Consider the following 72,089-nt stretch of genomic DNA (forward strand, 5'->3'; position numbering starts at 1 on the left):
TAATATCGCGAAATATGGGAGAGAGTGTCAGAAAAATGATACAGGATTTGGGCTGGAAATCGTTAAAACAAAGGCTTTTTTCGTTGCGACGGAATCTTCTTACGAAATTCCAATCACCAACTTTCTCCTCCGAATGCAAAAATATTTTGTCGACACCGACCTACGTAGGGAGGAACGATCACCACGATAAAACAAGGGAAATAAGAGCTCGTACGGAATGATATAGGTGTTCATTCTTTCAACGCGCTATACGAGATTGGAATAATTCAGAATTTTGAAGATGGTTCGAAGAACCCTCTGCCAGGCACTTAAATGTCATTTGCCGAGTATCCGTGTAGATGTAGATGTAGATATGCTGAATATTTCTGTGTGGAGTCCCTCCAAGAAAACTATTTGATAAGAAGCCTGCAAAAATAGCATTTTAGAGTTATTTTCAAACCGAAAGCGTATAACACACTTGAGATTTACTATTAAAAAGTATAAAAGTTTACTATGCAATTAATGATTTAATAAATGCATCAAATTAAAAAAAAAGAAAAAACTGAAACGCTAAGGTAGTGAACATAATTTATGAACAGCAATATTTACAAAAATCAGTATCTCAAAATTATAAATATTGTCTTGCTTAGACGATGGTCAACAGCATGTACAAATTTTAAAGAATGCATAAACACTGTGCTGTCTGTAACAATGTTACACTACAGGAAAATTTGTCACAGATGTGTCACATGTCTAATATGCTTTGGCGTAAGTTACCACAGAAAGCCATAATTTCCAAGAAAAATAAAAAATTGTGACATCTTATTTAAGTCTTGTGACAATTTTTGATATTTCTTGGCAATTATGGTTTCCTGTGGTAACTAATGTCAAAGCATGTAGGACATGTGATACATCTGTGATAATTTTCCTGCCATTGATAATGGTTCAGAACCGAAACCAACAGCAAAATAAAATGACATTGTTGCAGACAGCACGGTGTTATGCATTATTAAGATATAAACAATGTATATGTGTTGTTATGAAACTAAACTATTTACACAATCCCAGCTGCAGAGTGCTTATCTGAAACATTCCAGGACGAACAAAAATTTAATTTTCGGTACAGTACGAGTATTTCATATGTTTATGGACCGACTTCAAACATTTAAAATGCTGTCGTGAACTAAGCATTAAGAGGTATAATCTTACGCCAAAGCTTTAACACAATAATTCAAGTATTAAAGTTGAAAACTATGTAGGTGTCTCGAGGCAGCCTAATTCATGACACACGTATTACCTGGATTATATTCATACAGTTTTTGAGAATGAGAGCACTTAGCAACTTGCAAGAAGTTTTAGACATAATTTCAAATCTTTTCGAAACTTTGCCTTGCTGACACCTGCCACAAAATAATGAAACGAAAGGAGTTTATCGTTTGTTACATTTTCATTTTTCATGCAGTAAAACTCCAACGTCAGGCATGAAGTTTTATTATTTAAGGCAGAATGGGCATTATTTCTTTACCACTAATCCCTCGTGCAACACAAATTACTCGGGCTGTAGTCATCCAGTGAGTGATAATGACACTACGGACGCTATATTATTCTGAACTACTAAGAAATATTTCAATGCAAAAGATAAGTTATGTAAATTATTTATTAAATTTAATTAATTTGACTCACTGGTGAAGGAATCAGATGTCTGAACCTGTCTTATACTTGGGAGTTAGATTCCTTACATTATTGTGGATGGGGGTTTACTGGTTGGAACTAAAAGCAAACATATTTCTTAGACAAATTTAGATAACAGAAGAAACGTAACAACCAAAGAAGTTTTAATTACTTGATCTAGAAATACTTCCATAGTAGAGGCAGGCGACCACTCAGATTTGGCACAAATATAGAACAGTCTCGATCACACAGTTCTTTATTAAGCGTTAGGCATTTCGAAATTTCAGCATTAGACTGAAGCTGTGGAATGGAGTGTACAAGAAATTATTCACAGAAAATATACATGAGTGTGCATCTAAGAATTCAACAAAGAGGAATTGCAAACAGTATCGTACTTACATAAAAATCTAATTTTAGTATGAATCTCTGGAAAGTTTGCACGTAAACTGAATACAATACAAATCTCATGTGAGTATGTTTGACAATGCTGTCGTCTATCGAATAGAACCAGTGCCAAACTGAATATACCGATTGAATTATGAAAGAGGTAAACGATGACCAATAGGTGACGCGAGCATTGGCCACAGAAAGCAAGTCAAGGATCAACTTTACAAACCCCTGTGCAGCGTGATTAAGTACATGTCAGCGCCTTGTGAACAAATTTGACAAAAAAATTTTTGCTGCTTTAGTAGAAAAGAGACTCATAAACAGCATGAAAACTGCGTCGTTAAGTAACATTGTAAAAAGACGTTACAGATGTAGTCTATAGTCAACAATCAAAGTAGAAGACAGTTGTAACCAATAACTGGTGTGGTACAATGTAAACATAAAACCAATTTGAGTAATATGTAAAATGTAAGAGTGAAGGAAATTCACAACCATCACAAAATAAATGTATGTAAGGTGAAGGAAATTCGCAACCATCATAAAATAAATGTACGTAAGTATCACAAAATGTAGTCAAATTACAATACACAAACATGTAATAAATGACATAACTTCATTTAGGTGAGCCAAATTGGTGGTAACAAATTGAAATGAACAAACAGTTTTTTTATAAATACTCTTTAGCTTAGTGTTAGATTGTGTAATTGTCCAGATATTATCAGTTTGCAGCCATCATAGAATCAAGCATTACATGAGTATGACCAACTGTAACCATTACATAGGCCGAACAAGTAATGGATAACATACTATACAAGCATTGGGGTAAGCCTAGATGAGTATCAACAATATGAAATGCAATATTACAATTTCTTAATTTTTTTAAAAAACGTAAAGGTATAAAATCAGACATGTATAACAACTCTCCTTAAGTAGATGCATATACTGTAATACTTAGCTGCACACTTATGTATATTTTAAATCACTAATTTCTTGTACACTTCATTCCACAACACTAGTCTGATGATGAAATTTCGAAACGCATGACTCTTAACAAAGAATTGTACAACCAAAATTTTCTATATTTGAAAGTAGTCCCAAAGAAGTTTTGGTTACATTTAATTTAAATACAAGACTTCTCCGAACAATCGGACTTTAAATGAATGTTTCAATCTTACTGGTTAATATCCTTTGTGCCCACACTTCATAGCTTTGAAGTAATAATATTTTCATTGTTTAATTCTCCTAAAGTGTCACTTTCAGTATTGAGCGAAGCCAAAATGTTGAACCTGTCTTATTACTTGCACATTCAAGGCCCATTTTTGATGGGCTTCATTTCTGGAAATTACCTTTCTCTTACTGCTGTTTGTGATGATACGTGACAGGTACATTCTCAGAGCAACTACGACATCAGGAACAATCTTTGACATTGTTTTCGAGGAGTGAGGCTATTATTCTTTACATCCGCATCATACATGCAATTCTCCTATTTGTTCTTCTGTCATTATTATATGTCCGAAGTAAAACTTGGGATGCTGCAGTTATCTTATTTACTTCATTTACATGTTCGTGGCTGCAGCCTACAATGGACAGCCTGCTTGTTGTGGTATCACATATCAGTACTACCCCACGGGCGTCAAAGATGTCAATAGAATTGAGAGTTTCCATCGCAATCTGATAGCGGTCGTGTGTGAGCCCTTCGGATGCAATGTAGAGTGCCTCCACAGCCACGCCTCCAGCAGCTCCGTACTATGACCGCCCTCTGCCACAACAACACAGGATGGCTGGCACCAGCCAGACAGCCCACTCTCGTTTGGAGTCTCTTCCCTAGGTAGAAGCCGCATAGTTATAGGCCCCACTTTATCGTTCGTACTTTAGTGCAAACAACCTCATCATTATTGAAACTGAGCTGGACTTTATTTCTTGCTGCATTATTTGTAATGAGTCAAGTATACTTCGAAAAATACAACAAGAGTAAATCTTCTGTTAACTTGTCCGCTAACCATTTCTACTCGTGCCCAGCTTACCTACGACAACAGTTGCCACACCACACTGTAGCCCACCTCTACTTACCACTGTGTAAGAAATCGAGCACAACACTTGTAAATGCAGCTGTGTATGTCGCCCCTTTCTTTCTTTCTTGGGGTTTAGGTCAGGAAACATACAGGTCATTAACACGAATCTTGACTTAAAATGGGACGTTTTGTAGAGAAACCGTTCTACACCTCTTGAAATTAGTTGATTGTTAGGAGCCTACACGATATTAGTAGGAGTGTAATACACACATCAAAAAAAGATTTGCATCATCACGGTTGTCAGAACTCGTCAAGCTAATCGTTGACTGTGGATACTGTACCACAGACACTGTCCCTTGACTGTTCAGAGACACTAAACCCGCCCAAAGATGTAAACAACTATGCACGAGCAGCGCCTATCAGACGGACTGCGTCCGACAGCCCATCAGTTCCAGTCATTGCAGCAGGAAGGAAGTACACGGTTTGTCTTGTCTGTAGTTCAACCATGCCTAGACGGTCACGACCGCGGTTCGGTCGCGTCCGCATTGTTACTCTGTGCCAGGAAGGGCTCTCAACAAGGGAAGTGTCCAGGCGTCTCAGAATGAACCAAAGCGATGTTGTTCGGACATGGAGGAGGTACAGAGAGGCAGGAACTGTCGATCATATGCCTCGCTCAGGCCGCCCAAGAGCTACTACTGCAGTGGATGACCGCCACCTATGCATTATGGCTCGGAGGAAACGTGACACCAACACCACCATGATGAATAATGTTTTTTATGTGCAGCCACAGGACGTCGTGTTACGGCTCAAACCGTGCGCAACAGCCTGCTGTAAGTAGGCTGTTAATGTTTTCTTATTGGCAACGTTACGTAGCGCTCTGTATGAAAATCACTGGCTGTGCTGTGTGCAGTCTGTGGCCAGTTTGCATTGTTGTCAGCCATTGTAGTGTTGGGCAGCTGGATGTTAACAGCGCGTAGCGTTGCGCAGTTGGAGGTGAGCCGCCAGCAGTGGTCGATGTGAGGAGAGAGATGGCGGAGTTTTGAAATTTGTAATACTGGATATCATGAACTGCTATATATATTATGACTATTAATGTAAATACATTGTTTGTTCTCTATTAAAATCTTTCATTTGCTAACTATGCCTATCAGTAGTTAGTGCCTTCCGGAGTTTGAATCTTTTATTTAGCTGGCAGTAGTGGCGCTCGCTGTATTGCAGTAGTTCGAGTAACGAAGATTTTTGTGAGGTAAGTGATTTGTGAAAGGTATAGGTTAGTGTTAGTCAGGGCCATTCTTTAGTAGGGATTATTGAAAGTCAGTTGCGCTAAAATTTCACCGCATGATGCGCAACCTCCCTCCCGACGTCCATGGCGAGGTCCATCTTTACAACCACGACACCATGCAGCGTGGTACAGATGGACCCAACAACACGCCGAATTGATCGCTCAGGACTGGCATCACGTTCTCTTCACCGATGAGTGTCGCATATGCCTTCAACCAGACAATCGTCGGAGACGTGTTTGGAGGCAACCCGGTCAGTCTGAACGCCTTAGATGCACTGTTCAGCGAATGCAGGAAGGTGGAGGTTCCCTTGTTTTGAGGTGGCGGTATGTGGGGCTGACGTACGCCTCTGGTGGTTATGGAGGGCGCCGTAATGGCTGTACGATAGGTGAATGCCGTCCTCCAACCGATAGTGCAACCATATCGGCAGCACATTAGCGAGGCATTCGTCTTCATGGACGACAATTAGCGCCCCCATCTTCCACATCTTGTGAATGACATCCTTCAGGATAACGACATCGCTCGGCTAGAGTGTCCAGCATGTTCTTCAGACATGAACCCTACCGGACATGCCTGGGATAGATTGAAAAGAGCTGTTTATAGACGACGTGACCCACCAACCACTCTCAGGGATCTACGCAGAATCGCCACTGAGGAGTGAGACAGTCTGGACCAACAGTGCCTTGAAGAACTTGTGGATAGTATGCCACGACGAATACAGGCATGCATCAAAGCAAGAGGACTTGCTACTGGGTATTAGAGGTACCGGTGTGTACAGCAACCTGTATCACAACCTCTGAAGGTTTCGCTGTATGGTGGTACAACATGCAATGCATGGTTTTCATGAGCAATAAAAAGGGCGGAAATGATGTTCGTGTTGATCTTTATCCCAATTTTCTGTACAGGTTCTTGAACTCTCGTAACCGAGGTGATGCTAAATGTTTTTTTTTATGTGTGTACTACAGTGAATGATGACAGAGAAACTGGAAGGCTAGCTAAAAAGCAACAAACATGATAGAAAAGTAAAATAAATCATTACGACTCTTTCTTACCAGAATATTCAGTAAAAGTTTCTAAGACACTAATGTTCACGGCGGAAAATTGTCTCCTTCCCCATGTTGCTACTGTGAGTAAAGACTAGAAACGCATTCACAGTCTGCCCTGTGTCTGGTAAACGTAATGAACGTAATGTCTGGGTAAGCTTGTCTGCAGCTTCAATAAAACTAGTCACCAAACAGAGAATTTTTTTCTGCATGTGGGTTCTAACTGGTTGGATTTCCTTAATTTTGGGATGCTGAATTCAGAGATGCGTACAGATATTCTGTAATACGTCACATTTCCGCAATATGAAATAATAATAAAATTTTATTTTCAGTACGTAGTGAAAATTGATGCAAGTACGATAGACATTATTCAAACGCTACGTAAATCATTAAAACGACCATCCTAATAAACAAAAAGACAAATTTCCATCAAAATACTAATCGTAATTCAAAATATTAATGTATTACGAAATCAGAAGTCAGTTGTTACAGTGGATGCTTTCTTGTTGTAAGTTGTCTCATCAACCTGTCCAAATAAAAACAAAGTAACAGCTAATCACTGAAGGGTTCCAGTAACCTCGGTGGTACTGTTCCATATCTTGGTAAAACCATTCGCCCCGTTTACCTCTATCAGCACCCAAATTATGCGGGGAAAAATCAAAGTGCGAATGTAAAAAGCGTAATTTTAGTGTCCAACAGTTCAGCTACAATAGAAACACAGTTCTGTTCTCCTGAGTTAACCAATAAAAACCATTAACAATAGCTGTCAGAGAGGTTCAAGCATGTAACCCGAAATTCGTGAGTTTAGCATCAGAGGTCTTCTGAGTCAACAAATTTCTGAGCTGTGGTCCAATAAACACACGTTCTCTCAACTTGGACTCTCTAATACGGGGAAAAACTTCTTTTAAATAATCGATAGCGTCACTCCGTTTATGAAAATGAAGTCCCATGCTCCTTGACAGAGCGTAGGGGAACGATGCGGGAGACCCGCACCGCCGTACTAGGCAAGGTCCTAATGAAGGTGGGTTGCCGTTGCCTTCCTCCAACCGTAATGGAGATAATGATGATGATGATGACAAAACAACACCCAGTCATCTCGGGGCAGGTGAAAATCACTGACCCCGCCTGGAATCTAACCCGGGACCCCGTACCCGGGAAGCGAAACCCTACCTCGAGACCACGAGCGGTGGACCTGTTTATCAAGAATTTACAAAAATTTTTAGTCAGAGCTAACATTTTTTTACTATTGTCATGCGTAACACAATGAATTTCAAATCCAAAAGCAGCGTCGTCAATGACGTTTCAACAGTAAGCGCTGGAAGCACGTTTATTACGAACGGAATAAATGGTTGTCCAGTAAACACAGAAAACCACAGTATTTCGTGCAAAACTGGCCTGTAAACCTGTACAACATTCAAATCACAGTATACCATCCACTTCCGGCCTTAATACAGGATGTTAAAGAAAAAAGTAGCCCATTTTTTAGAGATGGTAGTTGTGAAGACATGGCTAACTGTGATAGGTAACTATTTTCTTCTTATTTTTTCTTTGATTCCTTTTAATATGTACATATATCTTTGATCTTCTATAAAATCTTTTGTATTGTTCAACAAAATTAAAAATGACTATAATTGCAATATTTATAGTGCTACGTGAATCTCTTATTAATCAAGTATGTAAAATTTGAACTCCTGTTTGATAATCTTTGTAATGCTTTTGTTAAATGCACTGTGCGAAACTATGTGTAAGATATGGAACAACTGTATAAATTGTGAGGCGAGAGCGACATCGATACTTGCAGTCAAACAGTGACAATCAGTGGGTGTGCAGTGCGGTAGCGTAAAAGCGCGTGTGTTGTAATCCTGGTAGTAGTACGTCGGATGAAAACACGTTCAGCTTTACGAGCGAGCTTTCATGTTTTTGCCACAGTCTGAACTAAATTCTGAGATGAACATTTTGAAAGAAATGGCTAGACTATTTCAGTACTGCTAGCTTTGCGCAGTGTTATGAACGGCACTGAGGAGTGAGCAGTGTTTGCACTTATCTGACCTATACAAATTAATACATTTTTTGTTCTTTTTTGAGTCATCATTCTTCTGACTGGTTTGACGCGGCTCACCACGAATTCCTCTCATGCGCCAATCTTGTCACCTCAGAGAAGCACTTGCAATTATTTTCTGGATGCATTCAGATCTCTATATTCCTTTACAGCTTTTACCCTCTACGCCTCCCCCTAGTACCAGAGAAGTTATTCCCTGATGTCGTAACAGATGTGCTATCATTCTGTCTTTCTTGTTATTCTTTTCCATATATTCCTTTCCTCTCCGATTCTGAGCAGAACCTCCTCATTCTTTACCTTACCAGTCCACCTAATTTTCAACATACGTCTGCAGCACCACACCCCAAACGCTTCTATTTCCTTCTGTTCCGGTTTTCCCTCAGCCCATGTCTCACTGCCACACAATGCTGTGCTCCAAACATACAGCTAAGACATTTCTTCCTCATATTAAGGCCTATGTTTGATATCGGTGTATTTACCTATCGCCAGGAATTCCCTTTTTGCCATTGATAGTCTGCTTTTGATGTCCTTCTTGCTCCTTCCTCATTGATCATTTTGCTGCCTAGATAGGAGAATTCCTTAATTTCATCGACTTACTAATCATCAATCCTGATGTGACGTTTGTTACTCTTCTCGTTTCAGCTTCTTATTGCTTTTGTCTTTCTTAGCTGGCCGGATTGGCCGAGCGGTTCTAGGCACTACAGTCTGGAACCGCGCGACCGCTACGGTAGCAGGTTCGAATCCTGCCTCGGGCATGGATGTGTGTGATGTCCTTAGGTTAGTTAGGTTTAAGTAGCTATACGTTCTAGGGAACTGATGACCTCAGATGTTAAGTCCCATAGTGCTCAGAGCCATTTGAATCATTTGAAAGCTGCCTGTAACCCTTCATCCACAGTTCGCAGGATATTAAGTGAGAAGAGACAAACTGTCTTTCGCATGAGCGGATGCTTTCAAAAACCTAGCTGATTCCTGTACTGAAACTTTTCGGTCTCTAGGAAATTTATTATATTCCAACTCAGAATATGTTCTAGAATTCTGCAGTAAACCAATGTTAAGGATATTGGTCTGTAATTTTGCGGGTCAGTTCCTTTATTCTTCTTATATACAGGAGTCACTTGCGCTTTTTTCCAGCTGCTTGGGACTTAGTGCGGGGTGAGAGATTCGCGATAAATGATGCCGTAGGGTACACTTTGTGAAACCAGATTGGATTCCATCTGAACCTGGCGACTTATTTAATTTCAGCTCTTTCAGTTGCTTCTGTCAGCCAGGGTTTCTTATTATTATGTCATCCGTACGGGTCTCTGTATGATGGTCAAACGACGGCATGTTTTTACGATTCTTCTGCGTGAACGATTTCTTAAATGCTTCTTTGAAACTTCGGCTTTCGTTTTGCTATCGTCTGCTGCCACAGCAGTCTGGCCTATGAGGGACTGGATGGAAGCCTTAGACCTGCTTAGCGATTTTACATAGGATCTACATCTACATTCTACATCTACATTTATACTCCGCAAGCCACCCAACGGTGTGTGGCGGAGGGCACTTTACGTGCCACTGTCATTACCTCCCTTTTCTGTTCCAGTCGCGTATGGTTCGCGGGAAGAACGACTGTCTAAAAGCCTCCGCGCGCGCTCGAATCTCTCTAATTTTACATTCCTGATCTCCTCGGGAGGTATAAGTAGGGGGAAGCAATATATTCGGTACCTCATCTAGAAACGCACCCTCTCGAAACCTGGACAGCAAGCTACACCGCGATGCAGAGCGCCTCTCTTGCAGAGTCTGCCACTTGAGTTTGCTAAACATCTCCGTAACGCTATCACGTTTACCAAATAACCCTGTGACGAAATGCGCCGCTCTTCTTTGGATCTTCTCCATCTCCTCCGTCAACCCGATCTGGCACTGATCCCACACTGATGAGCAATAATCAAGTATAGGTCGAACGAGTGTTTTGTAAGCCACCTCCTTTGTTGATGGACTACATTTTCTAAGGACTCTCCCAATGAATCTCAACCTGGTACCCGCCTTACCAACAACTAATTTTATGTGATCATTCCACTTCGAATCGTTCCGCACGCATACTCCCAGATATTTTACAGAAGTAACTGCTACCACTGTTTGTTCCGCTATCATTTAATCATAGAATAAAGGATCCTTCTTTCTATGTATTCGCAATACGTTACATTTATCTATGTTAAGGGTCAGTTGCCACTCCCCGCACCAAGTGCCTATCCGCTGCAGATCTTCCTGCATTTCGCTGCAGTTTTCTAATGCTGCAACTTCTCTGTATACTACAGCATCATCCGCGAAAAGCCGCATGGAACTTCCGACACTATCTACTAGGTCATTTAAATATATTGTGAAAAGCAATGGTCCCATAACACTCCCCTGTGGCACGCCAGAAGTTACTTTAACGTCTGTAGACGTCTCTCCATTGATAACAACATGCTGTGTTCTGTTTGCTAAAAACTCTTCAATCCAGCCAAACAACTGGTCTGATATTCCGTAGGCTCTTACTTTGTTTATCAGGCGACAGTGCGGAACTGTATGAACGCCCTCCGGAAGTCAAGGAAAATAGCATTTACCTGGGAGCCTGTATCTAATATTTTCTGGGTCTCATGAACAAATAAAGCGAGTTGGGTCTCACACGATCGCTGTTTCCGGAATCCATGTTGATTCCTAGAGAGTAGATTCTACGTTTCCAAAAACGACATGATACGCGAGCAAAAAACATGTTCTAAAATTCTACAACAGATCAACGTCAGAGATATAGGTCTATAGTTTTGCGCATCTGCTCGACGACCCTTCTTGAAGACTGGGACTACCTGTGTTCTTTTCCAATCATTTGGAACCTTCCGTTCCTCTAGAGACTTGCGGTACACGGCTGTTAGAAGGGGGACAAGTTCTTTCGCGTACTCTGTGTAGAATCGAATTGGTATCCCGTCAGGTCCAGTGGACTTTCCTCTGTTGAGTGATTCCAGTTGCTTTTCTATTCCTTGGACACTTATTTCGATGTCAGCCATTTTTTCGTTTGTGCGAGGATTTAGAGAAGGAACTGCAGTGCGGTCTTCCTCTGTGAAACAGCTTTGGAAAAAGGTGTTTAGCACTTCAGCTTTACGCGTGTCATCCTCTGTTTCAATGCCATCATCATCCCGGAGTGTCTGGATATGCTGTTTCGAGCCACTTACTGATTTAACGTAAGACCAGAACTTCCTAGGATTTTCTGTCAAGTCGGTATATAAAATTTTACTTTCGAATTCACTGAACGCTTCACGCATAGCCCTCCTTACGCTAACTTTGACATCGTTTAGTCTCTGTTTGTCTCAGAGGTTTTGGCTGCGTTTAAACTTGGAGTGAAGCTCTCTTTGCTTTCGCAGTAGTTTCCTAACTTTGTTGTTGAACCACGGTGGGTTTTTCCCGTCCCTCACAGTTTTACTCGTCACGTACCTGTCTAAAACGCATTTTACGATTGCCTTGAACTTTTTCCATAAACACTCAACATTGTCAGTGTCGGAACAGAAATTTTCGTTTTGATCTGTTAGGTAGTCTGAAATCTGCCTTCTATTACTCTTGCTAAACAGATAAACCTTCCTCCCTTTTTTATATTCCTATTAACTTCCATATTCAGGGATGCTGCAACGGCCTTATGATCACTGATTCCCTGTTCTGCACATACAGAGTCGAAAAGTTCGGGTCTGTTTGTTATCAGTAGGTCCAAGATGTTATCTCCACGAGTTGGTTCTCTGTTTAATTGCTCGAGGTAATTTTCGGATAGTGCACTCAGTATAATGTCACTCGATGCTCTGTCCCTACCACCAGTCCTAAACATCTGAGTGTCCCAGTCTATATCTGGTAAATTGAAATCTCCACCTAAGACTATAACATGTTGAGAAAATTTATGTGAAATGTATCCCAAATTTTCTCTCAGTTGTTCTGCCACTAATGCTTCTGAGTCGAGAGGTCGGTAAAAGGAGCCAACTATTAACCTAGCTCGGTTGTTGAGTGTAACCTCCACCCATAATAATTCACAGGAACTATCCACTTCTACTTCACTACAGGATAAACTACTCACACCACCACCGGTTGCATGCAATCTATCCTTTCTAAACACCGTCGTGCCTTTGTAAAAATTTCGGTAGAATTTATCTCTGGCTTCAGCCAGCTTTCTGTACCTATAACGATTTCAGCTTCGGTGCTTTCTATCAGCGCCTGAAGTTCCGGTACTTTACCAATGCAGCTTCGACAGTTTACAACTACAATACCGATTGCTGGTTGGTCCCCGCATGTCCTGACTTTGCCCCGCACCCTTTGAGGCTGTTGCCCTTTCTGTACTCGCCCGAGGCCATCTAACCTTAAAAATCCGCCCAGTCCACGCTACACAACCCCTGCTACCCGTGTAGCCGCTTGCTACGCGTAGTGGACTCCTGACCTATCCAGCGGAACTCGAAACCCCACCACCCTATGGCGCAAGTCGAGGAATCTGCAGCCCACACGGTCACAGAACCGTCTCAGCCTCTGATTCAGACCCTCCACTCGGCTCTGTACCAAAGGTCCGCACTCAGTCCTGTCGACGATGCTGCAGATGGTGAGCTCTGCTTTCATCCCGCTAGCGAGACTGGCAGTCTTCACCAAATCAGATAACCGCCGGAAGCCAGAGAGGATTTCCTCCGACCCATAGCGACACACATCATTGGTGCCGACATGAGCGACCACCTGCAGATGGGTGCACCCTGTACCCTTCATGGCATCCGGAAGGACCCTTTCCACATCTGGAATGACTTCCCCCGGTATGCACACGGATTAGAATTTTCTCGAGTTCTCGGACAAATCTTTCCTAAGACATGACTGTGGTAGTTGTTGTATGCTTCACGCAGAGATGTTCTCACAGCCGCACGAATCTTTATTAGCCTTGCCTGTCATCATTTGCACGTTCTCTTTTGAAAAACAGCAGCCACATGTTGGATCGGCATTCTTTGAATTTCGTTGTTACACCACTGTGGTTCTTTTTATTCCTTAATCCACTTAATAGATACATACTTGTCCAGAGCACGATTTGCAACATGTTTAAACTTTGCCCATAATTCCTCTATGTCCACATGTTGGATCTAAATGATTGCAATTCATTGTCGAAGTGAGATGTTACCTGCTTATCTGTTCTTTCTAGCAGAAACACTCTCCTAGCCTTCTTGACAGATTTAGTAACTCTCGTAACCATTGTCGCCATGACAATATCATGATCGCTAATCTATACTGGCGCCATACTGTTCAGACGAGGCTTTTTTCATGTGAGATGGGATTGTCAGTTTTATAACCAACACGGGCTCATGTAAACCCACAGGGAGTTGAACAAGTAAGGCTTCAGACCTAATTTTTAATTAATGTACGGACAGAAATTATAGGCGTTAGACTAATAGAAGCCTACATCTACTAGACAGTTGACTGGTGCAAAGTATCATCAGTTACTATCAAACTACTTGCCTGTCCCGCTAGAGAAGGTATCATTCCAACAACGAATCGACATTTGGTTCATACATGAAGGAACATCAGCCCATTTTCTCCGAAATGTCGGAGAACATCTCACACAGAGATTTAATGGGCAATGGACTGGTCAGGGAGGTCCTGTACGTTGGCTTGCTCCTTCCACCTGTCTTAATCCCTTGGATTTTTGGTTGTGGGGAGATTTCGAAGTTTTGTCATACGCAAGCCTCATTTCTGAAACTCAGACATGACTGAAAAACCGTCTGTAGCGCATCCGTGAGCAACCTAGAATTTTTCAGACAGTGCTCAATACCCTAAGACGTCGGACAGAAGCAAACCATACAAGAATGGAGACCATATTGAACAACCCCTTTAGCGACGGCTCACAAATTTAAGATATATGTAATAGCAAGCAGATTACATTAGAAGTTCTGCTGTTTCACAGCAACGAATGATGTGTTCTCATTTATTTACTGCTTTATTTACAGCATTCTTATGTCGTTCGTAAGAGCAAAGGGCTTGCAATAGAAGAGATGTTTCGTCACAGTAACATCCTGTATATGACGTCCTCAAGTAGCAGTAGCACGATTTCGTGTTTCCTTCTTATCCGTTTAAGCTACTTTTACACGCATCAGTCGTCAAACGTGACAGTTATGCTGAACACCTTAAATTATGCATTAATCCATTCACATCTCTGCACAGACGGAGAGAACTTTCATTTTCAGAGTGTGCAGACAAACCACTATATTCAAAATGGCTTGAGCACTGTGGGACTTAAATTCTGAGGTCATCAGTCCCCTAGAACTTAGAACTACTTAAACCTAACTAACGTAAGGACATCACACACATCCATGCCCGAGGCAGGATTCGAACCTGCGACAGTAGCGGTCGCGCGGTGCCATACTGTAGCGCCTAGAACCGCTCAAACAACTAGGCCGATGTACCACCTTGTAACATCCCCTTTGCGGAATGACGAACCCTAAAGTATAACGTACTGGACCCCTTGGACTGTCTGGCACGGTAAGCGGTAGATTTACAGGGGTGCATGGCAGGTCCTCTTTGTTATTTACCTGCGCAGTGACACAGTAGTCAGCCTCCGAACTTTCTCAGCCAGTAATCTTACCTGCCCTTACCTGCAGTTCAGCCGCTCGTACGTTATTCAGCACCCTGTGGATTCTGGACTTAGCAATAAGGTTCTGGACAGGAATTCCGGTGCTACTAAATAATGCAACGCAGCTCTGATAAAAGCAGTTATATTCTAGAGACACGTTGGCCTCAAAATCCTTAGATACAATTTGTTACAAACAAATTGTAAAATCGTAGCCGCACGGGATTAGCCGAGCGGTCTAAGGCGCTGCAGTCATGGACTGGGTGGCTGGTACCAGCGGAGGTTCGAGTCCCCCCTCGGCCGTAGGTGTGTGTGTTTGTCCTTAGGATAATTTAGGTTAAGTAGTGTGTAAGCTTAGAACAGATGACCTTAGCAATTAAGTCCCATAAGATTTCGCACACATTTGAAGATTTTTTTGCAAAGTCGTAGTTTGCACGGCAGAATCCAGCCAGATAGCGGTCAGACGGATATGCCCCTCTAAGTGGGTTTAAGACCACTGTCGGATACCGATGGCCTTTGGTGGTTGTCTCAATCAGGCTAATCCCAATTGTGATCGTAGAAACATAATTCACTCAGCTGCCACGCGGGTCTTTTAATGCACAAGGCCGGATCTTGTATTACCGGATGCCACGGAACTCAGTCCTTGTCTACACTTGATACCCCACATAAACATGAGCATGATCATGACCAATTGGTCATAATGCTCATAGGCAGAAAACAAAAACAGAATTTCAACAGCACGACCGAGCACAGCAGCTGACTTACCGTGTTCAAGGACTGTCATGTGGTTGAACGCAATAAGCTTTGCTCAATTAACTATTTGCGTCTATACCTCAGTAATTGTCACACATTCAGATATACATTCGTTCACAGTCAAAATAACTTCACCACTTAAGCGAACGTTACTTTGTCCCGGTCTTATTCAGATTTATCTAAAAAAGCAAAGCTTAGTCAGCAATCTTGTGAGTTCGCAACTCCCGGCCCTCCGTACTGCTCCCCACTCGAACTGGTAGTCCTCAACAATGGCGTACTGTGCGCCCGTTCTCTCCCCACTAAACCGCCGATGACATCAGCCACCATCTCTTCCCTTAAAACAGACACATTTTACCTTATTCTTTCCCTGTTGCTTTCTGCGCATATACACTTTTGATTTACACTCTTCTCCAAATTTTACTCTGGCTCTCTGCACTAATTTAAAGTTTTTTCAAACGAACTACTTTTTTACCCTTCGGCAGCCTCTGGTCGGACCAGTCCACCTTCTACATCCCCAAGGGGTGTCAGCATGTGGATGCTGCGTCGCATTTCTAAGCTGTTTTTCTGTGTCCTTCCGCCTTCACGTTCTTGCAAGTCACCGTGCTGGCCTACATCTACATCTACATCTACATCTATACTCCGCGAGCCACCTTACGGTGTGTGGCGGAGGGTACTTATTGTACCACTATCTGATCCCCCCTTCCCTGTTCCATTCACGAATTGTGCGTGGGAAGAACGACTGCTTGTAAGTCTCCGTATTTGCTCTAATTTCTCGGATCTTTTCGTTGTGATCATTACGCGAGATATATGTGGGCGGTAGTAATATGTTGCCCATCTCTTCCCGGAATGTGCTCTCTCGTAATTTCGATAATAAACCTCTCCGTATTGCGTAACGCCTTTCTTGAAGTGTCCGCCACTGGAGCTTGTTCAGCATCTCCGTAACGCTCTCGCGCTGACTAAATGTCCCCATGACGAATCGCGCTGCTTTTCGCTGGATCATGTCTATCTCTTCTATTAATCCAACCTGGTAAGGGTCCCATACTGATGAGCAATACTCAAGAATCGGACGAACAAGCGTTTTGTAAGCTACTTCTTTCGTCGATGAGTCACATTTTCTTAGAATTCTTCCTATGAATCTCAACCTGGCGCCTGCTTTTCCCACTATTTGTTTTATGTGATCATTCCACTTCAGATCGCTCCGGATAGTAACTCCTAAGTATTTTACGGTCGTTACCGCTTCCAATGATTTACCACCTATGGCATAATCGTACTGGAATGGATTTCTGCCCCTATGTATGCGCATTATATTACATTTATCTACGTTTAGGGAAAGCTGCCAGCAGTCACACCATGCATTAATCCTCTGCAGGTCTTCCTGGAGTACGTACGAGTCTTCTGATGTTGCTACTTTCTTGTAGACAACCGAGTCATCTGCAAATAGCCTCACGGAGCTACCGATGTTGTCAACTAAGTCATTTATGTATATTGTAAACAATAAAGGTCCTATCACGCTTCCTTGCGGTACTCCCGAAATTACCTCTACATCTGCAGATTTTGAACCGTTAAGAATGACATGTTGAGTTCTTTCTTCTAGGAAATCCTGAATCCAATCACAAACCTGGTCCGATATTCCGTAAGCTCGTATTTTTTTCATTAAACGTAAGTGCGGAACCGTATCAAATGCCTTCCTGAAGTCCAGGAATACGGCATCAATCTGCTCGCCAGTGTCTACGGCACTGTGAATTTCTTGGGCAAATAGGGCGAGCTGAGTTTCACATGATCTCTGTTTGCGGAATCCATGTTGGTTATGATGAAGGAGATTTGTATTATCTAAGAACGTCATAATACGAGAACACAAAACATGTTCCATTATTCTACAACAGATTGACGTAAGCGAAATAGGCCTATAATTATTCGCATCTGATTTATGACCCTTCTTGAAAATGGGAACGACCTGCGCTTTCTTCCAGTCGCTAGGTACTTTACGTTCTTCCAGCGATCTACGATAAATTGCTGATAGAAAGGGGGCAAGTTCTTTAGCATAATCACTGTAGAATCTTAAGGGTATCTCGTCTGGTCCGGATGCTTTTCCGCTACTAAGTGATAGCAGTTGTTTTTCAATTCCGATATCGTTTATTTCAATATTTTCCATTTTGGCGTCCGTGCGACGGCTGAAGTCAGGGACCGTGTTACGATTTTCCGCAGTGAAACAGTTTCGGAACACTGAATTCAGTATTTCTGCCTTTCTTCGGTCGTCCTCTGTTTCGGTGCCATCGTGGTCAACGAGTGACTGAATAGGGGATTTAGATCCGCTTACCGATTTTACATATGACCAAAACTTTTTAGGGTTCTTGTTTAGATTGTTTGCCAATGTTTTATGTTCGAATTCGTTGAATGCTTCTCTCATTGCTCTCTTTACGCTCTTTTTCGCTTCGTTCAGCTTTTCCTTATCAGCTATGATTCGACTACTCTTAAACCTATGATGAAGCTTTCTTTGTTTCCGTAGTACCTTTCGTACATGATTGTTATACCACGGTGGATCTTTCCCCTCGCTTTGGACCTTAGTCGGTACGAACTTATCTAAGGCGTACTGGACGATGTTTCTGAATTTTTTCCATTTTTGTTCCACATCCTCTTCCTCAGAAATGAACGTTTGATGGTGGTCACTCAGATATTCTGCGATTTGTGCCCTATCACTCTTGTTAAGCAAATATATTTTCCTTCCTTTCTTGGCATTTCTTATTACACTTGTAGTCATTGATGCAATCTTATGTGCATAAGACCAACTATACAGTAAGCCGCGAGAGAACTAGATACACGGCCAGCCGGCACGCGCGGGGCAAAGGGGATGGAAAATACACAATAGCACAAGCAGGAAACAACCCAGGACCCCACACCCGCTACGAAGAGAAACAGCAGAACTCCTTATATAACGAAATCAAAATGCAAGTAAGTAGCGTGCAGCTTAACGGTATATCTAGTTCCCCCCCCCCCCCCCCCCCGCCGCAAAACGCAAAGCGACTTAAATTTGTGATTAAATCAGAATTATTAACAATATCCACATACTGTCATTGTAGGAATTCTTGTACTTTCATTAACAGAATCAGTTTCGAACTATTGAAACACACAATGACAATCGGCCTTTCAGTAACTCGTAAGAATTTATGAAACTACTCATTTTGAATTAGACATGTGTCTCTCAGACACACTGTTACTTCAGATAGAAATGTAAAGTAATGTTATTGCAATTCACGGCAAAATATATCCAGGGAAAATTTTATCCATATATATCTATTGCAATTGGCCAGCTTAACTCCATCGTGTGATATAAATACAATAACCAGGTGGCACTTAGACAAGGACCAGTCAAATTGTTTTCAAAGACGGTTAAACACTGACAGTAGCAACCTACAAACAGAATGTATGAGCACTCCATGCACTAGTAAATGTTAATCATCACATCACATACAGCTCTCACTAGAACACTGCATACTAAGCAAGTCGAAATTAAACACATTTGAGGACAGACTCAGTAGGAGTAGCTACAGCTGGCCAAGAAAATGAAGTCAACAGAACAGAACCCAGCAGTCGATTCTGGCCACAATTTACAGCACAAACAAGGTCCTTACCCTCTTGCTTGTTCGACGAAGCCAGCTGCCGCAGATCTTTTTTTTTTTTTTTCTTTATTGTGATTTCATTCCCCTGCCCCATATGGGCAGGGGAGGGCTGTCAGCGGCACAATCCGCCGCTCATCAGCTGAGTGACATATCAACTTAAAATCAGAATAAAATGTTACATATATAAGGCGAGAAAGGGGAACTTAAAACAGAATAATGGGAGAAAATGGAGGTAAAAAATAGACTAACGTGGAGACGTTCATGGAGGACAGTTAAAAGTCACCAGAAAGTTAAAAAACACAGTTGGCGAGTCTTCAAAACTGAGAAGACACTGAATGGACATGCACACGTTAAAAGTCAGCCACAGTAGTAAAAACACTCCAGAACAACACACTTAAAACCCACTTGGAGCACACACGATGAAGAATGAAACTGCCAGGTGGGACCTGGCAGAGATGATGGAAAAGGAGGGGAGAGCATGGGGCAGCAGGGGAAGCGGCAGGATGAAGAGAGGAGGGGCATCAGTGGGTTCACGAAGAGGCAGGAGACATGTGGGGTGGGAGAGGAAGAGGGAAGACAGGGCAGGAGGGAGCGCAGAGACACTGAAAGGAGGCACAAGAGATGGAGGGGGAGTAGGAGGGGGAAGCCACTCAGGAGGAGGGAGGGAGAGGAGAGGGAGCCCTGAGGAGGAGGCAGGAAGATGGGGTTAGAGTTGGTAGGAAGGGTAGATGTCAAGGCGAAGCTCATCATCCGGGAGGAGTAGACGGTGGAAGTTGTGTTGGGAAAGGAGATGAAGGGTGTGGAGATGGAGAGTGGGTGGGACACAACGGTAAAGGCGCGGCAACTGGTTAGGGGTGGAGAGGAAGGGAGACACCAGGGGGTGAGGGGGATCAAGGTGGCAGACAATATATAGTGTGCGGATGTGTTCAAGGAAAAGGAGAAGGTGGGGGAAGGGGACGAGGTCGTAGAGGTTGCGCATGGGGGACGGAAGGCAGATGCGGAAGGCGAGGAGGAGTGCATGGCGTTCGAGGATTTGGAGGGCTTTATAGAACCGGGGAGGGGTGGAAATCCAAGCGATGCTGGCATAACAGAGGATGGGGCGGATCAAGGATTTGTAGGTGTGAAGGCTGGTGGAAGGATGCAGACCCCACGTCCGTCCGGACAGGAGTTTCAGGAGGTGGAGGCGGTTGTGAGCTTTGTTTTGGATGGTAAGGAGATGGGGAGTCAGGTGAGGTGGCGGTCGAGTGTGAGGCCAAGGTATTTGAGGGTAGGAGTGAGGTGGATAGGACGGCCATAAATGGTGAGGTAGAACCACCGCAGATCCCGGTGCGAGGAGACATATAGCAAGCGAAATACAACAGCTTCCCAGTAAAGTGATTGCTTCCACGCCGGCGATATTTCCTACGGCGCCGTCACCCGAATATACAGCCCCTTTTAGATGTGCTCTTCCTGCTGCCTCGCAAGGCACCTGTACTGTCCTCCAGACTTGGCAAACGAGTTGCTGCTAGGCGTCCAAAAGCAAAATTCTACGCTTCTTACTAGAGCTTACCGCTCGCTCCCCGATCGGCCCAGTAGGTGGCGCCAGCGCGCTCTCAGCGCACACCACCGAACAGATGACCCATTTACAAAACGCTAAGGCCAGCATTGGCATATCAGGGGCCTACATTTTCATTCTAAGACGTAAGAAGGCAGTCCTTCTAATGAAAAATTGCTGATGCCATAAACAAAGTTGTAGGGCAGTCCAGTCTCTACCGTTATTTGCCACAATAAGGGAATAATAATAGTATCGCTTGCCTCTTCATTATCCACAAATATGAATTTTATGCTTTCTTTTTCAAAGTCTCTTTGTACGACCAAAGTCAGTTGAGACGAATTATCTGTTGTATTGCCCAGTTACTGCTCGCGCTAAGGCTGACCCCTCACCTGTGGTCGAGTGGGAGGTCGCCCCGGGGCGAAGCAGGCGGCGAAAGACTTCCCAGGAGGCCGCACGTATGGCCTACCCGGTTTGTCTGACAAACAGGTTCCAGGCGCTGTCTGTGGCTGACACTGTCGCTGAGCCAGATTCTGTCGCCTGTCCTGTTTCAGAGGAAACCACTCAGCCTGCAAGGTCCGGGCAATCGCAGAAGGTGGGATTATTGGTAGTTGGGAGCTCCAACGTTAGGCGCGTTATGGGACGTCTTGGGGACTTGGCTGACAAGAAGGGTAAGAAAACCAATGTGCACTCCGTGTGCATACCGGGTGGAATCATTCCAGATGATAAAAACTTTTCCTGATAAGAATGGTCTGTCTGATCATGATGCATGGCTAGTTACAATATAAGATATAACTCCATATACTAATGCAAAACAGTCCTCCAAAATAGTGCATTCAAATAATGTTTTGACATTCAAAATTTTAGGGAACGCTTGCAACAGTTAGAATGGAATGAGGTGCGCAGGGAATCTGATCCTAATTTAAAACTTAACCTATTTCATGATACCTTTATGAGTATATTTGAAAACAGTTTCCTAAGAAAACAATGAAATATAACTGTAAGAAACTGTGTGAAAAGGCATGGCTTACTAAAGGGATAAAAATCTGTAAACAGAAAGGGAAATATATCTTACAGCTAGGAGGAGTAATGTTCCTGAAACAGTGAAACATTATAAAAACTACTGCACTGTATTAAGAAAATTTATTAAAATTGCAGAAATATGTGCATTATACCTGAGATTAGAACATCTGATAATAAAATTAAAACAGTTTGGAATATTGTGAAAAGGGAAACAGGGCAGCCTACAGCACAGGAAGACTGTATTTCTGTCAAACTGAATGAAAAGTCTGTTAACAAGAAGTCAGAAGTAGAAAATATATTTAATAATCATTTTAAAAGTGTTGTAGAGAAAATATGATCTAGCAATTCATTAGAAAATGCAAAGCAGTATATGGAAGAGGCAATAACTATGCAACTTGTAAAACTGAAATTCAGCCATCTACTACTGAAATTAGGAAACTAATAAATTCACTCAAGAGTAAAATCTAACATGGAATTGATGGGATTTCCAACAGCGTACTAAAAGCTTGTTCCCAACAAATAAGTAGGATCCTCAGCCACATGTAGTAGCTCACTGAAAGAAGGCATTTTTCCAGATAGACTGAAATACACTATTGCCAAACCATTGCATAAAAATGGGATAGGTCTGACGCTAACAACTACCACTTCTGACAGCTTTATCCAAAATTCTTGATAAAGTAATGTATTCAAGAGTAGCATCATATATTTGTAAAACTGAAGTGCTAACAAAATGTCAATTTGGTTTTCAGGAAATCTTTTCAACAGAAAATGCTATACACGCTTTCACTGATCAAATATTAAATGCACTGAATAACTGAACATCGCCCATTAAGATATTTTGTGATCTGTTAAAGGCTTTTGATTGTGTGAATCATGAAATTCTTCTAGATAAGCTTAAGTATTATGGTATGTATGGGATAGTGCACAAATAGTTTGAGTCATATTTAACAGGAAGAATGCAGAAGGTTGAAATTAACAGCACAGATAGTATGCAAAAATCAGCATAGTCATTTAACTGGATAGGTATTAAGAATGGTGTCCCATTGGGTTCAGTCTTGGGTCTATTATTGTTCTTAATATATATTAATGACTTGCCGTTCTATATTCATGAAGATGCAAAGCTAGTTCTTTTTTATGATAATTCAAGTATAGTAATCACATCCAACAAGCAAGATTGAGCTGAGGAAATTGTAAATAATGTCTTTCAGAAAATTATTAAGCAGTTATCTGCAAATGGACTATCACAAAATTTTGAGAAAACACAGTTTATACAATTCTGTACCATTGATAAATATAGACTATGAACAGAATGCTAAGGCAGAATATACAAAATTGCTGGGTGTGTGCATTGATGAGAAATTGAATTGGAAGAAACACATCGGTGATCTGCTGAAACGGTTAGGTTCAGCTACTTATGCTATTTGGAATATTGCAAGTTTTGGTGATAAACGTATCAGTAAATTAGCCTACTATGCCTATTTTCATTCACTGCTTTCATATGGAACCATATTTTGGGGCAATTCGTCATTAAGAGAGAGAGCGTTCATTGCGCAAAAGTGTATAATCAGAATAATAGCTGGAGCCCACCCAAGATCACCTTGCAGACATGTATTTAAGGAACTCAGGATATTCACAGTACCTTCGCCATACATATATTCACTTATGAAATTTTTTCATTAACAACCCAACCCAGTTCAGAAATAACAGCGAAGTGCATAGCTACAACACTAGTAGATGGGTTGATCTTCACTATTCTGGATTAAATCTCACTTTGGCACAGAATGGGATGAATTATGCTGCCACAAAAATCTTTGGTCATTTGCCAAATAGCATTAAAAGTGTGAAAGATAGCCAATAGCCAACCAACATTCAAAAGCAAATTAAAAGGATTTCTGAATGAGTACTCCTTCTACTCAATAGATGAATTTTTAGATATGAAGTAGTAACTTTAAACGTATGGTAAAGTGACACGTTTCACATCATTACGAAATCTGGTTTTCATGATCTATGGAATAAAGATTGACATAAGTATGCATGTACAGGAAAATGGCATTACTAGTAGTAGCCGACCTCGGGGAAGATCATTTCGGATTTCGGAGAAATCTAGGAACATGCGGGACGATACTGACCTACGACTTCTCTTAGAAGATAGGTTAAATTGAGGAAAATCTACATTTATATCATTTGTAGATTTGTAGAAAGTTTTTGACACTATTGAATGGAATACTCACTTTGGAGTTCCGAAGGTAGCAGGCGTAACCGGGAGCGAAAGGCAATTTACAACTCGTACAGAAAGCATACTGGGATTATAAGAGTCGAGGAGCATGGAAGGGAATCGGTGGTTAGAGGGAGTAACCCACAGTATTTTAGTCTGTACGTTGAGCAAGCAGTAAAGGAAATCAAAGAAAGATGTGGATGAGGGAATTAAAGTTCAGGGAGAAGGAATGAGAATGTTAGTCGACAACATTGTAATTCTGTCAGACAGCAAAGGACTTGGCAGAGAATTTAAGGAAATGGACAGTGTCTTGTAAAGGGGATATAAAATGAAAATCAACATTAGCAGAACAAGAATAATGACGTGTAGTCAAGTTAATAGATTAGAAAACGATACACTACAACCAGTAGACGAGTTTTGATATATGGGCCCTTAAATAGCCGTTGATAGTCGAGGCAGAGTGGATATAAAATATAGACTGACAGTGGCTAGAACACAGCACGTCATTCTCAATGGAGAGAAGTTTTCCGAAGTAAGAGTGATTTCAAGTATGCTGCAGGGGAGTGTCGTAGGACCGTTGCTATTCACAATATACATAAATGACCTTGTGGATGACATCGGAAGTTCACTGAGGCTTTTTGCGGATGATGCTGTGGTATATCGAGAGGTTGTAACAATGGAAAATTGTACTGAAATGCAGGAGGATCTGCAGCGAATTGACGCATGGTGCAGGGAATGGCAATTGAATCTCAGTGTAGACAAGTGTAATGTGCTGCGAATACATAGAAAGAAAGGTCCCTTATCATTTAGCTACAATATAGCAGGTCAGCAACTGGAAGCAGTTAATTCCCTAAATTATCTGGGAGTACCCATTAGGAGTGATTTAAAATGGAATGATCATATAATGTTGATCGTCGGTAAAGCAGATGCCAGACTGAGATTCATTGGAAGAATCCTAAGGAAATGCAATCCGAAAACAAAGGAAGTAGGTTACAGTACGCTTGTTCGCCCACTGCTTGAATACTGCTCAGCAGTGTGGGATCCGTACCAGATAGGGTTGATAGAAGAGAAAGAGAAGATCCAACGGAGAGCAGCGCGCTTCGTTACAGGATCATTTAGTAATCGCGAAAGCGTTAGGGAGATAATAGATAAACTCCAGTGGAATACTGCAGGAGAGACGCTCAGTAGCTCGGTACGGGCTTTTGTTGAAGTTTCGAGAACATAACTTCACTGAGGAGTCAAGCATTATATTGCTCCCTCCTACACATATCTCGTGAAGAGACCATGAGGATAAAATCAGAGATTAGAGCCCACACAGAGGCATACCGACAATCATTTTTTCCACGAACAGTACGAGACTGGAATAGAAGGGAGAACCGATAGAGGTACACAAGGTATCCTCCGCCACACACCATCAGGTGGCTTGCGGAGTATGGTTGTAGATGTAGATGTAGAACGTCCCTGAAGGAGAGTTAGGAAGTCTTTTCAGAAAGTATTTGTATGAAGTGTAGCGTTGTATGAAAGTGAGACGTTTAGGCAAGAGGAGAGTAGAAGCTTTTGAAATGTGATACTACAGAAGAACTCTGAAGATTGTAAGGGTAGACTGCGTTACTAATGAGTGGCAAAACTTGACAAAAAAAAGGGACCAGTTCATAGGAATCACCAGTTTACTTTTAGAGAGAAGTCTGGGGGGAAAACATCAAGAAGAAGACCAAATTATAAATACGGTAAGCAGATTCAGAAGGATATACGTTGCAGTAGTTATTCAGGGATGAAGAGGCTTGCACAGAACATAGTAGCATCGAGAGGGGCATCAAATCAGTCTTCGGAATGAAAACCACAACAAACAACATCAAATAGAAATATTTATATTTTCTTTTATTCACAGGTGAATTTAGAAGTTTACAAAAACTCATATCTTTCCTAGAACAGAATTAGATAGTATTTCAGGGAAATACTGCAAAAAAGGTCACATTTGTGCTGTAATGTTACATACCTGTATAAGTCACATAACAAGTTCTACGAGCTCAGTTTCGCAGTAGATGTTACGGTGATCACGGGTAAGACGCTACAAGAGCTGAGCGAAGCACACGGTAGAAAAAAGTACAATTTAGAACAAACACAGTAATAATCGTAACCAATGCTAACATCCAGAGAACGAAGTATAAATACTTGTATTATCTGCAACCATAGAGCAAGTAGTCAGGGAAATCAGCCGTGTAATCGAAAGCAGTGTGGCGCCTTGTTCGACAGGTTATCGCGATACCCACAGCATATTGTTTCCGATTATACGGCCACTTGGCGGACGCCCTGACGGTACCGTCTTTCGTAATGCGAGAGCACATGCCTTAACGTTCCATCGACGGGGAGTGCATTACAGATGAAGCGTTAGCGTCACCGAGAACGGAATAGAAACTGAAATCTGTCGTTCCGTACTCAAACGAACTGTGTCGGCACTGACATTAAGCAGTTTAGGGAAACCACGGAAAACCTAAGTAAGGAGGGATGCAGGGGTGTTTGAACCTGTGGCGCACATCTTGCTTATAACCTAAACTGAATTCCTTGATGCAATAATTTATCGACAACCGTATGTATTGTAGAAATTTACTTTATGAACTTCTTATGTGCTACCAGTTTCGGCATTACATTGATGTCATCTTCAGGCCCCATACGTCATAGTCGTAAAATCGCTATACACGGAAGGATAGACCTATATCTCTGACGTCGATCTGTTGTAGAATTTTAGAACATGTTTCCTGCTCGAGCATCATGTCGTTCTTGGAAACCCAGAATCTACTATGTAGGAATCAACATGGATTCCGGAAACAGCGATCGTGTGAGACCCAACTCGCTTTATTTGTTCATGAGACCCAGAAAATATTAGATACAGGCTCCCAGGTAGATGCTATTTTTCTTGACTTCCGGAAGGCGTTCGATACAGTTCCGCACTGTCGCCTGATAAACAAAGTAAGAGCCTACGGAATATCAGACCAGCTGTGTGATTGGATTGAAGAGTTTTTAGCAAACAGAACACAGCATTTTGTTCTCAATGGAGAGACGTCTACAGACGTTAAAGTAACCTCTGACGTGCCACAGGGGAGTGTTATGGGACCATTGCTTTTCACAATATATATAAATGACCTAGTAGATAGTGTCGGAAGCTCCATGCGGCTTTTCGCGGATGATGCTGTAGTATACAGAGAAGTTGCAGCATTAGAAAATTGTAGCGAAATGCAGGAAGATCTGCAGCGAATAGGCACTTGGTGCAGGGAGTGGCAACTGACCCTTAACATAGACAAATGTAATGTACTGCGAATACATAGAAAGAAGGATCCTTTATTGTATGATTATATGATACCGGAACAAACACTGGTAGCAGTTACTTCTGTAAAATATCTGGGAGTATGTGTGCGGAACGATTTGAAGTGCAATGATCATATAAAATTAATTGTTGGTAAGGCGGGTACCAGGTTGAGATTCATTGGGAGAGTCCTTAGAAAATGTAGTCCATCAACAAAGGAGGTGGCTTACAAAACACTCGTTCGACCTATACTTGAGTATTGCTCATCAGTGTGGGATCCGTACCAGATCGGGTTGACGGAGGAGATAGAGAAAATCCAAAGAAGAGCGGCGCGTTTCGTCACAGGGTTATTTGGTATCCGTGATAGCGTTACGGAGATGTTTAACAAACTCAAGTGGCAGACTCTGCAAGAGAGGCGCTCTGCATCGCGGTGTAGCTTGCTCGCCAGGTTTCGAGAGGGTGCGTTTCTGGATGAGGTATCGAATATATTCCTTCCTCCTACTTATACCTCCCAAGCAGATCACGAATCTAAAATTAGAGAGATTAGAGCGCGCACGGAGGCTTTCAGACACTCGTTCTTCCCGCGAACCATACGCGACTGGAACAGGAAAGGGAGGTAATGACGGTGGCACGTAGGGTTCCCTCCGCCACGCACCATTGGGTGGCTTGCGGAGTATAAATGTAGATGTAGATATAGAGCCATATAACTGGATCCGTGAATCAAATCGTTGTGCAACAGCTCTTGGTGGCCATAAAATCAATTTCTACAATACATACGGCTGTTGGAAAATTATTGCATTAAGAAATAAATGCCAGCCGTGGTCCCATGTTCCATAGTGGATCAACGAAGATTAAACTGAATTCTGTAGCCCTGTTACCGTAACGAAATCGTCATTTGCGATTGCAGTGGACATGGATGGGGTCTTCGAGATTGACTCATGGATCCCTGGAAATGAGTCGCCTGTCTTCATATTTCCCTGTTACACCAGATTGATAGCAGTGTCTGTATACGCCCTCATCTAGGCGAACTGTTGCTCGAAACATGCACCACAGAACGGACGCGGGCCGAAGGGGCCAGTTGGGACGTTCCCCTCTGCCTCCATGGGACTTGGGACAGTAAAAGGAGGCCCCGCGACGGCTATGCATTTCTTGAACATCTTTGCGAACCGCGTGGGTCCCCTAATGCTTGATGTCTTCTGTAGTGTCGGCAGATTAGCCAACACAACGCACACTAATTTATAGAGGAGGCCGAAATGCACGCGTCAACTCACGCAGGCCCGCGCCAGGTCTGAAACAGGACACGTAATGAATGCTATAAAGAAAAGTACGTAGCTGCTGGAATACTTACCTTTAATCCATCATTTGTATACAGCATTCTTGATGATACAAGTGAGACTCTCTCTAGAAATGGTTAATGGCGCCTTGCTAGGTCGTAGCCATGGACTTAGCTGAAGGCTATTCTAACTATCTCTCGGCAAATGAGAGAAAGGCTTCGTCAGTGTAGTCGCTAGCAAAGTCGTCCGTACAACTGGGCGAGTGCTAGTAAGTCTCTCAAGACCTGCCGTGTGGTGGCGCTCGGTCTGCGATCACTGACAGTGGCGACACGCGGGTCCGACATGTACTAATGGACCACGGCCGATTTAAAGCTACCACCTAGCAAGTGTGGTGTCTGGCGGTGACACCACATCTTCCCCAATGGCTATGGCATCTTCCAGCAGGATAACTATCCTTTCCCAACATCAGAATCGTGTTATAGTCGTTTGAGAAACAAGTTAGTGAATTCGAATTGATGTCTTGATCCCAAATTTGCCTGAGCTGGCAAGAACCCCCCACTAGTACTAAATCTCCAGAAATATCTCCGCTTAACCTGTGAGTCCATTGACCGTCGTATAAGGGGTGTATAGTATAACTGGCCATGCTTTCCCATCCGACTGTTGCGACAGTTAAGACAGGCCGTCCTTGAACTGACTTAGCGAGGCGCCTTCTTCGGTATTCTTCCTAATTGTTGCGTGGAGATGCTCTCGTAGTTTTCTGTCCCCTCGCGCCTCGCAGCGCCGTCGGATTCTGAAAGTGCAGTACTATTGCCCATGTTTTAGGTAAAGAAGCGGGAAGAAGTTTTTGTACTAACCATTTTTTACACAGTATGAGATTATGGTGCGTTTATTTAAGAAACACAGTAAGATGAATTTGTTCATACTGATTATACGCTAACTGTTGACGGTACGAGAGCACGGTCTGCCGCATGTCTAGATCGAAAGACATCCTATTGACGACTGCAGACTATGGCCCACTGTCTGTAACTCGAGCGTACCATCGGTATAGTTCGTATAAAACCGTAAATCTTCCGTTATGCCAAAGTTATTCAATTATTTATTAGTATCAACGTTTCGTGGCATTGTAAAATTACGAAATATAGTACGAGGGCTGTTCAATAAAGAATGACCATAAATTTTTGACAACATATCTTTACTCATAATTTTGATGGCCCTTCTCAAAGTAGTCTCCCATGAATGCGATGCACTTGCCCCAGCGTTTCTGACGGTCTTCAAATACATGCTGGAAACCATTTTTTTAGAGGTCCTTCAAAATCGCCTCTGCAGCCTTCACCACTGCTTCTGATGATCGTTAATGCCTCCCACGAAGGCGTTTCTTCACGTTAGGGAATAGAAAAACGTCACATGGGCTTAAACCGGACTATAGGGAGGGTGAGGGATGCACTTCACGTTGATTTTTGCAGGATATTCAGCAACAACTTTGGCAATATGCAGCGTCGCATTATCGTGCTGCAGCATCCAGCCTGCTTCCCGGAAATGCTGTCTTTTGCGACTGATATGGACTTGCAATGTTTTCAGGACATCCCTTTAGTATTGTCCAGTTACTGATGTGTGTGCAGCTACAACATGCTGATAAACCATTCCATGAATACGTATGTTTTTGGATAGGGTCCGCTTTTAGCAAAACACAATTTTGTTTTTTAACCCAAACATGTTTGACTGCAGCTGCCGCATCTTCAGTGGGTTTTTATTTTTCATCTGTTAAGGGTAAAGAATGTTCTTTACTGTTTGTATACATATAACTATTAGTTTTTAAATCGTAATTACAAATATTTGAAAAAACACATAAATTATGAATCATACCTTTTTACCACATGGTGTGGTTTTTCTGCTGTGTTGTGTTTCTACAATGACTGTTTTGTTCCACGGTTTGTCATCTGCAACCGCGTACACCTTAAAGCAGACAAACTGTTTAAGCCAAAATTACGAAAATAGTGGCCATACTTGTTACAAGACAAGTAAGTTTTGTCACTTCCTAGGCCAAAAAACAACCATCAACGCTGTAACTTCTAAAAGAGTTGTGTCACTGGAAAACAGCGTAACTACTGGAGAAGACAAAGATACAGAAAACATCCTTCGTCCTTTAGTAGGCCCTATGTCACGTTACGTCATGAGTGACGAGTTTTGTTTGTGCAGTAGTGACTTTTGCGCCCAATGCGTATTATTCTATTTGCTGCCCGTGTTTTGCTCGCTATCGAATATCTTATGAAAGAATGAAAAGCTAGGAGTCTGTATCGATTCATAACAGAAGCTACACTGAAGCGCCAAAGATACTGGTATAGGCATGCGTATTAAAATACAGAGATATGTAAACAGGCAGAATATGGCACTGCGGTCGGCAACACCTATATAAGACAACAAGTATCTGGAGCAGTTGTAAGATCCGTTACTGCTGCTACAATGGCAAGTTATCAAGATTTAAGTGAGTTTGAACGTCGTGTTACAGTCGATGCACGAGCGATGGGACAGAGCACCTCCAAGGCAGTGGGGATTTTCCCGTACGACCATGTCACGAGTGTACAGTGAACATCAAGACTCCGCTAGAACATCAAGTTTCCGACATCGCTGCGGCTCAACGTGAGAGAAGTGCAGCCCTTCTGCAAATTTCTGTAGATTTCAGTGCTGTACCATCAAAAAGGGTCAGCGTGCAAACCATTCAACGAAACGTCATCGATATGCGATTTTGGGGCCGAAGATCCACTCGTGTGTCCTTGATGAATGCATGACACAAAGGTGTACGCCACGCCAGGGCACGTCAACACAGACATTGGACTGTTGATGACTGGAAACATGTTGCCTGGTCTGACGAGTTTCATTTCAAATTGTATCGTGTGGATGGACTTGTACGGGTTAAGAGACAACCTCATGAATCCATAGACCCTGCATGTAATCAGGGGACTGTTCAGTCTGGTGAAGGTTCTGTGCTGGTGTGGGCCGTATGTGGTTGGAGTGATATGAGACACCTGATACCTGATACGTCTAGATACGACTCTGACAGGTGACACATACGTAAGCAGCCTTTCTGATCACCTGCGTCCATTCATGTCTATTGTGCATTCCGACGGACTTGGGCAATTCCAGCAAAACAATGCTACACCCCAAATGTCCAGAGATGCTGGAGAGTGGCTCCAGGAACACTCTTCTGAGTTTAAACGCTCTGCTGGTCACCAAGTTCCCCAGACACGAAAATAATTGAGCTTATCCGGGATGCCTTGCAACGGTCTGTTTAGAAGAGATCTCCACCCCTCGTACTCTTACGGATTTATGTACAACCCTGCAGGATTCATGGCGTCAGTTCTCTCCAGCACTATTTCAGACATTAGTCGAGCTCATGCCACGTCGTGTTGCGGTACTTGTGCGTGCTCTCGGGGGCCCTACATGATATTAGGTAGCTGTACCAGTTGCTTTGCTCTTCAGTGTAGATGTGTATGTAAACTTGGTCAAGGAGATTGCCATCATGTTTATTCAGACACTGTATTCGAAATTTATAGACTATAACTGATGATTGCAATAAATCAATTAAAACGATGTGGTTCCAGAAACGTTTTCAAGTCTCAGACGTCTACTATGTATATATGTAGATTGAAGCAATGAATAAAAATTTGTACCGAGGCGGGGTTCGAAGCCAGGTCTCCTGCTCAGTAGGCACATCCACTAATCACTACGCCACCCTCGCACAGTGGCTTTGCACAGCTGCATACACTATCTTAGCATGCCTCGATGCTCAATCCAAATTCTCATTCACGTCTCGGCCCACTTTGTATTCTATCTAAACGCGAACAGCACTGAAGAGCCTCTCCAGTTCTATTGAAATAGCACTTCAACATCGAACGAAAAGGGGAATCCTACCTTAAAAAAAAAAAAAAAGTTCAAATGTGTGTGAAATCTTATGGGACTTAACTGCTAAGGTCATCAGTCCCTAAGCTTATACACTACTTAACCTAAATTATCCTAAGGACAAACACACACACCCATGCGCGAGGGAGGACTCGAACCTCCGCCGGGACCAGCCGCACAGTCCATGACTGCAGCGCCTAAGACCGCTCCTCTAATCCCGCGCGGCTATCCTACCTAAAACCCAGGCGTAGGTGGTTTAATCAATGAAACTACATGGTTCCAGAGACCTTTTCAAGTCTCAAACATTTATGTCGTATACATGCGGATTGAAATGACGAATGAAAATTTGTACCTAGATTGTTCAAGTTTGGGGGGAATACTAAGTGAGCTGAGGCGTGAATGGGTGTTTGGATTAAGGAGGGAGGTGTGTTAGGGTAGTCTGTGCAGTTATGCAAAGCCACTGTGCCAGCGTTAAGTGGTGGTTAACATATCTGCCTAGTGAGCAGGAGACCAGAATTCAAATCCTAGCCTTGGTACAAATTTTTTATCGTCGCTTCTGTGTATATACATCGTACCAATAAATTCTACACTAGCTTATGGAGAGATCTATCCCTGTACTACAGTGTCCATGTGATTATTCTTAGATTGGATAATTAACTGTTTTTTTCTTTCGGATTAAAATTTTACGGTGGGATTCATATTGGCAGTTAATGGTAAGGCGATATCGAGAAGATGCAGTCAGTAACGAGTTGAATCGTATTATTCGTAATGACTATTTCGGAATTTTTATCCACGCCAACTGTTCGTGCACAACCGAGCGAGCATTGCACCACTCTCCGCTATATACCAGCCAGTCGAAGGATTATTTATTTAACTTAAAGAATAAAGAAACAGTCTTTAGTGCATAGCTAGAAACAATCTGAGGATACATTCAGAAAAAAACACTGTTGAGCCAAACCATGATGATCATATGCTTAATAGCGCTTCGCTTCATTTTTGTAAGGCGATTCGGAGCCGAAAGTGCGTGGCATGGATTTGCCAGGACCTTGGTAGGTTTGTGGTACCAGATGTCTATGCACAGATCTTGCAATTCCAGGAAATTAAAGGTCTGTTGTTTGTGAGAGCGAAACTGGTGCCTGATTGCAGTCCAGATGTGTTCCATTGGGTTCAAATCAAACGAATTTAGTTTCCAAGACATCAGTCTGACTTCAGCTCCACGCTTCTCAAAGCACTGTAGTGGCTTCTGGCCCTGACACGGACATCCTGCCAGAACATGCCATCGCTATCGCGGAAGTCATCAAGCGTGGAGGGAAGCAGGTGGCCCACTATAATGTTCGCAGAGGCCATAGCTGTCGTGTTACCTTGGCTTACTATCACATGCCCCTGGAAGCCCAGGGGAATTTCCCCCCTATCATAACTCTGTCCCCACTGACCTGTGTCGTTGACACAGTCCATGTTTTGAGCAGCCATTCGCCTGAGTGACGACGTATTTGGAGACGGCCATCGACATGATGTAACAACATATGTGACTGATCTGACCAAATAATACATTTCCATTGATCCACAGTCCAATCTCGATGATCCAGTGATCGCTGCAATCATAACTGGCCATGTCGTTCGGTCATCATGGGAACATGTAGTGCTTCTCTGCTGTGGAGCCCCAAGTTCAGAAATGTGCTCTGAATTGTGTGCTCCCGAACACCTGTGCCTAACCCAGCCAGCATTGTACTCTGTCTTCAGATCTGCCGCAGATCGTCGCCAGTCTTCCTTACAGGGAGTGCAAACCTCTGACCTCCGCACCCTGTGATGGGACGAGGCCATTCGACACTCTGTCGCTCAGGTTTCACCATCCTTCAGCTATCTTCCATAGATAATGAGGACAGTAGCTCGCAGCTGACCAGCTGAGTCGTTTCCGAGATGCTCACCCCCAGTCGTTGGGCTGTAGCCTCCCATCCCTTTGTCAGAGTAAATTATGTCAGTGGATTTTCCCATTTGTGACATGTATCTTTCCTAGAATGGTTCATCGTTCGTCACTGCTCCGCTTGTATAGGGTGGATGAGGTGCCTCTACCGCTAGATTTTATGCAACCCACAATAGCTTCCAAAAGAACATGTGAGATTTTTATGTTCTCTCGCCCACTACGTGCTGACTATTAGTTCTGCAGGAAAAATTAACAAGACATTTTTGTAGTTAAATTTTGTACTGAGTTCCTTTTTCGCTGGAGGCCATGGTTTTGGAGTGATTCAAGACACAACACGTTTGAATGTCACTTTTGTACATTTTTCTTGAATAATTCGAAAACCTGACTTCCAGCGAAAACGTATCCCAGCACTACATTAATTTTCCTACAAAAACTTCCTGTTCACTTTTTCTGTAGGACTAACAGTTTGCACCCAACGAGCGGAAGAATTAAAAAATCTTGCATGTAGTATAGTGAAGGTGTTGCAGTTTGCATAAAACTCACAGGTAGGGCAACTGACTCACCCTGTGCCCACAACGCCACCTGGCGGCACTGAATTTTGTGGTGGGCAGCGGTCATGATTCGCTCACCATTGTACGTTGCACCCGGAGAATCACGTGCCTTCGTAAACACGTCTTGTGAATTAAGATAATTTTTTGTCGCAGGTGCATATTATCCTCGAAAGTACTTCGCGGTACTGAAGCCAGTTGGTGCCGTATATTGCCACTACCATTTGCAGCCGGATGTGTTTCTGTTTATTTTTATTTTTTCAAGTTGTACACTTTTGTTACGATGATTTTTGGTCTCATTAAACAAGCGCCGCGGTTTCAACACGTTAATCTGACCAACTGTGTGCATATCTTGCACCGCTGAGTGGCGGGAATAGGACGCAGATTTTTTCCTCTAAAAGTCTTTCGTTGTAGGGAACTGTCAGCTTGTTAGCGTTCAAGTAAATGGTAGCAGCAGTTCCTGCGCTAACGATGCGTGCGGCTATTTGAGAAGATGAAATTTCTTGCAGCAGTGTTTTCTGTCTAGAGTTCGGGCTTATTATTTACTTCGCACGGCACGTAACTAATGAGAGGCCCCAGCTGTTGGAAGGTATCTTTTGCACTAACACGAGCAGGTGTACTTAGCTGAAAGAAACGTAAATTGAGAGCAGATACGTCTATATTTATATAAAAGACAAAGTCCTGACTGAATGACTCGCCGTCAGCCAGCAAAAACCGCTAAGCATAGAAACTCGGAATTTGGAGAGCGTGTTGATCCAACACTGTAGGCGCCGTTTAACGTAAGAAGAGATTGTTCGAAAGTCCACCCCTAAGGGGGGGGGGGGGGTGAAAGAGGGCCTGAAAGGTTTTGTGAAAAATGTCACTATTAAGACAGTTTTGAAGATAGATGCCACGAAAATGGGTGTTTGATTTCTCTGCCAAATAAACACATACGTGTTTACGCATTTTTGGAAATTTAACCGCCATTGAGGTGAAATTGTGTGTGAAAGTTCTTTTAAATAAATCATTATTAACATACTACAATATTTATAAAGGTACATCTATGAAAATTGGTATTTGACTTCTCAGCACAAAAGATACTTGTTCCATTGTTTTTTGGAAACACTACTCCTAAGGGGGTGAAATACGAGATGAATAATATATTATGATAGACTTCATTATGAAAGCATTTTTAAAAGCTAAATGTATAAAAATTTCTATTTGTCTTCTCTGCTAGAAATAAAAAATTCTCATTTCACTGCTTTTGCAATTTATCCCCTAAGACGGTGAAACATTTTACGAAAATATTTGACTGTTAAAACCCTTTTCCGGCTAAATCTATCAAAACTGGTATTTGGCTTCTCAGTTAGAACTGGAAACATGTGTTTCATTGTTTTTGGAAATTCAAGCTCTAATGGAGTGAAACAAAGCCATACTGATCCGTTGACTCGCCATTGGTCAGCTCAAAGCGCCGAAGATATATACTTGAAATATGGAGAGATTGTGGGTGTTATACTGCAGGCATAGTTCAAGAAGGGACTGTTCGAATTCCCACTCCCAAGGGGGTGAAATAGTGGATAAATGGCTTTTCGATAAAATGTAGCTATTAAGGCAATTTTGCAGCTAGAATTACGAAAGTTGGTGTTTGGATTCTCAGTCATAAATAAAAAACACCTGTTTCAGCGTTATTGGAAATTCAAGCGCTAAGAGGGGAAAATAAAAGGTGAAAATATTTTTGAAAATAAATCGTCATTAGAGAACTACTGAAGCATTTTTAAAGTTAGATCTGTGAAAATTGGTATATGGTGTCTCGTGTTTCAATTGTTTTGAAATTTCAACTCCATAAAGGATTGAAGTAGAGGATCAAAAGTTTATGAAATTATGTCATTACGAAAGCATTTTTGAAGCTAAATCTATGAAAATTTGTGTCTCGCTTCTCCCCCTTCCCCCCAAAGGGGTTGGAATAGGGGACGAAAATTTTTAAGAAAATATTTCGTTATATTCAAAATGTTTTAAAGGTAAACCTATTAACATTGGCATTACATTTCTCGGTAAGATATCCAATGAAAATATCGCCACAAGGAAGCAAAAGACATGATTAACAAAAACCTTGGACTCGAGCTACCATAATCCTGTTTTGGTTAGAAGTATATTCAGAAAAAAACTAAGCTTCTTTGGCCTTAATTAGTGTGATAAGTTTAGGTATTGCAACTTGTGAACAACAGAGATTCGATTAAACAAAAACAGAAAGAATCTGTACAGGCCAAACAGACTAGGCGAGCGAAGTAGCTGGCGCTACGCTAATGTGCTTATAATTTTATTTTAAGTCCTCCTCTGTCGTCTGGTTTGATATTGTCCTCCATCTTTATCCATCTAGTGATGATCCTTACATCTCTACCTTACTACTTCACCCAACATGAGAAGGTACCAACTCCCACCTTACGCAATTTTTGAACAGCACAAGCTGTCAGCACGTGTGGAAATCTGCGTGAGCAATGGATAGTGCCGTATCGTAATGTACATCGCATTGTGTGGAAAGAGGCAATGTTTCCATTAATTTTTCATCACAAAGTGGTTGGAATATTGCGAATCAGATGATAGTGTTTTCATAGAAATGGGCCGAAGGGAAGTGTTGACTGATTGCAGTGTCCATGTGCACGCGAACTATCAGTATATTTGTGACTGTATTACTGAGAAGCTTCAGTAACACTGCTAAATTTAAATATGCTTGTTCAGAAACGAGGATACCGTAAGTGCAACAATGAAAAATCGGAAATGAGTTCTGCCCACAAACGCACGATTAACCGTCATCAAACGTTAAATGCAGATAGTTCTTTTCAGAAGATATGCGAGTATATTTCTACATCTACCATACAGTATGACCCACTGTAACAATGGTTATGGCCTTTTTCGTTCCATTCACGTATGGAAAGCTGGAGAAATGACTGTTTAATAGCCACTGTGCGTGCTGTAATTATACTAATCTCGTCCTCACGAGCCCGACGGGGGCGATTTGTAGGGGGCTGTAGTAATTCTTAGACTCATAATGTAAAGCTGGTTCTTGGAACTTCGTAAGCAGACTTTCATGGAACAGTTTCGGGCTATCTCCAAGAGCCTGTCAGTGCAGTTCTTTCAACATTTCTGTGGCACGCTCCCGTAGATCAAACAGATTTTGACCATTCGTGCTGCCCTTCTCAGTATACGTTCAGTATCATCCTGTTAGTCTTATCTGACACGGGTGCCATACACTTGAATAACGTTCTAGGACGGGTCCCATGAGTGATTCCTTAGCAATCTTTTCTGTAGATTTATTGCATTTCCCTAGTGTTCTACTAATAAACCGATGTCTGGTACCTGCTCTACACACGATGAGTCTACATGATCCTTCCATTTCATGTCCTCACAGTGTGCTACACCCAGTTATTTGCATGAGTTTACCAATTCCAACTGTGGCTCATTGATACTATAGCAATAGAACACTAAGTTCTTTCGTTTCGTGAAGTGCAAAATTTACATTTCTGAACATTTAAAGCAAGTTGCCACTCTTTGCACCACTTACAGAAAGTTGAAAAATACAAACAGGGAGAGAGTGTGATAAACCTCTTCCCTCGAAAATTTCTCTCCTTCATACCTTCTCTGTGTTACCACAGGTGATGTGTCAATGATCTCATTTGTACTAAACTGGAAATGTGGTAAGTTCCTATGTGACCAAAATGCTGAAGTCATCGGTTTCTAGGCTTACACATTGCTTAATCTAAATAAACTAACTTACGCTAAGGGCAACACCCAGATACACATGCCCGAGAGAGGACACGAACCTCCGACTGGGGGGAGCCGCGCGAACCGTGGCAAGGCGGCTAAGACCGCGCGGCTAACACACGCGTCAATTATTTGTACTAAGGTGGTAGCACACGAGAGGGCCTATTTGCTTCCACCGCCCTGAGTGGAATGCATAAGTTCTAATTAACGTTGTCGCCGCGCAGAAAACAGCGCGTAGGTCTTGTACCCGTTATCTTGAGGCTGTAAGAAACACTTAGCGAGGAACTGATAATATGTGAATAATTAATTTTCCAATTATTTTGTTTACACGCGATGCCATTCGCTTTTTATTAGCAAAATATGAGAAACTGCACGATTACATTACATTTTAGAGTCACAAATAATTTCCATTCCTCAACAAAATAATGAACTGCGTATTTCCGTAATTAATATCACGCTGTTCTCAGCTATATCTCCAAATGACCGTACACTGCTAATAAAGTCTTAGCCTGATGCCGACCGCGGCAGACAACATTTCTTTCCTCCGAAACTGCCCAACCAGGTCTCACATTTACAAACCATAGATTACTAATAAAGTCTTAACTGACACCGACCGAGGCATACAACACGTCTGTCCTCCGACACTGCCGAACCAGCTCTGACCTTAAAGCCGAACCACTTCTCCCGCCATCCAACTTAGACACGATCCGAAGTGCTTCGTCTGCCTTTTCGTTTAGCAGTTGCTTATTATTCTGCTGGTTATTCATACTTGTGATATAGTGGAATGGTATGGCTCTTGAGAGATGATACCTAAAAAATTTATGTATTCAGAACCATTAAAATAATATTTTGTATTTGAGAGAAATGTACTACTGTGCGCACTAGAATTATTAATGACCAAGTGTGACTTCCCAAACAGGAAAATTCCCAAGAAAAATTTTAATAAAAAATTTAAGGAAAATGTGCCACAGCACTCATTCTAATTGTTAATTACTGCTTGGCATGTATCAAAATTGACCAGAGTTTTAATTTTAATAGCTACACCAATAAAATAAAATTCGTTTATGACATGACAAACAATATTCAATAAAATTATTACCTGTAATTTTAGAGCTTTGATCTTGAACTCTTAGCAGACCGGCAGAAGATCGCTTGGACATTCCACACACAGGCACTTTGTCAACTGAGACAGCGACCTTTAGATTTACGGTCAGTCTGCCAAAAACTCTTGCTCATTAACTCGGGAATGACAAAGGCACGCAGATCGCACTCAACTGAAACAGACTAAAATTCTAAATAAAGGATTTGGAAATTACTGTACTGAACAATTTCAGCTCAATGGGAACCGTAATTACGTTCCTGAATCGTACTGAAAAGCCAAAGAAACTGGTACACCTATCTAATGTCGTGTAGGGCCCGCTCGAGCACGCACAAGTGCCGCAACACGACGTGGCATGAGCTCGACTAATGTCTGAAATAGTGCTGTACGGAACAGACACCATGAATCCTGCAGGGCTGTCCATAAAGCCGTAAGAGTGCGAGGGGGTGGAGATCTCTTCCAAACAACACGTTGTAAAGCGTCCCTGATACATTCAATGATAATCATATCTGTGCAGTGTGGTGGCCAGCGGAAGTGTTCACACTCAGAAGAGTGTTCCAGGAGCCACTATGTAGCAATTCAGGACGTGTGGGATGCGCATTGCCCTGCTGGAATTAACCAAATCCGTCGGAAAGCACAATTGACATGAATGGATGTAGGTGATCAGAGAGGACACTTACGTATGTGTCGGCTGCCAGAGTAGTATCTAGACGTATCAGGTGGCTTATATCACTCCAAGTACACACGGCCCACATCAACACAGAGCCTCCACCAGCTTGAACAGTCCCCTGCTTAAATGAAGGGTCTATGGATTCACGAGGTTGTCTCCTTACCCGTAGACGTCCATCCGCTCCATGCAATTTGGAACGAAACTCGTCAGACCAGGCAACATGTTGCCAGTCATCAACAGTCCAATGTCTGTGTTGACGGGCCCTGGCAAGGCGTACAGCTTTGTGTCATGCAGTCATCAAGCATACACGAGTGGGCCTTCGGCTCCCAAAGCCCATATCGATGACGTTTCGTTGAATGGTTCGCACGCTGCCACTTTTTGATGGCCCAGCACTGAAATCTACAGCAATTTGCAGAAGGGTTGCATTTCTGTCACGTTGAACGATTCTCTTCAGTCATAGTTGGTTCCGTTCTTGTAGGATCTTTTTCTGGGCGCTGCGATGTCTGCGATTTGACGTTTTGGATTCCTGGTGTTCACGGTACACTGGTGCAATGATAGTACGGGAAAATCCCCACTTCATCGCTACCTCGGAGATGCTATATTTATCGCGCGTGCGCCGATTCTCACATGACGTTTAGACTCACTTAAATCTTGATAACCTGCCATTGTAGCAGCAGATCTAACAACTGCGCCAGACACTTCTAGTCTTATATAGGCGTTGCCGGCTGCTGCGCCGTATTCTGCCTGTTTACATACAGGGTGTTTCAAAAATGACGGGTATATTTGAAACGGCAATAAAAACTAAACAAGCAGCGATAGAAATACACCGTTTGTTGCAATATGCTTGGGACAACAGTACATTTTCAGGCAGACAAACTTTCGAAATTACAGTAGTTACAATTTTCAACAACAGATGGCGCTGCGGTCTGGGAAACTCTATAGTACGATATTTTCCACATATCCACCATGCGTAGCAATAATATGGCGTAGTCTCTAAATAAATTACCCGAAACCTTTGACAACGTGTCTGGCGGAATGGCTTCACATGCAGATGTGATGTACTGCTTCAGCTGTTCAATTGTTTCTGGATTCTGGCGGTACACCTGGTCTTTCAAGTGTCCCCACAGAAAGAAGTCACAGGGGTTCATGTCTGGCGAATAGGGAGGCCAATCCACGCCGCCTCCTGTATGTTTCGGATAGCCCAAAGCAATCACACGATCATCGAAATATTCATTCAGGAAATTAAAGACGTCGGCCGTGCGATGTGGCCGGGCACCATCTTGCATAAACCACGAGGTGTTCGCAGTGTCGTCTAAGGCAGTTTGTACCGCCACAAATTCACGAAGAATGCCAGATAGCGTGATGCAGTAATCGTTTCGGATCTGAAAAATGGGCCAATGATTCCTTTGGAAGAAATGGCGGCCCAGACCAGTACTTTTTGAGGATGCAGGGACGATGGGACTGCAACATGGGACTTTTCGGTTCCCCATATGCGCCAGTTCTGTTTATTGACGAAACCGTCCAGGTAAAAATAAGCTTCGTCAGTAAACCGAATGCTGCCCACATGCATATCGCTGTCATCAATCCTGTGCACTATATCGTTAGCGAATGTCTCTCGTGCAGCAATGGTAGCGGCGCTGAGGGGTTGCCGCGTTTGAAGTTTGTATGGATAGAGGTGTAAACTCTGGCGCATGAGACGATACGTGGACGTTGGCGTCATTTGGACCGCAGCTGCAACACGGCGAACGGAAACCCGAGGCCGCTGTTGGATCACCTGCTGCACTAGATGCGCGTTGCCCTCTGTGGTTGCCGTACGCGGTCGCCCTACCTTTCCAGCACGTTCATCCGTCACGTTCCCAGTCCGTTGTAATTTTTCAAACAGATCCTTTATTGTATCGCTTTTCGGTCCTTTGGTTACATTAAACCTCCGTTGAAAACTTCGTCTTGTTGCAACAACACTGTGTTCTAGGCGGTGGAATTCCAACACCAGAAAAATCCTCTGTTCTAAGGAATAAACCATGTTGTCTACAGCACACTTGCACGTTGTGAACAGCACACGCTTACAGCAGAAAGACGACGTACAGAATGGCGCACCCACAGACTGCGTTGTCTTCTATATCTTTCACATCACTTGCAGCGCCATCTGTTGTTGAAAATTGTAACTACTGTAATTTCGAAAGTTTGTCCGCCTGAAAATGTACTGTTGTCCCAAGCATATTGCAGCAAACGGTGTATTTCTATCGCTGCTCGTTTAGTTTTTATTGCCGTTTCAAATATACCGGTCAGTTTTGAAACACCCTGTATCTCCGCATTTGAGTATGCATGCTTATACCAGTTTCTTTGGCGCTTCAGTGTAATTCCTATGAGTGGCACCTTTACAGGTTTTATCAGTCTTCAGAACAAAAGTTACGCTACAAAAAAAAAAAAAAAATGTAAACAACAAGGTCAGGCTAGCAGATTCGTTGTCAAATATTAATAGTGGCTGCAAAATTTAGCGGTGGAAGAACAGGCTTATGTAACGTTTCCGCCATAAAGTTATAGTCCGGTCTCAGAAATATGGCTTGCATCAAGGACCGGCTCATTATGCATACTCTTATCCCCAGTCCCCACCAGGATTTCAAAAGCAGTACCGGAAGTTCTCTTTTGCACACACACAAAACACGCACTTATCAGATAAAGCCTCACCAGAGTCAGAAGCCGGAGTTGGCCACCTGTCATGTGGGAGATCTTGAACGGAAAGGCTGGAGGTGAAGGCTGTCGGGCCTACCCTTGTCCGTCGGTGATATCGGCGTGTAAATGCGACACGTTCCAACACGAAAGCCGCAGCTGGCTGACAGGAGCACAGCACGCCTCCCCGGCTCGGCCCACGTGACCTCCCACCTCAGCTGAAACTCCAGGACGGACCTCCCTTCACAGCGCGGAGCTCTCTCTACCTGCCAGCGGCCTGACTTTGTTCGCCGCTTCTCGTACCTCCCGCGCCCTCCCCCGAGCTGCTGTACTCTCCTCCCAGCTGAACTCCGCTAAAGATTGCGAAAAAGCGATAGGCGATTGCTCCATTGAGCGCCACGATTAGCACCATGACGACCCTTATAAACACTCCCTCCAAGCTGACCCCCAACGTTCACAGCAGTGATCAAAAAAGTCGATCTGGAGTACATTGACGAGAGGATCGAAAATGAACTAGCAACTAGGAATCAATATACGCAAGGCAGTCCACATTCAAAATGATAGTGGACCTCACTTCTCAGTACAAGTATCTCATAATCATCCGATACGATTGACACACTTACCAAACATGGAGCCTAGTTTTGCCGCTAGAAGCATCCTGTGGAAGCATCTCGATCCACTACACAAGCATGTGAGCTTGCCTCCAATACAATGACTACCTGACAGAAAACAGCAGGAATCCGCCCAGTCCGCAGCTCGTGGTCGTGCGGTAGCGTTCTCGCTTCCCACGCTCGGGTTCCCGGGTTCGATTCCCGGCGGGGTCAGGGATTTTCTCTGCCTCGTGATGACTGGGTGTTGTGTGCTGTCCTTAGGTTAGTTAGGTTTAAGTAGTTCTAAGTTCTAGGGGACTGATGACCATAGATGTTAAGTCCCATAGTGCTCAGAACCATTTGAACCATTTGAATCCACCCACCTTTCCTCACTGCAAGAAAAATCACCTTCACAAACAAAGCCCAAACCTGAACTCCCAATCTACCTGCAACACATGCGACTCAATCCACCCCATCTACTCTCACAACTGCAAATCCACACCCTCGCACCAAAGTCTGAACTCACCAACCCCACACACACTTGATACACCACTGCACACAAACAGCTCCCTCAGTCCTCCACCAACCATTGAGGATATAATCCTTTTCGTAACCATAATCCCGCAAAACATAAATCCTAGAATAAATAGCCGTCGCCACCCACACCATCTTCCATCTAAATACCTACGTCGCATATTCCCAAAATGAAGCCCATTTCAGTTTCGCCTGTCACAAAACACTGGTCTAAACGTACCCCTCAGACACTTCCTTGTTTTACTTAATATGGTACAGGAGACATACAATATCTTTTACCAAAATATCCAGTCTGTCTGCTCCAAAAAACATCTTATCCACATCCTCCAACAGCACGAAAACCACACCCTCTTCCTCAACCGAACCTTTCTCCAACCCCACCATTCCATACACATGTTTCCTTGCATCCTATATCGCACTGATAATACCAGTCCTATTGCCATTGGCGAGGTAGTCATCGCCAGCTCCGAAACAGTCCTTCTACTCCGCAACCGTTGCTAAATGATCCAACTGACTAACTCCTCCTCACCATCTTTCTCCCAAAACTCACAATAGCTCTTGCCACTTTCTACATCTGCCGTAACCATCCCGTCCCGCACGATTTCCTAAGCCATGTAGACCGAACTTTTACCCCTTACATAACCGCAGCCGATCTTAACCTTCAAGCCCGCACACCCGCGACAAACAGCAGCGGCGTCAGTTTATCATCACTCTCAGTGGCCACCCTCCTTGGCACACATACCACCTCCAATGCCATTATTGTTTCCCCTAACCTCTTGAAGCTCACAATAGAAGTCCTTGGTTCAACTGGAAGTGATCGCCTATCTGTTCTTCCCCAGATCTCACACTGTGCACCAAACCCGACCCACTCCTAGTCATCCATCACGACACAACCAGGATTATTCCCACGCAGAATGAAATGCGTACCGTGCCCAAATTCATACCAAAATCGCAACCTCTGATTCCAACCTTCAAAATCTTGACAACGTCCAAAGTGAGGCTGGCTTTCAGCAACACACCATAAAAAACGCAATTTCCAACCATATCACACTCCTACTCCCCCTCCATGTGCTCCTGCCCTGTTTCATGAATCCCTTAGTGCATACAGAGAATTCGTTCGTAATCGTGATTGGGACATGCTCACAGGCCACCAACAACTCCAGCGACGTCTCCAGAGTCACTTATAAGCCAAATGACGTTGGGACTGGCACATGGCATGCGCTAAACTAAACGAAACACTTACAAATTCTACGAAATATTGGAAAACCTCTCGCCCCAAACTTCCGGTACTTACAAAGCACTCCACGAACAGTGCTAAACACGCCAATAACAGCTGATGACATTACACAAACACCAGCAAAAAAGCGAAACACTGCACCCCGTCACGGTACAAGGAATGTCGCAAAGCCTATCACGAAACCATCCCTTGAAATCGTTTACAATACCATACTCTACATGGGTTATTACTCAGAGCAGTGGAAAACGTTCGAGGTCTTCCTTTTCCAGAAACCTGATAAATTACCTGAGCCATTTGGCGAGGTAGATACCTCGCACCTGGCGAACTTGAGCACTATCTTTGGATATCTGGGAAGCTGGCGCTGACAAGGGTGGAATGGTGGAAGTAACAGTCAGGGGGAGACTAGTGTGAAGTCTTGAAGGGGGCGGCACAAGAGGCACAGTGGCCTTGTTTTTGGGTTAGGGTGACCAGCTTTCTCGATGTGCGCATGTTCGTGTAGCGTAGCCCGTGATCTGGTGCTGTTAGTATAGAGCTCTGCGGCAATCGTAGCAGCGTACCAGCCGTTAAATGAGTAGATCTGGCGGACATTTGCTCTGCTTGCTTGCTACACGTGATCGAAGATAGAGCTTGGGATCTGTCACTACCTGTTTCAAAGGTGAGCGTTCTTTGACATTTCTGTGACACTCGTTCTGGCCAGTGGCTCCTATGTTTGCTGAACCGTTTTGGCCATTATTGGTTGCTTGGTGCTCAGCTCTGTATCGCCCATTTCGCAGTCCAGCTGAAACGTCTTCTGTAAAGTCGCTCTTCGACGCTGCCACTATCAGGAAACATGTCTTTATGTGAGCTGACTTTTACTTGCGCTAGGAAAGCAGTATTTATTTATGTAATCCACTTCATTGTATCCTGTTACCTATAATTTAAACACCCTTGAAATAGCGTCAGAAATGCTGTCCAAGATTTCCCACTCTGTTTCGCAACGCCGTGTCCCCTTGACATCGAGTCTTTCGTTCCGATCCAGTTGCGGCCAACAGAGTCAGGAACATCAGCATACAGCGGACATCCCCAGATAGTACGTCCTGTCGTATCTTCTTCACCACAGGCACCCTCGGAGTTCTGTCTTCTACTCATTCGATGTCAGCAGGCGATGTTGGGCCCACTACCGGTCAAGAAATGTGCCAGGCCTCTTGAGGGATTCACGTGTTTCATTCCCAGTCTCCGTTTTATATTTGGCAGAAAACCACAGGTGCCCCTCGTTGGTCTTTTAGACGTCATCCCATTGTTTCTACCATAGGTGGAGGATCTGATTTCTAATTTGCTGCTTGGTTGTGGCCCTACTCCTATTAAATGCAAAACTTCACGACACTGTTCTTCCTTAAGTCAATACACCAACGCTTTTTTCCGTCTTCGGAGATCGTGGACACATCCGAAGTATTACTTACATCGCATCAACTGACACAATGCCAAAAGCTCCCGCCAACCGAAGAAGTATTCCACGTTGAACCCTGTGAACTTTCCGTGCAGGTGTTACGAGCAAAACCCTTACGGTTCAAGCACTCGCACAAATCCCATTCCATCAGTTAAGATAGCACTATTATACGTTCTTATTGTTTGTTTTGGCAGTTTGTAATTTCTTTTTGCGAGACTACTAATTTTAACTTTTCATAATTCGGATTCACAGTCATGTAAATTTTTTTCAAACACATCATGTTTACACCAGTGACAGACTTTTTATTTCCACTATTGCAATTTCGGCCTTAGGCCATTATCGAGTACAGATGTTTTGGCTACTAAGCCATGTCAACTTTATACACGCTGACACGTATAAATCTGTCAGCCTGTATAAGGCTGACATGGCTTAATAGCCAAAACATCTGCACTTGATAATGGCCTAAGGCTGAAATTACAAAAGTGGAAATAAAAAGGCTAACATTCACTGGCGTAAACAGGATGTCTTTCAAAAAACTACTAATTTTGTTCATTTCTTTCTAATTTTGCTCATTTCTTGCATACGCGCACCATAATTTTATCGTTCGTCCAAGAGTACGCCTAAGTATTTGGTGGCGGAGTTTCTCTTTATGAATTTGTCGATTAATTTCAGGATCGGGTCTGTTAAAAGATTATCTTTAACCGCGTGTACATGATCTTTTCAGGTGCAACATACTATTTGACTTGTTGGCACCGCCGATGTAAATCTTGAAGGACTAGAGTCGGATTAAAATTACTTGATAGTTGACACTTCACGCGTTGGAGCTGTCTTCCTCCAATCAGAGCGATCAACGTCACGCCCGAACTGTTCGCCGTTGCCAAACTGCCTCTACAAATGGTCAGTTCACATCCAATTACACTACTGGCCATAAAAATTGCTACACCAAGAAGAAATGCAGATGATAAACGGGTATTCATTGGACAAATATGTTATATTAGAACTGACATGTGATTACATTTTCACGCAATTTGGGTGCATAGATGCTGAGAAATCTGTACCCAGAACAACTACTTATGGCCATAATAACGGCCTTGATACCCCTGGGCATTGAGTCAAACAGATATCGTGTACAGGAACAGCTGCCCATGCAGCTTCGACACGATACCACAGTTCATCAAGAGTAGTGACTGGCGTATTGTGACGAGTCAGTTGCTCGACCACCATTGACTAGACGTTTTCAATTAGAGATCTGGAGAATGTACTGGCCAGGGCAGCAGTCGAACATTTTCTGTATCCAGAAAGGCCCCTACAGGACCTGCAATATGCGGTCGTGCATTATCCTGCTGAAATGTAGGGTTTCGCAGGGATCGAATGAAGGGTCGTAAAACATCTGAAATGTAACGTCCACTGTTCAAAGTGCCGTCAATACGAACAAGAGGTGACCGAGACGTGTAACCAATGGCACCCCATACCATCACGCTGGGTGATACGCCAGTATGGCGATGACGAATAGACGCTTCCAATGTGCGTTCACTGCGATGTCGCCAAACACGGATGCGACCTTCATGATGCTGTAAACAGAATCTGGATTCATCCGAAAAAATGACGGTTTGCCATTCGTGCACCCAGGTTCATCGTCGGTACACCATTGCATGCGCTCCTGTCTGTGATGTAGCGTCAAGGGTAACCGCAGCCATAGTCTCCGAGCTGATAGTCCATGCTGCTGCAAACGTCGTCGAACTGTTCGTGCAGATGGTTGTTGTCCTGCAAACGTCCCCATCTGTTGATTCAGGGATCGAGACGTGGCTGCACGATCCGTTACAGCCATGCGGATAAGATGCCTGTCATCTCGACAGCTACTGATACGAGGCCGTTGGGATCCAGCACGGCGTTCCGTATTACCCTCCTGAACCTACCAGTTCCATATTCTGCTACCAGCCATTGGAACTCGACCAACGCGAGCAGCAATGTCACAATATGATAAACCGGAATCGCGATAGGCTACAATCCAACCTTTATCAAAGTCGGAAACGTGATGGTACGCATTTCTCCTCCTTACACGAGGCATCACAACAACGTTTCACCAGGCAACGCCGGTCAACTGCTGTTTGTGTATGAGAAATCGGTTGGAAACTTTCCTCATGTCAGGACGTTGTAGGTGTCGCCACCGGCACCAACCTTGTGTGAATGCTCTGAAAAGCTAATCATTTGCATATCACAGCATCTTCTTCCTGTCGGTTATGTTTCGCGTCTGTAGCACGTCATGTTCGTGGTGTAGCAATTTTAATGGCCAGTTGTGTAGTTCTGCCGCAGGTTGCTGACGGCCGTTTTCTCGGACACATTGCATGTTACGACGTTGTGGTTAGGTTAGGGCACGAGTGTAAATTCAGGGCTCCAAAACGCGTCGTCTGCCGCAGTTCAGTCATTGGTCGCTTAAAATCGGCAATTGGCAGAGCATCTCGCGTTCCCGCCTCACCTGACGGCAGCCGCTGCAAATATTATTCCGTGCTACATGAACAGCACTTCAGCACTTGTGAAGTGACCCGCCACGTTCTCGTGTCGCCTCTAACCGAGCGGTAGCCGGTGTGGAAACAAACAGCGCTGATTGACAGCTGTCAAGTAATTTTAAGCCGACTGTATGATGTATCCATCTTTCAGGTTGCTTCTTGAGCTTCCCTTCACGAGCATCGTCAGGTCGTCAACATGCGGAACTACTGCTACGACCTCATCATTGCACTGTAGCTTTCCTAACACTGGGTCGAGTACTAGATCCCAGAAAACGGTTCTTTAACACACTGAGTGCCATGCCCGTAATATTAAGTTGCTGCCGGCGGTGCGAAGAATGTCGTTGTTTCTTAGCGAGAACTGCCTAGCTCTTAATATCACGCGCGGCCCTCCTCATATAACTCCTAGTTCCTGGGCGTAACATTACTGGTCCGGCAGTTCTCAGAAGGGAGGCAAACACCTGTAGCACACATTTCTGCCACATGTTAGATTGCTTGATAATTTAACGAGTGCAGGTCACACACTTTATACTGATTAAAACTACACTAGCGTGGCACTGGGAAGAGCCCTTGAAGGGAAATGTACCTGTCTTGTTGGCATCGTAAAAAAAAAGGAGACGAATGCCGTATGTTTTGTGTAGTGATTCTCTCCAGCGAGTCCGCAGCCCGTGGTCTTGCGGTAGCGTTTTCGCTTCTCGCACACGGGGTTCCGGGTTCGATTACCGGCGGGGTCCGGAATTTACCCTGCCTCGAGATGACTGGGTGTTGTTGTGTCGTCTTCATTATCATCCCCATTACTGTTGGAGGAAGACAATGGCAAACCACCTCCGCTAGTACATTGCCTAATACGGCAGGTTTCCCGCATCGTCCCCTAGGCTCCTCGGAGTGTGGGACCTCATCATCATCATCTCTCCAGCGAAATGACGGTATTTCCCGCAGCAAGGGAAATATTTTAGTCCTAAGATGGAAAGACAAAAGATAAGTTTACATCCTGAGCACAAGACACTGCGGCAACATGATATCCTATACCGACAGAAGAGGAAGAGAGAGAGAGATAGAGAAAAAAAAACATCAGCAGTGCTTGCCTATAATAAGAACAAGTTCGGCGTCGATCCCAGTGACCAGAGGACGTCTTACCGGATATCTTATCACCGTTGAGTCAAGTGGTGGAGAAAGCTATCATTCCACCTTATCCTGATTACAATTTAAGATGCATGTGTGACGTGCATGCAGGTGACAAACATTTGTACCAGCCAGTTGATTATTGTTGTGTGCAAAGGCTTGTGATCATCATGTGACACTAACAGTCACCCTTGTGCAAGTGGTGCTGAACTTCAACGATTGAATGGAAAGCATTCGACCAGGGAAGAATAACGCACAGAAAACTTGTAGCCTGTGCTCCGAGAGGGAGAAGTAAGAAGAAGGAAGGCTACTTCATTCCACTGTGCGGTATGCAAAGCGGAGTTTTGTGTGCAACCCTTCCTCCAGTTATACTATTCAAAAAAGAACTATTTGAAGTACAAAAATCATTTTTGGAAATATAACATTCATGATCTCTGTATATAAATACCTAAACTCTGCCATTTGTATAAATAAATAACCTGTAACATGCAAAAACAATTCTTTTTCTTACCCAAAAAGAGCACCCTTTGTTTTATTTGTGGTGATGAAAAGTTGCAAAGCAAGGCACCATTAGTGACATGTATTTGAAGAGGAAATAATAAGCTTTATTCCTGTCTATGAGTAACCTACACTCCTGGAAACTGAAATAAGAACACTGTGAATTCATTGTCCCAGGAAGGGGAAACTTTATTGACACATTCCTGGGGTCAGATACATCACATGATCACACTGACAGAACCACAGGCACATAGACACAGGCAACAGAGCATGCACAATGTCGGCACTAGTACAGTGTATATCCACCTTTCGCAGCAATGCAGGCTGCTATTCTCCCATGGAGACGATCGTAGAGATGCTGGATGCAGTCCTGTGGAATGGCTTGCCATGCCATTTCCACCTGGCGCCTCAGTTGGACCAGCGTTCCTGCTGGACGTGCAGACCGCGTGAGACGACGCTTCATCCAGTCCCAAACATGCTCAATGGGGGACAGATCCGGAGATCTTGCTGGCCAGGGTAGTTGACTTACACCTTCTAGAGCACGTTGGGTGGCACGGGATACATGCGGACGTGCATTGTCCTGTTGGAACAGCAAGTTCCCTTGCCGGTCTAGGAATGGTAGAACGATGGGTTCGATGACAGTTTGGATGTACCGTGCACTATTCAGTGTCCCCTCGACGATCACCAGTGGTGTACGGCCAGTGTAGGAGATCGCTCCCCACACCATGATGCCGGGTGTTGGCCCTGTGTGCCTCGGTCGTATGCAGTCCTGATTGTGGCGCTCACCTGCACGGCGCCAAACACGCATACGACCATCATTGGCACCAAGGCAGAAGCGACTCTCATCGCTGAAGACGACACGTCTCCATTCGTCCCTCCATTCACGCCTGTCGCGACACCACTGGAGGCGGGCTGCACGATGTTGTGGCGTGAGCGGAAGACGGCCTAACGGTGTGCGGGACCGTAGCCCAACTTCATGGAGACGGTTGCGAATGGTCCTCGCCGATACCCCAGGAGCAACAGTGTCCCTAATTTGCTGGGAAGTGGCGGTGCGGTCCCCTACGGCACTGCGTAGGATCCTACGGTCTTGGCGAGCATTCGTGCGTCGCTGCGGTCCGGTCCCAGGTCGACGGGCACGTGCACCTTCCGCCGACCACTGGCGACAACATCGATGTACTGTGGAGACCTCACGCCCCACGTGTTGAGCAATTCGGCGGTACGTCCACCCGGCCTCCCGCATGCCCACTACACGCCCTCGCTCAAAGTCCGTCAACTGCACATACGGTTCACGTCCACGCTGTCGCGGCATGCTACCAGTGTTAAAGACTGCGATGGAGCTCCGTATGCCACGGCAAACTGGCTGACACTGACGGCGGCGGTGCACGAATGCTGCGCAGCTAGCGCCATTCGACGGCCAACACCGCGGTTCCTGGTGTGTCCGCTGTGCCGTGCGTGTGATCATTGCTTGTACAGCCCTCTCGCAGTGTCCGGAGCAAGTATGGTGGGTCTGACACACCGGTGTCAATGTGTTCTTTTTTCCATTTCCAGGAGTGTATTTATGATTACTCCTGAATCTGTACCGAAGGGAGAAAGTACTGTAAAACTCGCCGGCACTGAGTGAAGAAGTTGCATACATGGCTGACATTCGAAGTCATTAAAAACTTGTGTAACCCTCATGAACAGTCCAAGTTCCTCACGCGGTAAGGAAGTGCTGCCCACATCAGTAGTCGAACGCCCCAGCGATGTCCACAACATACACTGAAGCGCCAACAAAACGGGTACAGGCATGCGTATTCAAATACACAGATATGAAAACAGGCAGAATACGGCATTGCGGTCGGCAACGCCCGTATAACAGAAGTGTCTGACGCAGTTGTTAGATCGGCTACAGCTGCTACAGTGGCAGGTTACCAAGATTTAAGTGAGTCTGAACGTGGTATTATAGTCGGTGCACGAGCGATGGGACACAGCATCTCCGAGGTAGCGATGAAGTGAGGATTTTTATCACGAGTGCACTGTGAATATCAGGAATCTGGTAAAACATCAAATCCACGACATAGCAGCGACCGGGAGATAGATCCTGCAAGAACAGAACCATCGACGACCCAAGAGAATTGTTCAACGTGACAGCAGCATAATCCTTCCACCAATTGCTGCAGATTTCAATGGTGGATGGCATGTGTTAGCATGTCAACCATTCAACGAAACATCATCGATATGGGCTTTCGGACCCAAAGGCCGACTCGTATACCCTTGGTGACTGCACGACACAAACCTTTACGTCTCGCCTGGGGTCAACACCGACACTGGACTGTTGATGACTGGAAACATGTTGCCTGGTCGAATGAGTCTCGCTTCAAATTGTATCGACCGGATGAACGCGTACGGATATGCAGAGAACTTCATGAATCCATGGAACCTGCATGTCAGGAGCGGACTGTTCAAGCTAGTAGAGGCTCTGTAATGGTGTGGGGTGTGTGCATTTGGAGCGATACGGGACCCTTGACGTGTTGCAGCACTTCTGCTTGCTCGCAGGGGCCTACACACTATCAGGCACGTGTACCAGTATCTATGCCTCTTCAGTGTATTTATGCCGGTCGTTTTCCACCAGACTTATCGCCTCATTAACAGATAACGCAGCAATTTCAAATACAGGGTTATTACAAATGATTGAAGCGATTTCACAGCTCTACAATAACTTTATTATTTGAGATATTTTCACAATGCTTTGCACACACATACAAAAACTCAAAAAGTTTTTTTAGGCATTCACAAATGTTCGATATGTGCCCCTTTAGTGATTCGGCAGACATCAAGCCGATAATCAAGTTCCTCCCACACTCGGCGCAGCTTGTCCCCATCAATGAGTTCGAAAGCATCGTTGATGCGAGCTCGCAGTTCTGGCACGTTTCTTGGCAGAGGAGGTTTAAACACTGAATCTTTCACACAACCCCACAGAAAGAAATCGCATGGGGTTAAGTCGGGAGAGCGTGGAGGCCATGACATGAATTGCTGATCATGATCTCCACCACGACCGATCCATCGGTTTTCCAGTCTCCTGTTTAAGAAATGCCGAACATCATGATGGAAGTGCGGTGGAGCACCATCCTGTTGAAAGATGAAGTCGGCGCTGTCGGTCTCCAGTTGTGGCATGAGCCAATTTTTCCGCGGGCTACGCGTGAAACTTGCCCGCACGCGTTCAACCGCTTCTTCGCTCACTGCAGGCCGACCCGTTGATTTCCCCTTACAGAGGCATCCAGAAGCTTTAAACTGCGCATACCATCGCCGAATGGAGTTAGCAGTTGGTGGATCTTTGTTGAACTTCGTCCTGAAGTGTCGTTGCACTGTTATGACTGACTGATGTGAGTGCATTTCAAGCACGACATACGCTTTCTCGACTCCTGTCGCCATTTTGTCTCACTGCGCTATCGAGCGCTCTGACGGCAGAAACCTGAAGTGCGGCTTCAGCCGAACAAAACTTTATGAGTTTTTCTACGTATCTGTAGTGTGTCGTGACCATATGTCAATGAATGGAGCTACAGTGAATTTATGAAATCACTTCAATCATTTGTAATAGCCCTGTAATTATTCATTTTGTGTGACTGGGACTCACCGCGCTTCGTCTAACTTTACGTTTATCAAACGCTAGATAGCTGGACTGTCACTCGAACCCTGCCTATCCCGAATGTCACACTTCAGTGTCTTACCCAAGCAGCAGCTCGCTCGGTAAGAAACAGATTGAATTAATCACTGTTCGGGAGGCAGGAAGTGCCCTGCATGTTCCCCTCGCTGGGTGGCAGGTGGAAGGGGCTGGGGCGCCCTCTCGGCCATACTTGTTTCCCACGCACGCGCCGCAGACACCGCTGCCGTGTCATCCCGACTGATTGATTCCACTCGATAGCGGCGCACCTTGCGCCTGCCTGCCTTCCCCATTAAACGCACCGCCGCCGCGTCTAACGGTAGTCGCTGTCAGAGCCACGGCCAGTGTCCATTACTCCATATACGGACCCCGAGTTCCGTACCGCCACTCGAGCCCACAGAGCGGCTGAAGTGGATGCCGGTTTGTGGTCAGCCTCGGCCCTGACTATACACCCGCTGCTGCTGTTCGGTGGCTGCAAGACCCGCAGTCTTGTTTACCCCTGCGTCACTGGGAGCAAACTCGAGCGAATGAGCATTCGCTGCAAATTCGCCAGTGTTCACTGAAGAGGTCATCTGGCACAACATGATTGCGTTCTTGGGCGAGGAGGTGATCGGGTTATGTGATGTCACAGCGTGAGGCCGCGGCGCGTACGTCACGAAAGTACGCCGAGCTAGGACTCGGCCGAGCTCGCTCGCTCAACTCAACAGAAATCTGCGTTTCTTCACCTCGTAACTGGGTGTTTGTCTACAAACGAGAACAGCATCTTCTACTGGATTCACTTGTATGGACTCTTAGTGTTACCAGTCCTACAATGATAGAAAGTGCATAGGCCTACTAATAATATGTTAGAGTGGTAATGGGATACAACAAAATTAAAATCACGTCAAAATGTTTATCAGTTGCATAAGGCACCACATCTTGTATGAATTCCGGACTGTTACACAGAAGAGACTAAATTCTACAAACAAGCCGTTATACACTGAAGATCCAAAGAAACTAGTACACCTCCCTAATATCGTGTAGGGCCTCGGCGAGCTCGCAGAAGTGCCGCAACACGCCGTGGTATAGACTTGACTAATGTCTGAAATACTGCTGGAGGAATTTGATACCATGATTCCTGCAGGGCTGTCCATAAAACAGTAAGAGTACAAAGGGGGTGGAGATCTCTCTGATGTTGCTGGCCGCGGTGGCCGAGCAGTTCTAGGCGCTTCAGTCTGGAACCGCGCGACTGCTACGGTCGCAGGTTCGAATCCTGCCTCGGGCATTGATGTGTGTGATGTCCTTAGATTAGTTAGGTTTAAGTAGTACCAAGTTCTAGGGGACTGATGACCTCAGATGTTAAGTCCCATGGTGCTCAGAGCCATTTGAACCATATGATCTCTTCTAAACAGCACGTTGCAAGGCATTCCAGATATGCTCAATAATGTTCATGTCTGGGGCGTCTGGTGGGCAGCGGAAGTGTTCAAACTCAGAAAAGTGTTACTGGAGCCACTCCGTAGAAATCCTGGCCGTTTGGGGTGTCGCATAGTCCTGCTGGAATTGCCCAAGTCCGTCCTAATGCACAATGGACATGAGTGGATGCAGGTGATCAGAGAGAATGCTTACGCACGTGTCACCTATCAGAGTCGTACCTAGACGTATCAGGGGTCCAACACCACTCCAACTGCACACGCTCCACACCATTACAGAGCCTCAACCAACTTGAACAGTCCCCTGCTTGCTGACATGCAGAGGCCATGGATTCATGAGGTTGTATCCATACCCGTACACGTCGATCCGCTCGATACAATTTGAAACGAGACTCGTCCGACCAGGCAACATTTATCCAGTCATCAACAGTTCAATGACTGTGCTGACGTGCCCAGGCGAAGCGTGAAGTTTTGTGTCTCGCAGTCATCGAGGGTACTCGAGTTGGCCTTCGGGACCGAAAGCCCATATCGATGATGTTTCGGTGAATGGTTGGCACACTGACACTTGTTGACGGACCAGCATTGAAATCTGCAAAACTTTGCGGAAGGGTTACACTTCCGTCACGCTGAACGATTGTCTTCAATCGTCGTTGGTCCCATTCTTGATGAATCTTTTCCCTTCCGCAGCGATGTCGGAGGTTCGGTGTTTTGCCGGATTCCTAACACTTAAGCCCCTTGTGAAATGATCGTACGGGAAAACGCCTACTTCATCGCGACCTCGGAGATGCTGTTTCCCATCGCCCGTGCGCCGACCATAACACCACGTTCAAAATCACTTATATCTTGGTGACCTGCCATTGTAGCAGCAGTAACCAATCAAACAACTGCGCAAGACACTTGTTGTCTTATATAGGCGTTGCCGACTGTAGCGCCGTATTCTGCCTACTTACATATCCCTACATTTGAATACGCATGCCTGTACCAGTTTCTTTGGCGCTTCAGTGTATGTACTCGCTTTGCGCCGTTTTTATGGTTTGTTTTCGACGCTGCTGTAGCTCCCGTATTTATTCGTCGCTGGATGTTTCTCGTTTTTTGTATTCCATTTCGAAGCAACGTTTCCTTTGCTCGAATTTTCTGCAATTCCGAGCATATTTACTAGTCTTATGAGACGACATCATTTGTTATTTTCCAGTGTTCCATTTAATACCGATCTCATCTTATATTCCGGCGAATATTTTGTTGTCATTCTTCGCGTCCTTGCAGTTCTCCGCAAGTTCTTCACAATCGCCATCCGATTGAAAGTCCGATATAAACGAGTTTCCACGCGACACCAATTTATAAATCTTCACACAACGCTAAATTGTAACAATTACGCGTGTGCGCTAAACTGTTACGAAGCCGTCACAGTCTAAATAAATACTGAGCACAAACAAGTACAGATATGATCTACCCGTTGTGAACCCAACCATAGTTTACGCTTAAGTATTCTGTTAGTTATTAGCGATCCAAGTCTGACGGCGTTTCATCACGCAATAATGTTAAATCGACGAGTGAACAGATGTTACCATGTCAAAAAATTGTTTCTTTATTCCTTTCACTTTTCATTTCACCTGCCCACATTTGGTCTTCAAACCCATTGTCACATCTAATTTGACATCCTTCGTAAGTTAACATTACAGTATGTATAGTATCACTATCTACACTGAGATGATAAAAGTAATTGGATACTTGATAATATCGTGTCGGACCTCCTTTTTCCCGGCGTAATGTAGTAGCTCACCGTGGCATTGGGTCAACGAATCGTTGAAAGACCCCCGCAGAAACACTGAGCAATGCCACCTCCATAGCCGTCCATAATTGCGAAACTGTTGCCGGTGCAGGATTTTGTGCGCGAACTGAGCTCTCCGTTATGCCCCATAAGTGTGTGGTGGGATACATGTCGAGCGATCTGCGGGTCCAAATCATTCGCCCGAGTTGTCCAGAAAGTTCTTCAAACCGATCGCGAACAACAGTGGCCCAGTGACATGGCTCATTGTCATCCATAAAAATTCCATCATTGTTTGGGAACATGAACACCATGAATGGCTGTCGAACATAACAACTGCCAGTCAACGACGGTCCAGTTGGACCAGAGGACCCAGCCCAGTCCACGTAAACACAGCCCACACTGTTATGGAGCCACCACCAACTTCCACAGTGCCCTGTTGACAACTTGGGACCTTGGCTTGGTGGGGTCTGCGCCACACTCGAACGTTGCTATCAGCTCTTACCAACTGAAATTGGGACTCATCTGACCAGACCATGGCCTTCCAGTCGTCTGCGGCCCAACCAATATGGTCAGGAGCCCAGGAGAGGTGCTGCAGGCGACGTCGTGCTGAGGCACTTGCGTCAATAGTTGGTTGCCACAGCCCATTTTAATGAAAAAAAAATTATTATGTAAAAAAAAATGAATGGATGAAAATGGGGAATAAAATAGCTTTAAATATTTTTGTTATTTACTCTTTCAGTACGAACTTTGTTGTAGAACCCCTTATTTACGTGCGGTAATAAAAAATTCATTTAGACAGAATTAAGCACATTTAAAATTACGTGAACCTTAGCAACCCTCTCATGCTGATAAATTTATACTAACTGATTAATAACATTTATGACTTTGGAAATTGTATAAATTAATTTTTTTTACGTATTTCGGCCTTGGCACACATTTTATAAATTCAGTGTTTTCTTTTTTTAAATATTTAATGAATTCTTTCCCGGCGTTAGCTATGGAACTCAAGACTGTCTCTGTTAGCAAAAAATGGTTAAATATTGCCAAGCCGACCTGAACGTTTAATTATCATTGACAAAACACACTTCACTATACGTTTAAGTTATCTGCTTTAGAAATTGAAAGAACCAACAGATTAACAACTTCAACGTTAATTATCCGCCTATGAATGCACAAATGTAAAACCAGTAATAAATTCCGTCAGCCTCAGGATCGCTGTAAAAGAAAAATATTTCGTAATTCACTGCTAATTTTACCTGCTCCCGATTTATGGGTTTGGTTAATTTTATAGCGGAACAATTTTTTAAGTGCGCCGCCGCTGCAAATCGTTCGGTCGCGGCACAGCCCAGCAACACCAACGATAATCGCTAAAAACGCTGAAAATTCTTTAAAGAAATATTATAGATGAGATGGGCAAGCTAATTTACATGAGTAATACACAATTTTGATAAATTATAATGTATTTAGACCATAACAATAATTAAAATTACACACCTTTATAATTTCTCCTCTAATGGCGACTAAAGATAGATACAGACAAAAGAAGTCTACTCATTCATATAATGCTACGTCACAGGTTCCTCTCTCTCTCTCTCAGCTCTCGAGGAAGACGACAAAGAATGCACATTATGTAGTGCTTTTTTATACTATTGCTGATTGTGAATGTCTCTTTGTAATCTTACAACATTATTTTCCTATGTGGCTATATTTTACATTTTTTCATCGCAGATATTAACATATTTCGTAATTATACAGGGTGATTCAAAAAGAATACCACAACTTTAAAAATGTGTATTTAATGAAAGAAACATAATATAACCTTCTGTTATACATCATTACAAAGAGTATTTAAAAAGGTTTTTTTTTCACTCAAAAACAAGTTCAGAGATGTTCAATATGGCCCCCTCCAGACACTCGAGCAATATCAACCCGATACTCCAACTCGTTCCACACTCTCTGTAGCATATCAGGCGTAACAGTTTGGATAGCTGCTGTTATTTCTCGTTTCAAATGATGAATGGTGGCTGGGAGAGGTGGCCGAAACACCATATCCTTAACATACCCCCATAAGGAAAAATCGCAGGGGGTAAGATCAGGGCTTCTTGGAGGCCAGTGATGAAGTGCTCTGGTGCTCTGTCACGGGCTGCCTGGCGGCCGATCCATCGCCTCGGGTAGTTGACGTTCAGGTAGTTATGGACTCTCCATACAGTTGATTGTGGAATTTGCAGCTCTCTGCTAAATCTGCGAGTCGATTTTCCTGGGCTGCGATCAAATGCTTGCTGGATGCTTGCTACATTTTCATCACTCGTTCTCGGCCGTCCAGAACTTTTCCCTTTGCACAAACACCCATTCTCTGTAAACTGTTTATACCAACGTTTAATACACCACCTATCAGGAGGTTTAACACCATACTTCGTTCGAAATGCATGCTGAACAACTGTCGTCGATTCACTTCTGCCGTACTCAATATCACAAAAAGCTTTCTGTTGAGCGGTCGCCATCTTAGCATCAACTGACGCTGACGCCTAGTCAACAGCGCCTCAAGCGAACAAATGTACAACTAAATGAAACTTTATAGCTCCCTTAATTCGCCGACAGATAGTGCTTAGCTCTGCCTTTTGTCGTTGCAGAGTTTTAAATTCCTAAAGTTGTGGTATTCTTTTTGAATCACCCTTTATTATGAGTATAGAAATATTACAATCATAAATACACCGAGAATATTATTACAGAAAATATTACAATAATAACGAACGTCCTTTATACAAAATTAAATAATATTTTTTGTTAAACAATTACAGTACATACGAATTGCTTCATAGCGGCGTACATAGTACAATTAAATGTCATTTCATTTTGATAATAGTGTGTGTGCTGCCAGGTAACGTTACACCATTAGTGCCAAATTTCGTCGTATGTCTCACACTGATTCCTGCTGCTCTTTAACGCAGTGTTGTTTGTCTGATAGCAATGACAACCCTACGCAAATGCCGCTGCTCTAGGTTGTTAAGTGAAGACCGTCAGGCACAGTGTTGTCCATGGCGACTGAAATTTGTTGTTACAATAGGCGCTCTATTGATACTGTGTAAGTAGGCTGTTTAGGTTCTTATATTGGTAACGCCGCCGCCACGTAGCGCTCTCTGTATGAAAATCACTGGCTGTGCTGTGTGCAGTCTGTAGCTAGTTTGCATTGTTGTCTGCCATTGTAGTGTTGGGCAGCGGCAGCTGGATGTGAACAGCGCGTAGCGTTGCGCAGTTGGAGGTGAGCCGCCAGCAGTGGTGGATGTGGGGAGAGAAATGGCGGAGTTTTGAAATTTGTAAAAATGGATGTCATGAACTGTTGTATATATTATGACTTTTGATGACTATTAAGGTAAATACATTGTTTGTTCTCTATTACAATCTTTCATTTGCTAGCTATGCTTACTAGTAGTTAGTGCCTTCCGTAGTTTGAATCTGTTATTTAGCTGGCAGTAGTGGCACTCGCTGTTTTGCTGTAGCTTGAGTAACGAAGATTTTGGTGAGGTAAGTGATTTGTGAAAGGTACAGGTTAATGTTAATCAGGGCCATTCCTTTGTACGGATTTCTGAAAGTCAGATTGCGTTGCGCTAAAAATATTGTGTGTCGGTTTAAGCACAGTCATGTATAAATTTTTCTAAGGGGACGTTTCATAACTGTGCATCTCGGGATATTGAATTCCCTAACGATTGGAACTGAAATGTTCCATGCGCCTAGCTCCAATTACCATTCCGCGTTCAAAGTCTCGTCGTGCAACCATAACCAGGTCGGAAACCTTTTCACATGCATCACCGGAGTACGAATGATAGCTCCGCCAGTGCGCTGCCCTCTTACAACTTGCGTACGCGATACTATCGCCATTTCTATACGTGTAATCGGTATCCCGTGACTTTTGCCACCTCCTGGTCCCACACAGCCACAAATGAAACTGGAATAACACTGTATGCTTACGAGACAGTTTTATTCCCCTCTATCTTGGACGTTTTCTTTATTACAGTAGCGTGTGCACGGAACCGGCTCTGCAGGTGCAATAAACACCGGAGGAATCTCATACTAACGCGCTCCGGGTTCGTTCGCACGAACAGGTCGAATTACGCCGCGAGTCAGCTACAGACGTTCCTACTATCACAAGCTACTCGAAACTCTGAAGCAGTGTGGAAAAAGACGCGCCTTATATCAAGAGATGGAGCAGAATTCAACTGTTGGTTAACAGACAACTAGCAACGTGGTATCTAAACGTTAGTAAGGAAGGAAGAGCAGTCTCTAACGCCCGTCGATAATGAGGTCATTAGAGACACAGGGCAAGCTCGGATTAAGTAAGGATGGGGAAGGAAATCGGTCGCACAGCAGCAGCAGGTTGTAGATTTTTTTTTTAAAGACCCACGAACATTGATCTCTTGCTGCATTTGCATCTTGACAATGATGACCGTTGATGAGGGCATCGGTTGTAAGTATCTGAGAAAAAAAGTCCGTCATTCTCACATTAGGCTGATTATCATACAATATTCTGTACTTACTTCTTCTTCCGTAGTACGACGTGGTGGGAGCGCTGACGATGAAGTTATCAAAAAACTTGCTGTTGTTGTCTAGAAACTGTAAGGAGAATAGTGTCAGCAATTATGTAATAATAAATAATTCAAGAAATGTTCAAATGTGTGTGAAATCTTAAGGGACTTAACTGCTAAGGTCATCATTCCCTAAGTTTACACACTATTTAACCTAAATTATTCTAAGAACAAACACACACACCCATGCCCGAGGGAGGACTCGAACCTCCTCCGGGACCAGCCGCACAGTCCATGACTGCAGCGCCCGAGACCGCTCGGCTAATCCCGCGCGGCAATAAATAATTATTGCTTAAATAAACGTGTATAATTTCACCGAAGTTACCAGAGCTCGCAGCAGCTAGGAGGAGTAAATATGTCCCACACACGTACCGTCTAAGCTTTTTAAATACATGACGCACAGCTTCTGGCTCTGAGGCGCTTATCAGCTACATAGTGATCGACTACGGCCACGACTTAAGTGCGCCACTTAAATCTTTTAACTAGACCAGCAGAGACATAGGTAACTCTACCAAAAAGGTAATAATAATAACAGTAAAGGTCGTGAATACGATTACAGCGATTGATAAATACAAGGGGTATTCAATTACTAATGCAACACTTTTTTATGAAAGCTGGTTGGTTTTACTCCTCATTTCAATACACCATACTATTCGTCACTTGTTTGGCTACAAAATCCTGGTTTTCAACATAATCTTCGTACAATGCAAAGGTCTTACACCACCGTACTGGAAGGGCCTGTATGCCCGCATTGTACCACTTTGCTGGTTGACATTGGGAGGAGGATATTGGTGTTTAACGTCCCGTCGACAACGAGGTCATTAGAGACGGAGCACAAGCTCGGATTAGGGAAGGATGGGAAAGGAAGTCGGCCGTGCCCTTTCAAAGGAACCATCCCGGCATTTGCCTGGTGTGATCTAAGGAAATCACGGAAAACCTAAATCAGGATGGTCGGACGCGGGATTGAACCGTCGTCCTCCCAAATGCGAGTCCAGTGTGCTAACCACTGCGCCACCTCGCTCGGTGGGTTGACATCGGTCTGCTGCATCAACAACGCACTGCTTCCCGCAGAGTGCATCCCTCATTCAGTCAAACGGAAGTCGGAAGATGTGAGATCCGGGCTGTAAGGAGGATGAGGGACAACTGTCCAGTGAAGTTTTGTGAGCTCCTCTCAGGTACGCAGACTTGAGTCCTTGGGTTGCCATGGGGTAGTTCGTTTGTCTTTTTGTGACGACGAATACATTGACGCACTTTCTTCAATTTCCTGAGGGTAGCATAATACAGTTTCGAGTTGATTGTTGCACCCTGAGGGAGGACATCAAACAGAATAACTTCCTCTGAGTCCCTGAAGACCGGCTGAGGTTACAAATGTGAACTTTTCCTTCGGACAAGAAGTGGTGTGGCGCCACTGCATGGATTGCCGTTTTGTTTCCGGCTAGATGTGATGAACCCATGTTTTATCACCTGTGGTGATGCTCGCAAAAAATTTTCTCGATCAGTCTCGTAACACACGAGCAACTCCGCACAGACTGTCCTTCGCTGCTCTTTACTGGCATCTGGTAGGCAGCGTGGATCCCAGTGGTCACACACCTTTGATTGCCCCAATTGGAGTGTGTCAGCACCACCAATAGAGCCGTCCAGTTGTGCAGCGAGGTGTTTGATGGTGATGTAGGTCACCTCGAATGAGAGTATCCGCAAGTTCAAAATGGTTCAAATGGCTCTGAGAACTATGGGACTCAACTGCTGAGGTCATTAGTCCCCTAGAACTTAGAACTACACTCCTGGAAATGGAAAAAAGAACACATTGACACACCAGGAACCGCGGTGTTGGCCGTCGAATGGCGCTAGCTGCGCAGCATTTGTGCACCGCCGCCGTCAGTGTCAGCCAGTTTGCCGTGGCATACGGAGCTCCATCGCAGTCTTTAACACTGGTAGCATGCCGCGACAGCGTGGACGTGAACCGTATGTGCAGTTGACGGACTTTGAGCGAGGGCGTATAGTGGGCATGCGGGAGGCCGGGTGGACGTACCGCCGAATTGCTCAACACGTGGGCGTGAGGTCTCCACAGTACATCGATGTTGTCGCCAGTGGTCGGCGGAAGGTGCACGTGCCCGTCGACCTGGGACCGGACCGCAGCGACGCACGGATGCACGCCAAGACCGTAGGATCCTACGCAGTGCCGTAGGGGACCGCACCGCCACTTCCCAGCAAATTAGGGACACTGTTGCTCCTGGGGTATCGGCGAGGACCATTCGCAACCGTCTCCATGAAGCTGGGCTACGGTCCCGCACACCGTTAGGCCGTCTTCCGCTCACGCCCCAACATCGTGCAGCCCGCCTCCAGTGGTGTCGCGACAGGCGTGAATGGAGGGACGAATGGAGACGTGTCGTCTTCAGCGATGAGAGTCGCTTCTGCCTTGGTGCCAATGATGGTCGTATGCGTGTTTGGCGCCGTGCAGGTGAGCGCCACAATCAGGACTGCATACGACCGAGGCACACAGGGCCAACACCCGGCATCATGGTGTGGGGAGCGATCTCCTACACTGGCCGTACACCACTGGTGATCGTCGAGGGGACACTGAATAGTGCACGGTACATCCAAACCGTCATCGAACCCATCGTTCTACCATTCCTAGACCGGCAAGGGAACTTGCTGTTCCAACAGGACAATGCACGTCCGCATGTATCCCGTGCCACCCAATGTGCTCTAGAAGGTGTAAGTCAACTACCCTGGCCAGCAAGATCTCCGGATCTGTCCCCCATTGAGCATGTTTGGGACTGGATGAAGCGTCGTCTCACGCGGTCTGCACGTCCAGCGCGGACGCTGGTCCAACTGAGGCGCCAGGTGGAAATGGCATGGCAAGCCGTTTCACAGGACTATATCCAGCATCTCTACGATCGTCTCCATGGGAGAATAGCAGCCTGCATTGCTGCGAAAGGTGGATATACACTGTACTAGTGCCGACATTGTGCATGCTCTGTTGCCTGTGTCTATGTGCTTGTGGTTCTGTCAGTGTGATCATGTGATGTATCTGACCCCAGGAATATGTCAATAAAGTTTCCCCTTCCTGGGACAATGAATTCACGGTGTTCTTATTTCAATTTCCAGGAGTTCAAAAAAATGGCTCTGAGCACTATGGGACTTAACATCTATGGTCATCCGGCCCCTAGAACTTAGAACTACTTAAACCGAACTAACCTAAGGACAGCACACAACACCCAGCCATCACGAGGGAGAGAAAATCCCTGACCCCGCCGGGAATCGAACCCGGGAACCCGGGCGTGGGAAGCGAGAACGCTACCGCACGACCACGAGATGCGGGCTTTCCAGGAGTGTAGTAAAACCTAACTAACCTAAGGACATCACAAAGATCCATGCCCGAGGCAGGATTCGAATCTGCGACCGTAGCGGTCTTGTGGTTCCAGACTGCAGCGCCTTTAACCGCACGGCCACTGCGGCCGGCTAAGTATCCGCAAGTTCCAAAATTAAAAGAGTCACAGCTGTTTCGCACAGATGATCCATCGTTGCTCTTTCCGGTCTTCTTTTAGGCGGCGAAAAACACAGTAGGGATCTTTAAGTACCCCAATTTGTGGAAAAGTGTGTCAGCACTACCGACAGATTCGTCCAGTTGCGGAGCAAGGAGTTTGACTGTAATCCGTTGATCACCTTGAGTGGTAGTGTCTGCACATTCCAACATTGCAGGAGTCCCAGCTGTGTGAGGCCTGCTGGTATTGGGGTAGATCAGACCTCGTTGCGATGGTGACAGACGTCTCGCCCAACGGCTCACCATGCTTTTGTTCACTGCCAGGTCTCCGTAGACATTTTGCAAAACACCGATGAACATCTGCGGTGCTCTGGTTCTCCGCCAAAAGAAACTCAATGACAGCTCTCCGCTTGCAACGAACCTCCGTTGTAGACACCATTTTCGAGGATACGATAGCGCCTCCAGCTATCGGAACTTCATGAAACTACAGGGGCTCAAGCGAGAATATTCCACGATGTACCACAACAAATTTCGCATTTCTTCAATCGAAATTGGCTGAGGAAAAATGTGTTGCATTACTTATTGAACGCCCCCCATAGTTCACCCACTTGGGAGAGAAACATCATAGGACAAGGATGTCGAGACATATATCAACATTTTCTGCTGCGTGGCAGTGTTAGGTATTAACGTCAATGATGACGGACAGGAAAAAAAGCAAATATGCTTAACTAATAATGTGTGTTTCGTTGCAGGCAAGGCAAATCCATTCAAAAAACAGACAAGAGATGTGGAAATAATGCTATTCATTCACATGTACTGTTTGAACACCAGTGGGCGTAAGCCTGTTAGTATCAATATCGTGTTGAATCACGAGTTTTAGCCAGTAGTACTACTTGAAAACTCTCGAATTAATGACACTGAAGTATTATTATGCATGGATGAATGGCATCAGCTAAGCAGTGTTGTGTCAATGGAGATTTCTGCACTGTTCCAGAGGAACGTTTACACAGCATCAGTGATGTCGGATGAAGATGCAATCTCTGTAGGTGACTTTCCTGGTACATTAAAAATACCCTCCTGGAAATGGAAAAAAGAACACATTGACACCGGTGTGTCAGACCCACCATACTTGCTCCGGACACTGCGAGAGGGCTGTACAAGCAATGATCACACGCACGGCACAGCGGACACACCAGGAACCGCGGTGTTGGCCGTCGAATGGCGCTAGCTGCGCAGCATTTGTGCACCGCCGCCGTCAGTGTCAGCCAGTTTGCCGTGGCATACGGAGCTCCAACGCAGTCTTTAACACTGGTAGCATGCCGCGACAGCGTGGACGTGAACCGTATGTGCAGTTGACGGACTTTGAGCGAGGGCGTATAGTGGGCATGCGGGAGGCCGGGTGGACGTACCGCCGAATTGCTCAACACGTGGGGCGTGAGGTCTCCACAGTACATCAATGTTGTCGCCAGTGGTCGGCGGAAGGTGCACGTGCCCGTCGACCTGGGACCGGACCACAGCGACGCACGGATGCATGCCAAGACCGTAGGATCCTACGCAGTGCCGTAGGGGACCGCACCGCCACTTCCCAGCAAATTAGGGACACTGTTGCTCCTGGGGTATCGGCGAGGATCATTCGCAACCGTCTCCATGAAGCTGGGCTACGGTCCCGCACACCGTTAGGCCGTCTTCCGCTCACGCCCCAACATCGTGCAGCCCGCCTCCAGTGGTGTCGCGACAGGCGTGAATGGAGGGACGAATGGAGACGTGTCGTCTTCAGCGATGAGAGTCGCTTCTGCCTTGGTGCCAATGATGGTCGTATGCGTGTTTGGCGCCGTGCAGGTGAGCGCCACAATCAGGACTGCATACGACCGAGGCACACAGGGCCAACACCCGGCATCATGGTGTGGGGAGCGATCTCCTACACTGGCCGTACACCACTGGTGATCGTCGAGGGGACACTGAATAGTGCACGGTACATCCAAACTGTCATCGAACCCATCGTTCTACCATTCCTAGACCGGCAAGGGAACTTGCTGTTCCAACAGGACAATGCACGTCCGCATGTATCCCGTGCCACCCAACGTGCTCTAGAAGGTGTAAGTCAACTACCCTGGCCAGCAAGATCTCCGGATCTGTCCCCCATTGAGCATGTTTGGGACTGGATGAAGCGTCGTCTCACGCGGCTGCACGTCCAGCACGAACGCTGGTCCAACTGAGGCGCCAGGTGGAAATGGCATGGCAAGCCGTTCCACAGGACTACATCCAGCATCTCTACGATCGTCTCCATGGGAGAATAGCAGCCTGCATTGCTGCGAAAGGTGGATATACACTGTACTAGTGCCGACATTGTGCATGCTCTGTTGCCTGTGTCTATGTGCCTGTGGTTCTGTCAGTGTGATCATGTGATGTATCTGACCCCAGGAATGTGTCAATAAAGTTTCCCCTTCCTGGGACAATGAATTCACGGTGTTCTTATTTCAATTTCCAGGAGTGTATTTCACAACATTGACTGAATACATCTACAGGACAGTTAAGAGCTTAATGAATGCTAGCTGTGCAATACGGCATGAGCTACAATGTCGGAAAAGGTGGCAGTTATATTTTTACCGAATGTATGAGACCTTGTCTCTCCCTCTCTTTCCGTCCGATCAGGCCTTGAAAGGCCCAACGGTGCCGACCGGCCGCCGTGTCATCCTCTCAGCCCACAGACGTCACAGAATGCGGATATAGAGGGGCACGTGGTCAGCACACCGCTCTCCTGCCCGTGTGCCAGTTTACGAGACCGGAGCCGCTACTTCTCAATCAAGTAGCTCCTCAGTTTGCCTCACAAGCGCCGAGTGCTCCTCGCTTGCCAACAGCGCTCGGCAGACGGGGTGGTCTCTCATCCAAGTGCTAGCCCAGCCTGATATCGCTTAACTTCGGTGATCTGACGGGAACCGGTGTTACCACTGTGACAAGTCCGTTGGCAAGAGACCTTGTGGAGTAATGTATCGGAGGTACCACAGCTCAGCTCTACGATGCATGCTGTGTATACGAGGTGTGGCTAGAAAAAAACCGGACTAGTACTGGTGAAACAATAAAACGAATGCAATAAGGCTGAAAGTCGCGTGGCCTGTCACGTGTCTCTCGCTCCACCTACTGCTCGAGTTTCATCTGCCTCCTGCACTCAGTCTGCCCGTGGCGTCTGTTTTAAGTAGTTGACGTTTTGTCTGTGCGTCGGAAAATGTTGAGTGTACAGAAAGAACAGCGTGTTAACATCAAATTTTGTTTCAAACTAGGAAAATCTGCAAGTGAAACGTTTGTAATGTTACAACAAGTGTACGGCGATGATTGTTTATCGCAAACGCAAGTGTTTGAGTGGTTTAAACGATTTAAAGATGGCCGCGAAGACACCAGTGATGACACTCGCACTGGCAGACCATTGTCAGCAAAAACTGATGCAAACATTGAAAAAATCGGTAAACTTGTTCGACAAGATCGCCGTTTAACAATCAGAGCAGTGTCTGAGTTAACAGGAGTTGACAAGGAAAGTGTTCGGCAGATTCTTCATGAAAGTTTCAACATGAACAAAGTGTGCGAGGGTCATCACTGGTGTCTTCGCGGCCATCTTTAAATCGTTTAAACCACTCAAACACTTGTGTTTGCGATAAACAATCATCGCCGTACACTTGTTGTAACATTACAAGCGTTTCACTTGCAGATTTTCCTAGTTTGAAACAAAATTTGATATTAACACGCTGTTCTTTCTGTACACTCAACATTTTCCGATGCACAGACAAAACTTCAACTACTTAAAACAGACGCCACGGGCAGACTGAGTGCAGGAGGCAGATGAAACTCGAGCAGTAGGCGGAGCGAGAGTCACGTGACAGGCCACGTGACTTTCAGCCTTATTGCATTCGTTTTATTGTTTCACCAGTACTAGTCCGGTTTTTTTCTAGCCACACCTCGTAAGTGCAGATAGAATCGTATGATTAAACATTGTTAGATTTGGGCTCAGAATTATGATCTTATTTAAATTTGTTTATATACCCAGGCATATTAACAGTTTATAAACCCCCTGCATCCCAACGTAAACACCATGACTGTATGGATGAAACAACCTCACCTTAAGGGTCTTGTAGTAAGCGATTGGTCCCGCAGTGATGAGCTGAACAAAACAAAGGCATCATTACTTCCCAATAGTACAGATGATTTAATTATTGGGCCTACGGGTTACGAGAGACCTAGTCTTGTTCTAACGCTGTTAACATATCTCGGGAAGTCCGCTATGAGCACGTATATATTTTTTTCAAAAACCCTGTTTCAGCCAAAATATCAGCTATTGCAGGAGATTTTGCAAAGCAATGAAAGAGTAGCATACCAGACGTTCGGCGAAAGCAGTTACATTCCACCGCCTGAAAAAGTAAAGGCACACAACGTATTCATATTTGACGAAGTCGTAGTGGAAAATCAGAGTCAACATACACTCCTGGAAATGGAAAAAAGAACACATTGACACCGGTGTGTCAGACCCACCATACTTGCTCCGGACACTGCGAGAGGGCTGTACAAGCAATGATCACACGCACGGCACAGCGGACTCACCAGGAACCGCGGTGTTGGCCGTCGAATGGCGCTAGCTGCGCAGCATTTGTGCACCGCCGCCGTCAGTGTCAGCCAGTTTGCCATGGCATACGGAGCTCCATCGCAGTCTTTAACACTGGTAGCATGCCGCGACAGCGTGGACGTGAACCGTATGTGCAGTTGACGGACTTTGAGCGAGGGCGTATAGTGGGCATGCGGGAGGCCGGGTGGACGTACCGCCGAATTGCTCAACACGTGGGGCGTGAGGTCTCCACAGTACATCGATGTTGTCGCCAGTGGTCGGCGGAAGGTGCACGTGCCCGTCGACCTGGGACCGGACCGCAGCGACGCACGGATGCACGCCAAGACCGTAGGATCCTACGCAGTGCCGTAGGGGACCGCACCGCCACTTCCCAGCAAATTAGGGACACTGTTGCTCCTGGGGTACCGGCGAGGACCATTCGCAACCGTCTCCATGAAGCTGGGCTACGGTCCCGCATACCGTTAGGCCGTCTTCCGCTCACGCCCCAACATCGTGCAGCCCGCCTCCAGTGGTGTCGCGACAGGCGTGAATGGAGGGACGACGGAGACGTGTCGTCTTCAGCGAAGAGAGTCGCTTCTGCCTTGGTGCCAATAATGGTCGTATGCGTGTTTTTCGCCGTGCAGGTGAGCGCCACAATCAGGACTGCATACGACCGAGGCACACAGGGCCAACACCCGGCATCATGGTGTGGGGAGCGATCTCCTACACTGGCCGTACACCACTGGTGATCGTCGAGGGGACACTGAATAGTGCACGGTACATCCAAACCGTCATCGAACCCATCGTTCTACCATTCCTAGACCGGCAAGGGAACTTGCTGTTCCAACAGGACAATGCACGTCTGCATGTATCCCGTGCCACCCAACGTGCTCTAGAAGGCGTAAGTCAACTACCCTGGCCAGCAAGATCTCCGGATCTGTCCCCCATTGAGCATGTTTGGGACTGGATGAAGCGTCGTCTCACGCGGTCTGCACGTCCAGCACGAACGCTGGTCCAACTGAGGCGCCAGGTGGAAATGGCATGGCAAGCCGTTCCACAGGACTACATCCAGCATCTCTACGATCGTCTCCATGGGAGAATAGCAGCCTGCATTGCTGCGAAAGGTGGATATACACTGTACTAGTGCCGACATTGTGCATGCTCTGTTGCCTGTGTCTATGTGCCTGTGGTTCTGTCAGTGTGATCATGTGATGTATCTGACCCCAGGAATGTGTCAATAAAGTTTCCCCTTCCTGGGACAATGAATTCACGGTGTTCTTATTTCAATTTCCAGGAGTGTATTTCATTTGAGACAGATATACTCAACGATCCCGAAGCGAACCTTATTATTATTTTCAAACAGAATAATCTGAATTTAAAGAATATTTACCAAGCAAATATAGGAACTGATACGCTGTTCAATGAATTCGTTACCACACGCGAA

Source organism: Schistocerca cancellata, chromosome 2, assembly GCF_023864275.1.
Source record: "Schistocerca cancellata isolate TAMUIC-IGC-003103 chromosome 2, iqSchCanc2.1, whole genome shotgun sequence".
Taxonomy (NCBI): Eukaryota; Metazoa; Arthropoda; class Insecta; order Orthoptera; family Acrididae; genus Schistocerca; species Schistocerca cancellata.